The sequence below is a fragment of the Astatotilapia calliptera genome, chromosome 22 (assembly GCF_900246225.1).
Source record: "Astatotilapia calliptera chromosome 22, fAstCal1.2, whole genome shotgun sequence".
In the NCBI taxonomy this organism is placed as follows: Eukaryota; Metazoa; Chordata; class Actinopteri; order Cichliformes; family Cichlidae; genus Astatotilapia; species Astatotilapia calliptera.
The window spans coordinates 20,154,493-20,224,860 of NC_039322.1; the positions used below are offsets into that span (position 1 = coordinate 20,154,493).

At 40.4% G+C, this 70,368-nt stretch overlaps 6 protein-coding genes across 8 annotated transcripts; 2 read left to right on the forward strand and 4 right to left on the reverse strand.

The window, feature by feature from the left end:
• Positions 1 to 7,536: 7,536 nt before the first annotated feature.
• LOC113015254 (proline-rich protein 15-like) lies at positions 7,537 to 7,872 on the forward strand. The gene has a single exon (XM_026157201.1). It carries the CDS (start codon positions 7,537 to 7,539, stop codon positions 7,870 to 7,872), a length of 336 nt encoding a protein of 111 aa, XP_026012986.1.
• A 1,617-nt stretch (positions 7,873 to 9,489) lies between these two features.
• Positions 9,490 to 19,511, forward strand: wipf3 (WAS/WASL interacting protein family member 3). 3 transcript variants are annotated; one of them, XM_026156461.1, is made up of 8 exons: positions 9,490 to 9,865; positions 11,954 to 12,051; positions 12,400 to 12,541; positions 14,359 to 14,520; positions 14,636 to 15,358; positions 18,182 to 18,316; positions 18,460 to 18,561; positions 18,665 to 19,511. In XM_026156461.1, the coding sequence occupies exons 2-8, from the start codon at positions 11,971 to 11,973 to the stop codon at positions 18,703 to 18,705; spliced, it is 1,386 nt and encodes a 461-aa protein (XP_026012246.1). In that variant the 5' UTR covers positions 9,490 to 9,865; positions 11,954 to 11,970; the 3' UTR covers positions 18,706 to 19,511. The 3 variants fall into 3 exon arrangements, with proteins under 3 accessions (XP_026012246.1, XP_026012244.1, XP_026012245.1); XM_026156459.1 differs by having other exon boundaries at positions 9,494 to 9,865; positions 18,460 to 18,564; XM_026156460.1 differs by having other exon boundaries at positions 9,494 to 9,841; positions 18,460 to 18,564.
• Positions 19,512 to 19,565: 54 nt separating this feature from the next.
• Positions 19,566 to 23,868, reverse strand: LOC113014746 (peptidyl-prolyl cis-trans isomerase FKBP14-like). Its single transcript, XM_026156462.1, has 4 exons — positions 23,556 to 23,868; positions 20,794 to 20,945; positions 20,191 to 20,318; positions 19,566 to 20,023 (listed from the first exon to the last, which is right to left on the reverse strand). Exons 1-4 carry the CDS (start codon positions 23,750 to 23,752, stop codon positions 19,865 to 19,867), a joined length of 636 nt encoding a protein of 211 aa, XP_026012247.1. The 5' UTR covers positions 23,753 to 23,868; the 3' UTR covers positions 19,566 to 19,864.
• Positions 23,869 to 23,947: 79 nt separating this feature from the next.
• LOC113014744 (acetylcholinesterase collagenic tail peptide-like) lies at positions 23,948 to 31,543 on the reverse strand. Its single transcript, XM_026156458.1, has 18 exons — positions 31,128 to 31,543; positions 30,430 to 30,550; positions 30,236 to 30,345; positions 30,003 to 30,122; positions 29,718 to 29,762; positions 29,516 to 29,542; positions 28,626 to 28,697; positions 28,462 to 28,524; positions 28,346 to 28,372; positions 28,202 to 28,246; positions 28,001 to 28,036; positions 27,842 to 27,922; positions 27,578 to 27,674; positions 27,339 to 27,478; positions 27,074 to 27,193; positions 26,708 to 26,837; positions 26,092 to 26,194; positions 23,948 to 24,827 (listed from the first exon to the last, which is right to left on the reverse strand). The coding sequence occupies exons 2-18, from the start codon at positions 30,530 to 30,532 to the stop codon at positions 24,758 to 24,760; spliced, it is 1,389 nt and encodes a 462-aa protein (XP_026012243.1). The 5' UTR covers positions 30,533 to 30,550; positions 31,128 to 31,543; the 3' UTR covers positions 23,948 to 24,757.
• A 1,604-nt stretch (positions 31,544 to 33,147) lies between these two features.
• Positions 33,148 to 34,143, reverse strand: LOC113015255 (cytochrome c iso-1/iso-2-like). Its single transcript, XM_026157203.1, has 2 exons — positions 33,975 to 34,143; positions 33,148 to 33,320 (listed from the first exon to the last, which is right to left on the reverse strand). Exons 1-2 carry the CDS (start codon positions 34,141 to 34,143, stop codon positions 33,148 to 33,150), a joined length of 342 nt encoding a protein of 113 aa, XP_026012988.1.
• Positions 34,144 to 44,009: 9,866 nt separating this feature from the next.
• On the reverse strand, positions 44,010 to 45,625 carry npvf (neuropeptide VF precursor). Its single transcript, XM_026156932.1, has 3 exons — positions 45,328 to 45,625; positions 44,491 to 44,867; positions 44,010 to 44,379 (listed from the first exon to the last, which is right to left on the reverse strand). The coding sequence occupies exons 1-3, from the start codon at positions 45,490 to 45,492 to the stop codon at positions 44,310 to 44,312; spliced, it is 612 nt and encodes a 203-aa protein (XP_026012717.1). The 5' UTR covers positions 45,493 to 45,625; the 3' UTR covers positions 44,010 to 44,309.
• Between the last annotated feature and the right edge of the window lie 24,743 nt (positions 45,626 to 70,368).

Consider the following 70,368-nt stretch of genomic DNA (forward strand, 5'->3'; position numbering starts at 1 on the left):
TGAGACAAAAAGCAAGGGCAAGGCAAATATATACAAACACAGGATAACAAGAGGATGGGAAACAGGTGGGAACACAGCTGGGGATCACTAACATATTGACATCGGAGGAAGTAAAACTCGGCACGAGGCTTAGTGGAGACAAACCCCCCAAAAAGAAGGAAGGAACAGAATACAAGAAAAGAAAGGCAGACATGACACAAAGACAGAAAGGTAAACAAACACAGACAAGAGACAGAAACACATTTAGGCAGGAATAACCAGGGATTCCTGTAACACACTGAAACCAATAAATAATACTTAAAGTATGAAACCAGAACATAAAAGACTAACCCTTAGGCCACAGATAATCAAAAATACCAGGATAAAGAAAACTCAAAACAGGCCCAAAACTTAGAAAGCCTGGGACCAGGACACACAGCTTGCTCCTTCTTTTAAAGTCTCCTTCATGTTTGTTTAATGTTTCTTAATGATTTCACTAATACAGCCACATGCTTTTTGCTTTTTTCACAACTGCTTTCACATTTTTTGATGTGGAGGATAAAGGATTGTATAATACAGTACAAAAGTCTTCAGCCACCCCTCATTTCTTGGTGTCATTTCTTTCCCTCTACTTATTGATGATGATTTGTAACAAATAATTTGATTTGGATCCATCATTCCATAACACCTGTTGATACTGATTTTCAGTCCAATACTGTGTAATTTGACAGTCTCTTCTTCCCATTTCCCTTCATTAAGAATAGCTTCATGAGATCCACCCTTCCACTGAGGCCATTTTTTTTAAAAGAGATTTCAGTGAACAGTAGATGGATCAACTGCAGGGTCAGATGGATCTCTCAGGTCCTGTGTTAGATCTTGGCTGGTTTTATTCCTCTTTCTTATGGACATGACTTTCAGATACTGTTCATCTGCTGTACATAGTTTTTTTAGGCCGGCCACTTCTTTTTCTGCCTGAACTTGTCCAGTTTCCTGGCATTTTCTAAAGACACAGTACACAGCATGTGGTGTTATGCCCAGTTTTTAGCTAATAGCTCTTTGGGAATCACTTTGTTGTTGCAAAACCAGAATTTTATGCCTGTCAAACTGTGTTTTCTTTGGCGTTGTTCATAGATTTGACTAAAAAAACTGAAACAAACTCTGTGTTTTTGTTACAGGCTGCTCATAACAAAGTGCCCGAAGTTACATTTTAAAACTGGTTCTTTGCTAAGCTGTAGACATAACACTGATTCATCGCTTGAGTTAGGTGCCTTTTTATGCTTAAATGGTTCAAAGGTCAGTGTTAAGTGGCTTAACAAACACGTTTGTAGTGCAGTAAAAACAAGTGCAAAGTGCAGCCTTTTGTTATTTGCCCTGCTGAAACTCATTTAAACACACTTGACAGTGATATGTATCAAGTTAAAGAAGTTTCTGGCAGTTTGTTTTCCAAAAAAATACTTATTCAGATACATTGTATTTGTATTCAAATTGTTATGAATTTAAACAGTTAGGACATTTTGCTATAATTTACATAACAAAGTCGTAATAAAATTAATCAACTGTACTCAAAAATGATCCCGTGTGAACCTGTTCCTGTCAGTCTGAAAACCAATTGTCATTTAAAATCGCTCAATTTGACTCTGAGCGACAGGTCAGAGGTCAACTGTGACACAGTATTTTAAATACCATCCTACGTGAAATCCTATGTTACTTTCTACAGCTTGACACAGACACACCACCCTTGTATGAATCATACGTTGCAAGTTATAAGGCTTTCCATTATAATTTTCCACCAAAAAAATCAGTAAATAAAATGTAAAGACCTTGGCAGATATAAGCCACATTGTAATGGATTCCAACATGACCACACTCCACACAGCAGAGATAATGCTGGTTGGTTCAAGACTTTTGTACAATAATGTAGATCAGTCAGAAATTCAACCGAATGCTGGTTTTGTCATTGGTTAGCAATGCTGCCTGGCACCAAGCAGTTTCCTGGTTCGAAGTTTGCATGTTGTCCCTGCGTGGGTTTCCTGGCTTGCTCCCACAGTCCTGGACACGTTCAGTTGATTGGCAATTCAAAACTGGCCATGGATGCGAGGTAGATAAAGCACTGTATGAAAGTGAAAAACATATGACTTGTAGTCTAAAGTCTTTGAGTGGTGAGTAAGAGATTAAAGCACTGTATAAATGCAAGTGCATTGCATTACTGCCTGTCCTTCAGTGAATTAATGGCTGCACAATCGGTTATAATAACTGCAGTTTGAAAACATTGTGTGACATTTTATACCTTTACTAACACCTTAGAGAGAATACATTGTGGTCTGTTGATTACTCTCTGGTGCTATTTATGAATCTCAGGATTGTTTAGCCATTGCCAGGAGGTATTGTATCATCAGAAAAATAATGGAAAGATCTAAAGATAAAGGCAACTGGAATTAGGCAATTTTAAGATCTGACATGTAGCAGTGTTGTACATTAAGGTCAACCATTTCAAAGCCAGTGCAAAGTTACCATGGGTAGGTGCAGTTCTAGGTTCATGTGCGTGTATCTGCATTCACGAAAAGAAACACATTAAATAGAAAGAAAATTGGCCGAGAGCTGTTGGATTCCTTTCTGCATTCTTGGACGTTCTCATAACGTCAGCAATCACAGGTGAAGCTATGGTGAGTTTCTCGCTGCTTTACTCATAGTTCCAAAAACATTGACTGAAAACATCCCAGGAATGCAAACTGTTTAATTAAAAAGATACAATGCAAATCCAAACTCCACCCAAAGTAACAAACAACTGTTACTATTTTTGTTGGTCCAGTTCTTAGTGGTATTTCACCTCTATAGTCTTTAGGCTGTGATTCAGAATTTGTCACTGAGGTGGCCTGTGGTTTTAGGGCTCAGAGGGGTTCATGTTGTCTGCAGACAGACCTCTGTTTACATCATTACTATCCTTAGATACAGTAACCTCTCACTTCCTCTGCTGCTTTTTCTTTTTTTTTTCTCTATCTGACTCTACCAGTCTAACTGGCTGCCTTCCTGCTCTCTTTCCCATGGCTAGCACACCTTGGTTCAACCAGTTGTTCAGTACTCAAAAAAGATTTTCAGGTTTATCAAATTTCACTCATACGCATAAGGTGTGATGCAAACGCACCAACGTCATCGCGTATGGAAACACGAGCGCAGATGGGCACACGTAAGTCGAACTGTGTGTGCATGTGAGTCAATGTTTATTTATGGGCTTGTAACCTAATGGTAAACTCATTGTGTCTTAATCTGTCATAACCTACTAAAGAGTCATGACATCTATATATAGGTTTAGGACGTTATACTATGTTGCTGACAATATATGACTTCCTGCCAGTGGAAAAAGTAAAAGAGCACTCAAATTCAAGTCCCAAGTGTACACATTTACTAGATTAAATTCCATTCAAAGTCATTTAAAAATGATTTTTTATACCTGACAGAGCACAAATATATAATAATTATTTGTATTTTAAAACATTACCTCCCTAAAGTGACTAAAAGTGTTCATTTCCTCTGCATGGCTGCTGCATACTTGTGACTGTGTGGCTGTGAGAAAAAAGTGTTGATTTATTATGTTTCTAATGGCACACAGTCAAACCACACAGAAACAGATACAAATGGAGGGAACACCTGCAATAAAGGTCATTGTTTCAGTGTGTTGCAACTTCAAGTTTTCTACTCACATTCTCCACATGCTTTACTGTTTCAAGGGACAAATGCTCTTCCTCTGTATTTTCACCCTGAATAATCAGTTCAGTGTTCTTGGGATTGGAAGCTAATCTTTATTTTGTAGATCTTCCTCTCAAAATAACTGCATGGGTGCTTTCTTTATCTGGTGGGGCTGAAGTTAAATATCAACTCTCAGCAAGGCTGCTTGCAGCATTAGGGGAGAGGAGAACAGATGAAGCGATATAGGAGAGAAAGCTGGAAGAAAAGACTGGGAGAAGATATAATATAATAGCATAATGTGATGCAGTTCTAAGTTGAAATATGGCACACATGGCAAAAATGGCAAAAAAACAGCTTCACAAATGTGAGAAATGGCTTCACGAAAGCAAGTGGAATGCCAAAACATGACACTTGAAGGCATCGTGTTTCTGTTTTAAAGGCCAGTTCATTATCAATCAGTTTATTTAAGACAAAAATGTTTACGTGCAAGGTTGCAAAAAAAAATTGTACTGTAAAAAATGGTATTGTTTACTTGGGTGAAAATGCATAAATGATGGTCGGTTAAGGATTCACGGTTACCTCTGTTTGAGCACAGGAACAACAAAGTACAAACACAACCAGCTTTCTGTTCGCACCGGAAAGAGGAAATAACTCTAGAGAGTTTCGGCCCAGACGGGAGAGGAGGAGAGGGAGTCTCCCAGTTATGCAGGACACTGACTGAAACAGAAAGAGAGAGACAAAGAGGAACTGCAAACAGTTTCCCGTTGCCATAGCAACAACTTTCACCTGTGTTTCGGAGGAGGGAGATAGAAAGGATTCCCTGATATTCTTTCTATCTCTGTTTCTGTGTTTCTCAGCTCAGACTGGGTATTCCCTGTTGACAGCAAGCCACACAGAAACCATTGTGGGATTCCATGGTCAGAGAAACTGCTTTCATAAGCGCAGCAAAGAGGTGATGCAATTTCCCTAATTAGCAAGGGTTAAAAGGCAAATTGGATCTTGGTGTTCATACTGAAAATAAAATAGAAAAATAAAATCATTGAATTTACATTTATGTATCTGCCTACCTATCTGCGTATCAGCCACTTTGGACTTTACCTTTCACTTTTGCTCCAGTTGTTATTCCAGCCTGTGGTACTTCATCTATCACATCTAATGTCTTCTGCTTCTTGGCCAGGACCTCCTTGTCAGTCTTAAATTCAAAGTCCCACAGGACAGGACTGCTGTCCTCATCCCATCGGGACTTGAAAGACTTCTAGTCTTAGCCTCACAGATCTTCCCGTATACTATCCCAGGCACTTGAGTGTCCTAGCTTGCATCTTGCATTCTGCTGATATGTGCTGGACGGGGCACCTGTGCACAGTCATGAGTGCAAAAATTGCAGGCCCTAATTGCCTCAGTTAAGGTAAGCGTTCATGACTCCACCATAAGAAAGAGACTGGGCTAAAATGGCCCCAGTTCCAAGACGATTAACCACTGCTGAGCAAAAGGAACACAAAGGTTCATCTCAGTTTTGCTAGAAAACATCTTGATGACTTCCAAGAAAATACCCTGGGAAAATATTCTGACGATACAAGGTTGAACTATTTGGACAGTTTAAGTCCTGTTGCATCTGGCGTAAAAGTAACACAGCATTTCAGAAAAGGAACATCACACCAACATCAAAATGTGGTAGTGTGATCTTCTGGGGCTGTTTTGCTGCCTTAGGACCAGCAAGACTTGATTTTGTAACTGGAACCATGAATTCTGCTGTCTACCAAAACATCCTGAAAGAGAATGTCCAGACATCTGTTTGTGACCTCAAGCTGAAGCGCATTTGGGTTCTGCAGCAGGACAGCGATCCAAAACAAAACGGCGGTTCATGCTCAAAAACCCTCCAATGTTGCTACAACAATTCTGCAAAGAAGAATGGGCCAAAAGTCCTCCACAGTACTGTAAAAGACTCGAAGCGAGCTATTGCAAATGCTTGATTGCAGTTGTTGCTGCTAAGGGTGGTCCAACCAGTTATTAGGGTTAGGGGACAATCACTTCTTTTTAAAGGGTGATGTAGGTTGGAATTTTTTGCCCCCTTAATAACAAACACTTTCAGTTGGAAACTGCATTTTATGTTTACCTCTTATCTTTTTCTAATATTTAAATTTGTTTGATGATCTGAAACATCATCAAACAGGGTTCAATTTATTTAAACTTATATATATATATATATATATATATATATATATATATATATATATATATATATATATATATATGTATATATGTATGTATGTATGTATGTATGTGTGTGTGTGTGCGTGTGTATGTATGTATACATGTATATAACAGGTGAAGTCAAAGGCTGAGCCTCTAATGAATAATAATAATGAAATAGTAATAAAACTGTAACATTATAACACATTGAGCCTTAGTGACAGACTCCAGAGACAAACTACAATGCAGGGACAAGCAAATGTACCCGGAAGGAACACATGAGAGTGCCTCGGTGGATGAAACTGAATGAATCTGGCGGAGAGCCAAACTGTTCCCATTAAATTTGAATTTACAGCAGCACTAGCGCACGTTTAGAGCAGTAAAATGACGTCAATAGACACCTGAAATGTAATGATTTTTAACTCAGGCTATAATTTAAATCCATGCGGTTGAACTGAACGCTACCGAGCAGCAATCCAGCCACGACGGGTATTAATTGCGCTATTAACTCGTTGAATAAACGTTTCACTACCTCATTCTTCTCCTTTGCACGACAGGCGAGAGCCTAAAAAACAGGACGTCCAAACACTGAAACGTAATTTGGCTCTCTGGCTTAGGGTTGGGCCGCTTTGACAAAGGAATCTTCTTCTTTTTTTCTTTTTTTTTTTTGTTACTGAGGAGGCTGTACGATCCCGTGGGTCGTGTTGCCGTGCAACGACACGCCCCGCCTACCATCCCAATGTATTCACCTGAACCGTGTTCACGTGACAAGCGCAAAGGGTCCAATCCAATCAGGATGGAGGACAGGTGTTTCTTCATCAAAGTTTCGGAGGCGGAAACCTGCTGGTTAAGTGTAAGCCGCTCCTTATTAGTCTGTCACTTCATTTGTTTTCTTTTATCAAGAACTGCTGAGGAGTAGAGCGGAGTTGTTTGATAAGAGCAACATAAAAGAAAGAAAAGGTTTTGTTGCTGGGAAGTTTAAGGAGACAGAGTACTTGGCTCGTGCGTAAGATGGATACGTCTACGAACCTTTGAAGGACTGTTGTCACTGCTGTTCCAGGTGTTGCGCCAGTAAAGAAGAGGACACCGATTGTTGTTTATAGATAGCTCGTCACGATTAAAAGCCCGACGCTGACACTTTTATTAGGGTCGTTTTAACTGTCCACGCCACCTCTTGCAACACAGGTAGGATAAGTGTTTCTGAGTCCTTTTTGCGTATTGATCGCCTGTGAATCTCGGTTTGGGTTTGCACTTCTACTCTCAGACTCATTAAACCAGTTTTACAGCGACGCTAAATATGGTTACACTGGTTATTCATAGGATTAGTTGGCAAGACACCTCTCACTCATCTAAAATATATGTAGATAGGCAAACATTTAGGTAAAGTGTAATTTAAGACATTAAAACAGAAATTACACTTGTAGTAATTATGAGTGGACATAAGGCTGTAGAACAGCATGAATACTAAACCAACTATATATATATATATATATATATATATATATATATATATATATATATATATATATATATATATATATATATATATGATAAAAGAATGACAAACTGGCCCCTCAAATTGGATTATATTAAAGGACAAATACTGTAAAAGATGATAAAATCTTAAAAATTATTGATGGGTTGCGTTCCTCTTTACAGGTCACTGCATCCCTTTAGTCAAAGATGACAGAGAGGACCCCATGGTGGAAGGCATTCCTGCCAAAGAAAAAGGCCCCCAAGGATCAAGCCTTTGATGTGAACTTTGACCCTTGGGCAAAATCCTCTCCTGCAGCCTCCAAGGCCTCCCAGCCGGTGTCCAACAACAGCTCCAGCCTGCTCAGCGATGAAACCTTCGACGACTCCCGACTGGACTCGGTCTTCAATGAGCAGACTTGTCGCAGGAACATGAATATATCGCGCTCAGGCCGATTCAAAGAAAAGAAGAAGATCCGTACAACTATTCCAATAGAGCAGAAAGAGAAAGAGAACGTGACGTCTGGGAGAGAGGACGCACGGTGACAGCAAGGAGTAAAAAGCTGGGCGATCAAAGACTGCTTTACAGAGATGCTTGAAGACGGAGGAGAAGAAGAAATCAAGGTCTATGAAGATGTTTCACTCTCATGAAGCATGCCAGGAATTCTGCTGATTTTTCTTTTTTTTCTTCTTTTTTTATATGTTGGTGATAATGAAGACGATGAGCATTCAAGTTTTAGCCCAATACTGGAAAAAAAGGATGATTTTAGACATTTGTTGATGCACTTTGCCAGAAAGCCAAAAAAACAGTGTCAGCAATATTACACTTAGAAAACAGGAATGCCCTTTCTCCTTTCAGTGCTCCATATGTGTTTCAGGAAGGAACTGCTCATAAAATGTTTACATTTTTTCTGTAATAAGATTAATAGAAAATAATATCTAATAATATAAACCTAATAATGAAGGATATGTGTAACAATAATTTTACAGTGCTTTTTATAAGGGCTATAAAGGTGTTTATGAAGGTGTAAATGGTTCCTTTATGTGTGTGTGTGTGTGAAGAAAACAGAGAGAGAAAAAAATGGTTTGTTAGCAGTGCTTAATCAGATGCGCAAAACTTGTCAGCAAAATGCATAAAATACTTCAATGAAGGATTCAAATTGACATATTGCACAAAACCTTTAGCAAAGCCATCACTGCTGAAATATCCAGGCAGATGAAATGAGGACAAGGAAGTGATGTTAATTTCTTTTTAAGACTTCTCTGCTTTTGGATGGCCTCTGAATAGTTTTACATGAAGGCAAAATATGAGAAATAAATCTGACATCTGCTACAGCTGATTGGTGTGTGTCTGTGTGCTTGACGAATCCCCATTTGTTGATGGATTAACCCACGCAGTGCAAAGTTTGCTTCTTTGTCCCCATTAAAAACAACTTTAACACAGCAAAGCCCATCAATAACAACAACAATAACACCAAATAAGGAAATAAATAAGAAAATCTGAAGATGGAGTAAAGCAAAAAACACCCCACCTAAAAACATGTCAGTAAATTTGGCAGCTGTGTTGAGAGTGACAACCTTGTGTGTTCTCATCACAATGTCTAAAAAAAGCACTCACAAGGAATTACAGCTAATTAAATAAAGCAGGTAGTAGATGTTAAGCCCAGGTGTGAGTCACAGGTAGTTAAAAGGAGGAGTATGCCAGTGTCGCGGCATTCTTCTGTCACTGTTTAAGGTGTGTATCTGTGTGTGTGCACAGTGCATGTCAAAGGTTATAATTGATATACTTTTTACAATGACACCATATTTATTGTCGGCTGTCTCATAGCTGCTAAAGTGCAACAGTTAAACGTGTAAGTGTGAAGTTGTGCGTGCACAAATGAATAAGACCGACTTGTAATACCATATCTTCAACACAAGGGGCAATAATGTACCGCCAGTAGACTGTCATACAGCAACAAACTGCAATGAACAGGAGGAAGATATACTTAGAAAAAACAAACTGTAGTTTTGTAGGGGGCAAAGAATTTACTTCAGACGTCTTTACCGCGCAGTCAGAACCCACAGTCGTGGATACACAATGCTTGTCTCCTTCCACTGGTGTAACTCAATAAGAGGGAAAGTCTTTTGGCTCCTTCAGCACGGACGAAGCCAACGACACTGATCCTGTTTCTCTCTCTCTCTCTCTCTGTGTGTCTCTGTGTCGTTGACTGTGGAGCAGTGAGGTGTGGCTTTACTCTGTGCGCCCCCGACGCTGCGCTCCCAAGAGAATAAACCGAAAACAGCCAGGGCTGTTGTGCTGCAGTGTCGTCAGCGTCTCCGCTATAAACTCAAAAATTAAGCAAAATAAAGTTTGTGGAACTTTTTAAGATATCTGCAAGAGCACCACAACCCAGGCGTGTGATACGAAGTGTCCTCATTTGACTAAATATAACCTGGAAACTTTCTCACAAGTGTCCCGCTATGCAGAGGGCACTGCGCTAACGGACCACACTGAAGTTCTCTCTGCAAACAGGTGAAGTTCTGACATTTTCTGAAGGTAGGGCGATTTCTTAACGAGTGCACTTTTGCATGTAACGGTTTAATGTTTTTATTCTCACAGAAGTTTGTAATGAAATGTTTAAAAATGCAGGTCCAAATAGAAATGTTTATAGCAGATGAATTGGATTTATTCGAGCTCCCTACACAGGCATGGAGCATCAAGTGTACCCACCCTTTTTTAAATGTCCTTTCAGATACATTTTGCATTACAAAAATGGGCAATAATGAATGAATAATAATAATAATAAATTAATGAATGAATAATATAAAAATATAAATAAATAAAACATACATGGACATTACTTAAAACCACTGTGTTGTGCTAATCCTGGCTGTTATTCTTGGGCTGGGTTTGCAAAATCAGCCATTCTTTGTGAAGACGTATCACAAATTGGTTGGGATTTTTGTAACGATTATAAAATATGGAAATAAATTACTAGAAAATAAAAAGTGTGATCCATCTTTTTTTTGGCTGCAGCAGCTGTCATATCAGATCTTCTTTCTGGGGAAGATTAAGCTCATACTTGAGGTACAAAGAAAAGCAACAACTGCTGTGAGAGGTGTACTCACCTCACTTACTTCCCCACCTGTTCTGGAAGACCTCAGCTGACCGGTGTCCAGCTTCCCCCCTTTAGAGAGCTAAACTGGCAGTGTCACTGAGGCTGCTTGACACAGTTATGAAGATAGAAATAGCAACGGAGGACAGCCTGCCACTTGCAAAGAGGGAAAGCATGAACTGCACACAGACAGAATACCAGTAGCATGATTCAGATCCGTTACTTCCATTACAAAAACATATTCAAGTAAAGGTATTTGCTAGCCATAAAATTACTTAATTAAAAGCACTTATTGTGCACTTATGTTTATTGACAGTGCTTTTAATATCTCTTGTCTTTGGATAACTTAAGCATTTTATGGCACTAAAGCTTAACAGTTCAGGTAATTTCAATATACTTTCTGTGCTGCTTAGTTGTTTAATCCACAATAAAGAACCATATTATGATGTCATCATATGTTTACATGTTTGAAAACTATTTCCAACAAGTGAAACTATCCTGATGTCGGAAAACAGTTGTGTTTCCAGCTTCTCCTGTCTAATACAACAAGGCTTTAAATGGAATAAGAAGTAAGCAAATGTTCCCAAACCAATCCAAAAATTAATTACGCCATTTGAAGATCAATGTATTGAAAGTGTAGGGGAACTTGTAACTGAATAAAACCATCAAATAAAGTACACAAGTTTAAATTTGGACTGAAATAGTGTACTTGAGTAATTGTGCTTAGTTCTCTTCCCCCAGACGACAAGAGAGATGTGTTCAACAAAAACAGGTTCTGTTGTGTGCTTTATTAAATTGCTAAAGAGGAGAATGTGCAAATTCCACAGCCTGAGGTTTGTGCACAAACCTCAGGCTGTTTTCAGCCGGTCAGCCGAGGAAGACAGCTTATCAAAAATGCATGATGTCAAGATGGTGGGTGGACATGTCAGCGACTGTCACTGTGGACCATTTACTAGCTGTAGAAGCTGAAACATGTGACATTACTCTGTACGCAAGCTGTTTCCTGGAACGCTGTTGTAGTGGACATTTAGCGGGGCTTTGATTACTGAACCAGTAGCTCTTAAAAGCTTTCTTTGCACAGTTACACTCAGTACAACCTGAAACATAAAAGAATAGAATAGTGTGTTGGGACACTGTTGTTGTTTCCTCTGGACTTTCCTTAATTTCTTTTCCATGAAGTTCCATACAGTTACTGCAGTAAATGCCTTTGGACACTGACTCGAATAAAGGGTAGGGGTCCATTACTGTTCACACAACACTCTCCATTGTTCTAGCCTGAAGTAATCTGCCATGGGGCATTGTGGGAAAAGGAGGAGATGTGTCAGATTTCTCTGGAGAGGATGGAGCGCTTTGCTGTTTCCTGTTTTGTGCTGTATGGTGGTGAAAGCTCTTCCTGTTCAGGGGAAGAGGGTGACAGGTCATCGAATGCACCCAGTACACAGTAGCTTCTTCTGACGCGGAGCAAATAAAAAACCTCGAAGCACTGCATACAGGGTTTCCTGCAATAGAGTGCGCTTTGTCTTCTCCAGGTATTTGAGGCCGAGGCATGCCGGTTCCCCCACCTCCCCCTCCGCCTCCACCAGCAGCCCCGCCACCCCCACCGCCACCCAGTGCTGCCCTGCCACAGGTATAAGATTCTTCCAGCAACTCTCTTATGCAATTGCAAACACTCATTGTGTTCTTCTTGCTGATCATCGACCATCTGGAGCTCATTTGCATTATTAATTGAGCTAGTATACACACACACACACTGACTTAGACACACACAACCCAGACAGCAGGCTGTCAGTGGCAAAAGAGTGTTACGTTACCCCAGCAGGCTCATAGTGTCCTCTTGTTAAATGAGCTGCTGCAGCCAGCGAACAGGGCAAAGACATGGCTCAGTAGATTCTGGATACAGCAGTAACGTCTGTCTGCATAAACAAAAAAGTGATCCTCTCCACTCTTACTTCTTTTTTGTTCTGTTTTTCTTCAGTGTCCATTAGATCCTCCCAAGGTCCAGTTTAGCGGAGGAGGAGGAGGTGGTGGAAGGAATGCCCTGCTGGCAGACATCCAGAAAGGAACCAAGCTCAAGAAAGTCACGCAGGTCAACGACCGCAGCGCCCCCGTCGTCAATAGTAGGTCCCACAACATGACCATCCTATAGCCTGCACATATACAGACACACTCAGTTTGTTTTCTCTAAATGTTACATCCTTACATCACAGTAGCGCCCACTCAGCCACTCTCGTAGGTGAATGGGTGCTTCATATAGTGTGTGTCTGTAGTTTGAAATATGCCAGTGTGATGTGTTCTCGTGAAACACTCGACATATTAAAGTGAAGGACAAAGAAGGGGAGAAGACTGGGGGATGTTTGGTGTCTTTGTGCTATATTTGAACTCACAAGGCCAGTGCACGCTTCAGGAAGGAATGCCCTATAGCTGATTAAGACGCCGGAAGAACAGACAGATGGTATTATATACACTGACACAATAGAAAAGGCAAAAACACTGTGCACTGTCACCACTCAACACACCCTGTGCAATATCACTAAAGACTGTGAAACAGATATGCGTGCGTGCTGTGTGCAGTGTTGGTCAAGTTACTTGAAAAAAGTAATCAGTAACTAATTCCTTTATGTGTATAGATTAAGACAAGATCATTAGGACCCTCTGAAATTTTTAATTTCCAAGTCATTTTAAACAGAGCAAGGGATTTTAACATAGCTTTTCTAAACATTGTAGTTTTATTTTTTGGATGCTTATCTTATTTGACTTTGCACAAAAAATAGTTTTACAAAAAGAAAAACTACCAGGGTCTTCAGTTCAACCCACATATTATCAGTAGATTTCAAGTCAGTCAGTAATGTTGACTTTGGTCTTCTGGAGGTTCTTCCAGGTTTGCTACTGACTGCTTGAGGTTTTCTACAAGATCTTCACACATTCTTATTTCTTCATGATTCCTTCCACCTTGGCGAGATTCCTAGATGCACTGAAGGGTCCCGACAACATAATACCCACACCGCAGTGTTTCACTTTGGGAACCCTGTTCTTGGGTTGTACGTCTCTCCCTTCTTTCTCCAAACTTAAGCAGAGTAAGCAGAGCTCTGGTTTAATCTCATCTGACTAAAGGACATGTTTCCAGTTTACAAAATCTTTCTCCAGATTGTACTTGGCCTACTCCAGTCTGGCCTGAAGGTGTTTCTTTTGCAAAAGTTGAGTTTTTCTTGTTCTGTAACCTCAGACTCTATTCCTGTGCAGGGTTCTAGTGAATATCTTCCGTGAGACAGTCTGACAGTTTCTGAATACAGTCATTCATCAGTATCAGATTCTTTGAGATCTTTTGCTTCTTACCTCTGCCAGACTTGTTCTGTACTGTGCGGCTCTCTTTGAAGTTTTTAATGATACATAGCACTCACTGGACTTCTTGACACTGGGAATGGTGGTGATAACTTTGTATATTCATCTCCTGTTTTGTAAGCATCAGCAATTCTTTCTTAAGTCTAAACTGATTTGTTTTTGATTTTGGCATGATGCTTTAATCAAGCGACAGCTCAGCCCCTCACTGAAGCTTCCAATTTACATAAATTGGAAGCTTCAGTTTTAACTTGATTTTTAAAAGCTTTGAGCATTACAAAGTTAAAGCACATCATTGCACAGCAGTGGTCATTTTCTCAGGGGGCTAATAATATTGGGAGGTTAGGTAAGTGTGGTGGTGTGAAAGTTGCACATGTTTGAGTTTTTGATGTTAGCTTCATTAGGTTTTTTCCAGCACTAAAAACAAGCTCTTGTTGGGACAAAACTCATGAGCTTATAAGATATACAATGTTATGTAGTGAATACATTTATAATGATATTAGACCAAATATTGTGATTGACCACATGATTTATTAAGCTTTCATGCCTTTGCACTGCTGTTATTTCATTACTAACATGTGCACATGGCGTTCCCCAGATTCCAAGGCTAGCACAGGAGATTTATCTGGAAATGCTGGCACTTCTCAGGCCTCATCGGGTGGCATGGCACCCGTGGGGCCATCATTGAGTGGGCTATTTGCTGGAGGGTTCCCCACTCTCAGGCCTACAGGACAAAGAGACCTAGCAGGCAAAACCAGAGGTTGGTGCAAAATGTCATATTCTTGCTCATAGATATATTTATGATTTGTCAGTAGTCACAATAACATTTTTTCCCTTTCAAATGGCTCCTCTTGGGTGTGTTTGTTCTGTTTAAGTGTCTCGATCGAGCTCATCAGTCTCTCTGAAGCCTCTGTGGAACCCTCCTTCATCGGCCGACTCCAGCAGCTTCCCTGAACCCGACAGGAAAGCGGAGATCCAAACCTCCGTCCACCGCCAACTCGCCCCCTCGGCCTCTGCTCCTCCCTCCCCCTCTCACAGCAGCATGCACCCGCCACCTTTCCCTCCTTCCACTCCCCTTCCACCTGCCCCTCCCTCTGCTCCTCCCCCACCTCCCCCGCCTCAGGCCTTCCAGGACCGGCCAGGTAACAAGCCTCCCCCTCTCCCCTCCTGCCCTCCACCTCCACCTCCATCCCAGACTACCAAGCCCATGTGGCTCTCCATCCAGCACTCGCAACACTCATCTGTCTCCCAGCCCTCTCCTCCTCCTGCTCCTCCTCCTCCACCACCGCCTCCAACTGTCCAGCCTCTGTCAACTATCCCAGGGGACCATTCTTCGGGGTACTTCTACTCTCCGCCTTCATCTGCAGTCTACTCTGAAACTTCAAGGTTCCCTGTTCTTCGGGACAGCCCCCTGGGACCGCCTCCCCCACCTCCGCCTCCCTCTCTGCCACCTTCCATTACTCCAAGCTGCCCGTCTACCCTACCTCCACCACCACCCAAAGTGGCTCCAGTGCCTTCCCCAGCAATGCGCTCTCTGCCTCCCTCATACCCTTGCAACGCTCCCACGCGACGGCCACCAGCTATACCCAGGAGTGCAGGTAGGTGGACAACAGGATGTAAAAATGCTTCTTTAATGCCACTTGTGTTTATAAATATAAACCTGTTGCCTGTTACATGTTTTTTCCATAATTGAAACGGATAAAGTCTGTATGAAAGATAAAAAGTTTAAACCACTGCTTCATGCCTTTGGAAAATCTTTTGAATTCTGTCTTTATGCGAGAAATGATTCAGTCATGTAAATGGAGCTGACTCGATATATTAATGGTGATGATATAAAAAGAAGGAAAATTAAAAGAAAATCTGAAAGAAAACGATTGCGCTGAAGCAATGTTTTAGAGATCAGAAAACAAGTTCAGCTAAGGGTGTGGCCTAAGAAAGTTCCCAATAATAGTTGTAAAAGATGGAAGTAGCTACTGTGACCTCACCGACTGGTTAGCGAAGGGTTGTTGTGAAGCCCCAAGCTTCAAGAGCAGTTTCACCATTGCTATGTGCTTTTTAAAACTGGACATGATGTTTGAGGTGGAGGACCTGACTGAGAGACCAAGGGACAATATCTTATCCTAAATCATACCTAGCCATACTTTACTCTAAATGTGGATTACATAATGGTTAAGGTAATTAACTCATTAGGAAGTTTCTACTGAGATAAATCAGGTAAGTAGTGGCGTCATTTTTTGGAGAGGGTCAAAGTTCAATAGAATCTGGTATCTTTTTGTACCAGAGGAGTCAAGCCCTTTTTGCCATAAGAAAGAAGACAGGTTTAAACCCATCCATGTAGATTAGAATATCTTTATTGCCACTATTACATGCAACAAGTACAGCATAATTAGCCTCAATCTCAACAGTGCAAAGATCACTCACATCATAAAAACGACATAAAACTGTATAAGAGATAAAAGTAAATACAAAAGTCAAAAGCAGCCTTCCTCCATTCTCACAACCCCTTCTTGCACAAAACACGTGTGGCCATTGCAGCATCTAATGCCTGTATAGAACTGGGATAAAAGCTGTTATTCAGTCTGTTTCTGCTTGTTTTACTTGTTCAGTACTGTCTACCTGATGGTAACAGTTCTGACAGGGTGAGATAGACCTATTATAGTATTATTAGCCTTTTTTGAGAACATTTACATGATTGATCCCATACATAGATGCCACAGTGTAGAGTAGAAAGTTGATATTTACTAGCTGAAGAAGCTCTGTTACACAATGTTATACTTTAAGATGTTTTTATCTTGTAAAAAACCAACCTTAAGCATTTATAGGCAGTTAACCAGCATAAAATGAAAATAGGAAAATTGGTGACACCCGGTTTATCTTTGTGCAGAAAAATGAGTGTATATCACAGCTGGTGTGCTGATTAGGTTCTGAAGTCTATCCTTCCACAGTGTTTTCTCTATTCCTCTCCAGTGTCTACAGGCCAGACTCGAAGCTTCTCAAAAGCAATTTAATTCAGTTAAATTCAGTTTTATTTATATAGCGCCAAATCCCAACAACAGTTCCCTTCAGGCATTTTACATTGTAAGGTAAAGAGCAATACAATAATACAGAGAAAACAGAGACAATCTCAATAATTAGATGAGCCCTTATGAACAACTGGCAACAGTGGGAAGGAAAAACTCACTTTCAAAAGGAAGAAACTTCTGGCAGAACCAGGCTCAGGGAGGGACAGCCATCTGCCGTGAGTAGTTGGGAGTGAGGGGAGGAGGATGTTACAAAGACATGGTGTGGAAGAGAGCCAGAGATTAATGATAACTAATGATTACATGCAGAGGGGTGTATAAACACATTGTGAGTGGAAAGAAAAACAGGTGTTAGGACTGCTGATCCAGCCCTAAAAGCTTTATCAAAAAGGAAAGTTCTAAGCCTAATCTTAAAAGTAGAGAGGGTGTCTGTCTCCTGAATCCAAACTGAAAGCTGATTCCACAGACGAAGGGTCTGAAAGCTGAAGGCTCTTCCGCTCCCATTCGACTTTTAAATACCAAACAAACCACAAGTAAGCCCGCAGTCTGAGAGTGAAGTGCTCTGTTGGGGTGATACGGTATTATGAGGTCTTTAAGCCAAGCCAACTTTATTTAAAAAGCGCTTTAAAAACAGTGAGCACTGACCAAAGTGCTGAACAGAACTAAAACAATAAAAACATAAATGCTAAAAATAAAATACAAGTTGAAATAACAGTAACAATATAAAAAGGCAATGAAATCCAAATGAAATTACCATTCTATACTGGGTTTAAAAGCCAAACTGAAAGGGTGAGTCTTCAGACGAGATTTAAGATATGATGGGGCCTGATTATTCGAGACCTTGTATGTGAGGAGAATGATTTTAAATCTGATTCTGGGTGTAACAGGGGAGCCAGTAAAGAGAAACCAGTATAGGAGAAATATACTCTCACTTTCTTGTTGCTTTCAATACTCTTGTTCAGCTGGAGGCTTTTCAGGGAGTTTTAGGACAGCCTGATAATAATGAATTACAGTAGTCCAGCCTAGAAGTTTTAAATGCATTAACTAGTTTTTCAGCATCACTCTGAGACAGGATATTTTTAATTCTAGAGATATTTTATAAATGGAACTAAGCAGTCCTACGTATTTGTTTAATACGCGCAATGAAGGACATATCCTGGTCAAAAACAAATCCAAGATTCCTCACAGTGTTACTGGAGGCCAAGATAATGCCATTCAGAGTAAGCATCCGGTTCAACATTATATTTCTAAGATTTATACGGCAAAGTACAATAACCTTAGTTTCTATATTTAGAAGCAGGAAATCAGAGGTCATCCAGGCTGAATCAAAATTCCATAAAATGTATATTTTTTGTTTTTATTTTAAATGTTCTTTTTCTTCTGATGCCCACTTATTAACAGGTGTGGGTCGACTGGCTCCTCCTCCTGCTCCCCCCACCCGTTCCCCCACCACAGAGTTGTCCACCCGCATTCCTCCTCCTCCACCTCCTCCCATGCCCCCATCCAGTCTCAGGAATGGACATCTTCAGAGCTTAGGTAAGATTTTAAAAGGATTTTTATTGTTCAAATGTATAACTTTTATGTAAACTTTGAAAGTTACTTTTTGCTGCTCAGCAGAAGGACATTGTTTTTTTTTTAAAAAGGGTAGAAACTTCTAATCTGCATCTTCTTTACTCCAGCGGATGACTTTGAATCAAAGTTCCAGTTCCACCCTGTAGAAGACTTACCCCCACCCGATGAATTCAAGCCTTTCCCACGGATCTACCCCAGCAAAGAAAACAGTGGTAGCCACAAAGCAAAGTTACTACTCCTCAGCTTTTCTTTTCTCAGCACTGTAGTCTCATCTGCTGAGCTCTGTTTTTCTTCCTCCTTGTTCTTTTACAGTGAACCCCAAACCACCAGGGATCAGGACACACCTCCGATGAGTCATGATCTCAGCACCGTGACACGCAACAAAAAAAGGACAAATCTCAGTATTCCTTCTCCTTCTTACGAGTCCTCACAGTTAAACTGACATTACTGCCATGGACTTGCATGGATAGAGGCTTTGTGTGTGTGTGTTGTTGTGTTTGGTGCATTTGTGTGTGTGCGTGTGGTTGTGCATTTTCAAAGCATCAAAACAAGGACCTGTCTTATTCTGACTATGTGACCTCTGACCTTTTCAAGTACAGAATGTTTTGTGTGCGTGAGAGGAGAAGCACTCGCCCTGCTTGTGCTCATAAGCTCCATTCAGACTCTACACACAGGCTAGAAGAACAGGGTCTTCCATTAATTATCGCTAACATGACTCTTGACAGTTTGTAATATGTTAACCATCATCTCTGTGCACTTGTAGTTGTAAAATTTGCTTTCAAGCAGGCAGTTTTTGTGACTACGTTGCTAAAGACAAGCAAACATACCTCAGTCTCAGCTCTTGCCTTGGTGGCGGCAATTGGGTAACTAGGTGTACCATTTTCTTGCCCCTCATGTATTAACCAACACTAACACATGGGAGGACAGTGCCACCTGTTGGTTTGATCTGTCACCAACAAATAAACCAAAGCAACTAAAAAGTTTACACAGATACTTTACTTAAAAAAAAACAACAACTAATAAATGTATCTGCCTTAAACAGTGGTCCTTTTTTGAGTTGAGGCTCTTGATCCATTCAAACAATCCCAAAGCTGCACAAACAGGGCTGTAAACATGTGTGTGTTATCTCAAAAACCCCATTAAAACAACAGGTAAAGTTCTCCTGTGGTTTTGAGTTATTCTTCATTGTGTCACAACATTAATTCAGTCTTCCCAAGTTTGCCCAAAATTTATTTACATTTATAAAAAAGAGCAAAAAACATTAACCTGATATTTCACGACAGTTTTCACACAGATATTTAGACTTGTGAAAATATCTAACTTTGGTCCCAAAAAGGATTTTCATAAACAAATCACAAAATTAAAAAACAATCTGCAACTAAACTTAACCACACACAGCGTCACGCAACACAGACTTAAAGCTTCTGTAAAACTGAAACAGACAAAAATAACCTCAAAGAGTCTCTGACAAGGATTTCCACCACGAAACACAAACCAGCGCTTCATGGGACTTCACAGTTCATCGTGTTTGTAAGTGAACTCTCTAGAGGATATAAAACCGTCCTTGTTCTCATCCTCTTTGGCAAAGATATCCTCCGCCATGTTCTCGTGTAGAGTGTCATTGGGAGGGTAGCCGTGACGCTCAAACTCCTTCCTTAGATACTCTTTCACCTGGCAGACATGAAAAGAACAGGATGACTGGGACTTAAGTACAAACATAATAAAATGAATTAGAAATCACACTTTTTCCTCTTTGTACAGAAAGTAAAGTCTAGAGTGACATGGGATATGTAACCGATCCATGTAACTTCATATGTGTTTTCAATGGTTATCTTCACCTCATGCTTGGAGAGCTTCCAGTCATCGTTGAGGTCCATTTCCTGAAAGGACTCATGTGACCTAGGTCCATTTCTGATCTGTAGCACCTCGATGATAAAGGTAAGCGTGCTTTCAGGTGGAATCTTACCTGAATACAGAGAACAGGAGGGTAATGGGCAGAGATGTCAGTTCAAACTGAAATTGAATATTGCCAAAACTTCCAGTAAGCATCCAGGAAGTTTTCTTCCGTTGAAGAACACAGATGGTAAAAAGGAATAAAAAGCAAATCTATTGCTGTGAATCTGTTGGCATTAGAAAGGTTAGTTAGAAACAGAAGAGACAGATGTTATGGGTTAGAGTGGTTTGTGCTTACCGGACAAAAAAAGCACAGTATTGTTCACATGCTCCACGTAGAGAATAAGTGGACTAATGTCACTGAATGAAACCTTCATTCAGAGACATTGAATGAATTCATTCCTAGAAAGCAATTAAAAAGAACAAGAAAGACAAGTATAATAAGATGCGTGCATAATAATGTCACACTGTGAGAATTGGAGACACCAAGAAGACCGTGTCATAAAACATGCAGTGAAACTTCTTAGATATGGATGAAGCTTCTGTACCTTTTCCTTCCTTCCCATAGGCCAGTTCTGGAGGTATGACCAGTTTTCTCTTCTCTCCTGAGCACATGTTTTGCAGGCCTTTATCCCAGCCTTTGATTGCTTCTCTGATGCCCAGAGTGAACCAGATTGGCTGCTTGTCACCGCTGACTCGACTGGTCAACAAACACAGGTGTCGAAAGAGTGAAAAGTTGAGATGTAGAGAAGGTCTGAGGTGTCATCAAAGGTCAAGGAAATTATGATGCTTTTCTCAGAGTTATAATGATTCCTGCTGATATGAATGCTCCAATCAGACAGTTTTTCTACTGCAGGCTCTATGTGATTTCAAAGACTGTGGACCTAGCCAACCCCACTGAGAGAACATTAACAAATCGACAAGCTCCATCTCAGAAGATATCAAGTGAACACTATCTTTCCAGCTGGAACTGTATGCTGCTTTAAGAACAATAAACCTTGATCACCAGTGACCCGAAAGAACTGCTTGTTAAAAAAAAAAAAAAGACGCCTTCATGTCTGGAGAAAAGGAACTGAGGAGAGTGCAGCATGAAGGGCATTCTGCAGCCTCCTCCTTCAGTAAACACCCTCATCACCTTCAATGAGTTCTCCACTTATTCTTCATTAAAACCACATCCACCCCACATCTGAGGAACCACCCCTGCTTGTTTGTCTTCTGGCCTGGTTAGAAGACAGCTGGAGAAACTACACACTACAGCAAGGACGCAGACCCTGATGGCATCAGTGCGAGGTTCTGAAGACCTGTGTTAGCCTTGTGTCTGTGTTCCTGAGTCACTTTTACCACCTGAGTCTAAAGCAAGAGAAAATAGCTGTATTATTGCATCATAAAAAAAATATCTGTCTGGCAGAGAGTCATCTGGCAGTCGATGTTATTATTTATGGGATAAATAAAGTATTTTTCATTAATTCAAGAAGAGGGATATTATTTTTCCACCCACCCAGTGTCAAAACCTTACATTTGTGAGGTCCAGCCAATCTGAAGACTAAAGCTGCTTGTTGTCAGCATTGGATGCACGAGAGGTAGGGCTGTGCGATATGACCAAAATCTCATATCCCGATATAAGAGTTCTATCGTCCCGATAACGATATAAATCACAAAAATGTAACAATTTCTGTAAATTCTGTGAATCTCGGGCAGCTCGTCTTGCGGGAAGTGTTTCCAGCTGCGCGTCCTTTACCCGGAGTCAAGTGTTTTAACCGATGCATGAAACTATACATTTTTAGACATAAGTTGTAAAGGCCGCCGTTTTCTTTGTGAGTATTTATTTGAGTCTAAGGTTTATTTTTTAACACCTGGCGGCTCCTTTTTAATTCTCATCCGTTAATAATCTGCTCTTTCACGTGATTCAGTTTATTTTGAAAAGTCTCAACAGGATCTTAAGCTTTATTGTGAAAGGTTTATGTGGAACATAAACAAGCGGACACGCGATGGTTTTACCGTAGTTGTTGCTAACCACAACGCATAAAAACAGGCACTTGTCCGTCTGTAGTGTGGTTATATAAAATATAAGAGAAAGAGAGAACTTGAAGAAATTAATATAGCCACTACAGTGATCATCAAAACAATGAAAAAATATTGCCGTAAACAGTTTATTTTGCGACACCACGAAACAAACGATAGCGTAAAATGAAACATACTTTTTTATATCGTCATCCGATATATATTGTTATATATTTCTCTAGTAAATGAAAAACATCTGTTGCCACGACTCTTTGGGCATTAATTGTAAGAAAGAAATGTGTACAATTATAAAAAATGTTCTGCTAGCTCATTGCCCAGACAGTCCTGTAATTATAAAACAGAAGAATTTGTTAGTTCACAGAAAATCTACTTTACAATAATATTATTAATTTACATTATTATTATTTAATTTTATTTTTAAACTGTTAATTTGGTGTAATACAACTGTCCATGGGGGAGGTCTTTACTCTAAAACTTAAAATACAGTTAAAAGTCCAAAATTGATCCTAATCACATTTTCCAAAGCTCGCACTGGAGTCTTGGCTGGGCCCATTTTTGGCCATGGACCTAATGTTTGACACTCTTGCACTAAAGCAGGGACGTCAAACTCATTTTACATCGTGGGCCACATACAGGCCACTTCACTGGTCCAGCCCACCAGTGAAACTCCCCTTTCTGTCTGTGTAAAGAAGTTAAACTACACATTGAATCGTTCACATGTCTTAGTATAAGGAAAAGAAGCAATTTTTAATAGTATGACTCAGTTTTTCTACATGATAAGGAAATTCTGCTGTAGTTCATGGAAGAAATCAGTCAGCATGACTCTTTGGCCATGAAATTACAGAAAAAGTTCTGGTTGCTAGTAGCTTACCATGTAATTTTTTAAAAAAAAAGTTTTTGCTCATTTTAGTGAAAAGACTGAAAATTTTCTGTCATATAATTTGACTATCTATTACTTAATAACTTTGGTGTGGTATGAATGGCCCTGGGGGAAGTCTTTGGCAGTAGTTAAAAGTTTTACAGCTATGTGTTCAGTGGACCAGATTGGAGTCTTTGCCCGGCCTATTTTGGCCCACGGGCCTCATGTTTGACATAACATTTAACTTTGTATCCCTTGCAGATAAATGCTAACATCGACATTCGAGAGTTTTAAATCTATAAAAGCTGTTTATGAAACCAGGGTGACGTCACTGCATCTCTCCTTCAGCCAGCTCCTTCATTGCTTCCTTGACAGAGTTGCATCATCATATTTGAGCGTTATAAGCCTCGCGTTAGCCATGAAACAAACCTGGAGAAAAACATGGTGCCATTCTCAAAGTATCCGTCATGATGCACCAGCAGAATGTCTCCATACTTGGACTTTCGGTGACAGAGGAAAGGTCTGTGCAGAACTTCTATCGTCACTTCAGCTTCGGGCAGCTTCCCCCCGCTGCTGACGGACACCAGCATGAAGGAGCAGAGCCAGCTCAGCACAACCAGCAGCATGCTGACACAGTCAGCTTTCAGAAGAAACAGCCTGTTGAACAAAGAGCTAAAAAGTTTCTAACAGACTTGCTGCGGCATGAAAACGTGCAGCTGTTCCTCTACGTGGCAGAGACAAGTCGCTGCAGGAAGTTTTCCTCTGATTGGCTGATCGTTTTTCGGCAGCCCCACCCACAGACAATCCCCCTCACAACTTTCCTTTGGCAACATCTGAATGAATCTTTATTAGTGTACAGTGCTTCATGAAACGTACAGTCATGCAGGCAGATTATCAGCTAATTACAGTTTAATGAATGATTTGATGTATCCCCCACATGCTGCTGCAATAATCAAATATGATCCTTTTTTGGATGACATTCATTTTTTCCCATCTCTTCCATCTGAGTTATTTGGACATTCATTTCTAAAAGGCCTCACTTTGGCTTGGATATTTACAGCATTGGTTAAAGCGGTCTGTCGTGCACTAAAAAAACACATTTACATGCAATATGACAGCATTGCACTTCATCAATATACTGCATTTTTTTTGTAATATATTGCACAGGAATAAACACACTTACACACCCCTGATTTGTATACTACAGTACATATATCTCTATATCTTTTTCATATTAAAAAGTGCTTTATAACACAGATTATTTCTGCATTAACAGTCAGCAAGTCATACACAACTATTTCGTATGATACAAACATGAAATCATTAAAATGTTTCCCAACAGTTCTAGTGTCCGTAACAGTGCTGCAGCCGATGAAGTGACACTAGCAAAGAGCTGTTTTCTGAGGTCAATTAGAGATTACACCTCCCGTGACCTTTCGTGGCTCAGAACAGGCACAAGAGCTTCCCTTAACTACTCTTTCTCAGTCTGTCGTTTATTTATTAATTAATTAATTTTTTTTTTTTTAAAGTGGTGAGACTTCAGTTGAAATCTGAAGTACAATCCCTTTGATCACAATGATCATCAAGAGGATTTGCAAAGATCCTCTGAGGCTGTTTTCAAACCTCTGAATTCAGGTGAAGTACTTGCAGCCAGTAGAATCAATGAGGCATGAGTCGGTGCATTTGAGATGCCCAAAGGACCTGCAGGAGACACAAAAACTGGTTTGTAATACGTGCAATTGATGCGCTGCATTGTCTTACAGTTATCGTGAGTGGACTATTTTTGGAAGATAAGCATACTGACTTATTTCTCAAAGCAGACCCACCATTAGATGAGCTCTTATATTCATACAGTAACACTTACTATACTTACAAAAACTCTCTCTCTGTATTTGTTTGTATCTTTGTCTGCAAACTCCTCCTATACCAACAGAGGCTTGTTTTACAAAGCAGGATTTTGGCTTATCCTTAACTTCAGGGTTAACCCTGTGTTTTGTTTAGGTGGTTCAAAATTAATCTTTTGGCTTTTGTCCTTTTTAAAGCAGCGCTGCATTTAGTGAATCCACATCAGACAATCTGGGTATGTTGAACTTTCTTCGCTGTAGACGACCCAGGAGCTGAGCAACTGAACTTGTCACACATGTGTATTTTAGGCCGCTGAAGGTTCTTAACTATATAAGAAATTATGATGCCATCATAGTCCATAAAAAGGAGTTAAAAACATGTTAAAAAACAAAAAATCTGCATGTGAGCATCTTTATGGCTCACTAATAACATTTTATGTTTTATATTTTTTAAAGTCAGGACTCACAGAAATCCTGGCCTAAATAAAGTACGGCACTGAAAACCCCAAACTGTGCTTTTGCTATGATATAGAAATGAGATATACTGTGTTACGTCACGGGTTTGAGCATATACCAGCTGTGTACAACTTGGACAGTCTATTGCAGGGCTAACAGAGAGAGGCAGGCAACTGTTCACAATCACATTCACACCCAGGGCCAATTTAGAATTGCCAGTTAACCTAATCCGTGCATGTCTCTGGACTGTGGGACGACCCAGAGTAGCTGCAGAGAACATGCAAACTCCATGTAGAAAGGCCCGGCCAGCGGACTGTTTCAAACTGTGCTGCTCACAAAACATGTTTAAATTTCACTACGTCACCCTAACACTGATTACTACACTGCAAGAAGACAAAAGATGATGCAGTAACTAGCTCACTAGTTGCTAACACAGTACAAAATCTGAGATTGAAAACTGAAATCAACGTGAATGTGTGCCAAAAACGTCAGTTTCTCAAATGGCCATGTGAAAATGGCTCCAAATAGTCCGTCCTCACAGAGTCCCATATTAGAAATGCAGTTTTTGACACTTTAATGGATTCATCTTGAGTTATCTGGTCTCTGGAGCAAGTCTAAATGAATGGACTCTACATTTGTGTTCTGAGAGCTGTCTGTGAACATACCCAGGGAGATAAGACTTGCAGGTCTGGTAACCAAAGTCTTTTCCATCGCACTCCTCTATTCCTTCGTGCCTGTAGCCATCTCCACAGTAGGCCCACTTACAGTCTGTCACAAGGGAAAGGAGGTGAGAGGCAGCAGGAGGCAGAGGAGGGTAGGGAGAGAGAAGACATTACTAATTTCTTTGGCACTGCAGTCTGCTTCAGTGATGCCAATACAGCATTTTCTTGCTAATTTAATTGAACAGAAGCAGAGAGTAGGGAGAGGATGGCAGCAGAAAAAAGAGGGGGGTTGAGATTAATGAAAGATCAAGGAAAGGTCTCACAGTGCTTACTAGCTTTCATCCTATGCCATGTGGGATCAGACTCTGTGGTGTACTGGAGTTATGCTCTGCAGGGTACCTCATCAGCAGCAAAACCAATCTACTTTACAGTTGGAGACTCTTTTTTTTTTTAAATTTAGACAAATGAAAAGCAGTTTCAGCTAAATTCACATAAGCTGGATATTTGTAAGAGATAAAGAAACATAAGCAAAATGGGACATCTTGCATTATATGAGATTTCAACCTCTACAGGCTATTTCTGCAGGTGTGCAAGTTAACAAAGCAAACACGGAACTCACTGAGGCAAGAATCTGTGACAATCTGGTTTCCATCATCACACTCCTCTCCGTGCTGGGCTTGCACCTTTCCATCTCCACACACGCCAACTCTGTCTGGGACTTTCTCAGTAGACTGGTATGGCTGGAAGGGCTAGAAAAATTGAAAGAACAAGCTCCAACTTCCTCTGAGTCTAGTGGTTTGCATGTAAGATATCAAAGCATTGAGGCTAAAGTTGCAGTTTATTTTCTGGAAAGCTTTTGTGTACCATCTACAAAAAACCCCCACTTTCTTCTAGCGCTTTCAGCCTCATACCGTTGCCTTCATCAGTACATATAGTCATACAGTTGACTTGCTGCTGCTCAGTGCTGCAAATGCTTTGAAATTACCTGTATGGGCTTCCATCCATCTTTGTCTTTAAAATAAAGCATCCTCTGATCCTTCCTGAATGCTATTGCATTCTCTTGTTGTAGATGGTCCATCTCCTCCTCACTGTTTACCACAAATATCTTGTGGTGAATATGAAACACACACACACACACACACACACACACACACACACACACACACACACACACACACACACACACTGATCAGTGAAAGCATGCCAATTTAAATACTCAATAACAGTATTGTGACAGGATGTGGTTTTACCGCTGTGACTTTATTTCCACTCCGCCGCTGTGTGTAACTTCCAAAAGGAGCATTATTTGGTCCGAGAGCACCTTCACAATTACAGTGACCCGGTGGACCAGGAAGACCCTTATCCCCCTTTTCCCCTACTAGATAGAGACCTATAAGAAACACATAGTTTACAAAAATAAACTTGGATAACACACAAGCAGCCAGTGGGATACTGCTTCTGATTGGGTCATGTCTGTGAGCTACTATACCTGATGCAGGAGGACCAGGTGGCCCAGGGTGGCCAGTAGGACCTGGAGGTCCGGGAGGGCCCATCAATCCAGTGGCCCCAGTCTGGCCCTTCATACCCTGTGCAAATTATAAAATACCAGAAAGTAGATTACAAAGCAAATATGCAAAAAAAAAAAAGTGCTAATCAATGGGAACAGCATCAGTGAGTGTGTGTGTGAGGTAAAAGACCCCACTTCACTGGCTATATTTTCCAAAACTGTTTTAAGAACGTTTCTTTTTTTCACCTGTTTGCCTCTCTTCCCCGGACGCCCAGTCGGTCCTCTCTTCCCTGATGTTCCTGGCTCTCCCTTTGGTCCTTTTTCGCCCTTTGAGAGAAGCAAAATTGAGGAATAACTGGATAAAAAGCAAATCTTTCATCTTCTTAAGTCTTTAATTACTCTTACCTTCTGTCCAAGCATCCCAGGCAAACCAATTGAACCCTGTTCAGAGACAGAATGGGAGCTTGTTGTGAGAACACTGACTTTATCATAACATGTATATGAAATACTTAACAGTAATTTATTTGGACTCTGAAACAGCCAAACCAAGAAAAAGGTCTGAAATCATTTGAATTTTAAATTAAAAAAAAAGGGAGTGTATCAAACCTTATCGCCTTTTAGGCCTACTGGTCCAGGATCGCCTCGAGCTCCCTTATAAAAAAGAATTGGGGCGAGGGGAGAAAGAGAAAATGTGGATATGACACTTTTTTAGTAAGAGCAGTTAGTTAGAGGATGTGACACAGAACTTGCCTTCTCCCCTTTGTAACCACGTAAACCCTGAAAAGACAGAGTAAGAGACAAGAGTACATCAGAGAGAGAAAGCTTAATAAGAATCAAACAGGTAGTCCTGTAAACATGCCACTAACCTTTATTCCAGGTGGTCCCCTCAGTCCTGGTAATCCCATGAGTCCGGGGTCCCCTTTCTCACCCTGAGAAAAAATACAACTAGATGTATTTCAGGTGTCAGGAGTAAAAAACAAAATGCACCCAAAAATGTGTCTGTGCCTGGAGGAAGAGTCATGACACTTACCTTGGGCCCCTGTGGGCCAGGCCATCCTGGAATTCCTTGTTTGCCTGGCAGGCCTGGAGCTCCAGTACGACCCTACAAAAACATCAATACCAGTAACAGTTTCTCTGCCCGCTTCAGTAAAAGTGATGTGAACACAAAAAGCTGCTCGTCTACTCTAAAACTGCACGAAGAATTTTGCTGCAAACTCATTTAGAGTCCGACCTCCAACTCAGACTCCGCTCTAGAAGCACTGCAAATTACTGGACGGGAATGAAAGCCTAATCAATCTGGGTTCTGGGCAAAAGAGCCAAACATGATAGACAACAGCCGAACATCTCCGTGACACCCGGACAAGCATTGCAGAGCTGCTGCCATGCTAAGCAATGTGCTTTCATTTAACTGCCTTTCATTAAAACCGCAGCCTGTAGAGACTCTACGGACCTGCTGTGTGTGTGTGTGTGTATGTGTGTGGAGTGATTTATCACGAAGAGCAAAGGCACTTAGAGTGATTAAAGTAGAGAAGTAGAGTGCTGGAGAGGCTGGATCAGCAGGACTAGAGTTTGGTACGAGAGCTACTGGAGCAAGGCCAAGGAAAAAGAAATACGGAGAGAGGAAGCCGGAGCAGAGGAGAAAAAAGGAACAGCAAGGTGAGGGGACAACGGGATCAAAGTTTGCTGCAGGACGAGCATCTTCTGGGACTAATGCAGCAGAACCCATTTAGCAGCTGCAGAGGATATTCTGAGCACATCAATAGACAAATCACATCACAGAGCTCCAGGATGCATCCAGGGGGGAGAATAGAGGCAGACAGTGGGGAAAATCCTGATCCCATTACACCAAGGACAAGATGACGAGATGGACCGGAGAGAGTTGAGGAGCACAAGATGTGCAGGAGAGGATGAGCAGCTCACCTTTAACCCTGGACGTCCAATTTCTCCCTGGAGGAGGACAAATGGAGGGGCAGGAGATGGGGTGCTCGTTAGAGCAGAGAAGAGCACAAGGACACACACAAACACAAATGCTTTTACAGAAAACTGCATTAGAGACATAATTCACTCACCCCCACCCCTCAAACAAAACCCTCAAAACACACACACACACACACACACACACCTTCTCTCCCTTTGGTCCTCTTATGCCGGGCAATCCACTATGACCCTGAAAAATGTCACCAGATTTATATAAATCTCACATATCCCATAATGAGCATGGTACATTTGTAGAAAAATCAATACTAAAAAGGTTTGCGCTTGTTTAACAATATGTCCATCTGCTGTCTAAGAATGGTTTTGCTGTCAGGTGGATGCTCTGTGGCTAAATCGGGCTGAATTGCTTTTAGAGAATGATTTTGTGCAGCAGCTTATTTATTTATTTATTTATTTAGAAGTAAAGCCTTACCTCTGGGCCAGTCGGACCTGGAGGACCCGGAGGTCCAGGCGGACATCCTGGTATCACAGGCTTTGGTTTTATCTGCACCTCCCCTCCGAAAACACTCGGCTCCAACAGGCTGTTGCTGTCCTTCATTCGATCAGTAAACACACAATCAGAAAGAAAGTTCTTTTTAAGTCAGTGGCCTACATCGGGCAGGTAGGGGAGGCTGTATAGAAACAGGTGTGTTTGTGAAGACGTACAGGGCTGACCCTCTTCCAAAGCTGAGGCGGAGGAGGGAAGAGTGGTGGTGGAGGAGGTGACATGAGACAACAGGGGTCAAACCTCATCGGCTCGGCCAGGAACCTGAAGCCTGAGAGGAAAAAAGAGAGCAGTGCGCATCAAATGGAGTGGAACATGCACACACACACACACACACACGCAAAGCTGGACTTACCTGAGCGGGCTGAGAGGATGGCGTCCATATAGGAGTGATGAGATGAGGCCCACGCAGGAGACAGAAGGATGAGAAAGGTAACTGCAATATTCTCCAGGTCCATGCTGCTGGATTACTTTTCCTAAAACGCACACAGGGCAGCCGATTATACACACAGTACACTCTATTTCTGTTCCCTGAGCTTACTGCAGTAGTTGGCACCTGTCACTTTTCCTTATTCCCTCTTGAGGGTGTCACTATTTCATCACTTCAGTCCACTAAAGCCTCTCTCTCTCTCTCCTTATAGCATCATAAACTTGTTGCAGCTCCACACTGCAGCAGATTTAAACACCGCTGTAATTCCAGCCATGCACCACCACTACCACCATCACCTACCCACCCTCTGTGCCAGAATTAGACAGAGGGGAGGCCACTGCTTGTCAACAATAGTAAGATTCATTCACACAAACCATTTTAACACGCTCACACTGCATGCGGTCAATGCAGGTCAATAACAGGAGGGAGAGAGAGAAAGAGGGTGGCTTTGCATAAAGATGCTGATAAAGGCTCACGTGTCACTCCATATCACATCGTCACTGGCGCTCACTTCTTCTTCTCGCAGCCTATTGATTAAACAGTACATGCTGTCGAAACGACACCACAGCCCTAAACCACTAATAAATGTCATCCCGTGGATTTCATTTGCGCGATCTCTTTACCTTCAGCTCGAAATTGCGCCGCACTTGTTGTAGACACGCCGTCCGGCGCTCCTTTCGTCTAAATGAGATGCGCGCTGTGCAGTCCCGAGTACTGTGGCTCCTCTGACATTTGTGTAGCCAATCTGGAGAGCTAATAAATCCGATCCACTTATCGACCCGCTTCTTCACCGCCGGTCAATAACAACACAATTGCAGCTCAGAGGACCGTTTGTTTTTTCTCTTGGCGCTCCTCAGAGCCCATCAGAGAGAGAAGCCACTGAGTGGAGCAGACACGGCGGTGTGCTGTTCAGCTCCCAGCGGGCGTGGATCGCGGGACCATTTACTGTTGTGTCATCTGGATCGGGTTCAGGACAGCTGGCCGCATAACGCAATTTAAGTTTGCGCGTGCCTGCACTGGCCTGGCACGTTCTGCGTCCTCAGTGGTGAGCTCTTTATTGGAGTAATGGCGCCCTCTGCTGGATACCTTTGTCCGTTTAATAAAATAAAATAAAATAAAATAAAATAAAATAAAATAAAATAAAATAAAATAAAATAAAATAAAATAAAATAAAATAAAATAAAGTTTCACTAACAGCTGATTGATCGAGCCTATTGGTGATAATTGTTTGTAACGTGGATTTTATCTTTATCTTTTTTACCAATTAACACTTTGGTTGTCCGATTAAATTGCACTATTTTGTATATAAAGATGAAAAATAAGACGCAATGCTGCTTCGGATACTGCAGGAAATATGTTATGTGTTAATAAAAACTTTTATTTGGATGTTTTTTTTTATTTGGATGCCAGACACGAGTAAGCAACTCGTGTCTGGCTGCACTTCATCCACCCTGCCAGATGGGAAAGCAAGCTCAAAGATTACAAAGGAAAATAGACAGCTAGACAAATAGGGCCTGGTGCAAGACACTTTACCAGACTTGCAATCTGTTAGAGCAGGTGCCTGTCTAGTAAGTGGTGGAGCGGGTGGCCAAGATTTTCCATAATGGATAGCAGATAGTTCAATGATCTCCTCACCACCACATCTTCAAAAGTGTCCAATTTGCAGTCAATCACAGAGCCAGCCTTTGTGATTAGTATATTCAGTCATTTGGTGTCACTAGCTCTGATGCTGCTCCCCCAGTAAGGTACACCGTACTCACCACAACTAACTGATAAAAAATCTCTCATTTTTTGCTGCACCCAGTGAAGTATGTAAACTTCCTTAGGAATAGATCCTGATCATCAATTGCCTGTGGGGGTGGTTGTCTGATCCACATAGTTTGGGAGGAGAAAGGAGAAAAGGGCAAAATCACTGATAGTAATCAGGATGTGCAGTGATAATGAGCAGTGTGTGATGGAGGAGCCAGCAGAGGACTGCTGGAGGATAGACACCTGCTGGACAAACTTAACTCATTTGCTCTCTCCGCTCACTTTTATCCGTCTGTAATCTTAAACCCAGAGGATTCAGGATAGCTGTTGGCTGTTGGTGCAAAGTAATTTGTCCTTCAAAACTATATGCTCTATGAATATATTATTAGTGTCTCAATCTAAAATTTTGTCTGCTAGAATCCTAGTGCTGTGTGGTGAAGCCAAACATATTAAAAACAAAGCAGTGCTTCAAGAAAATAAATGGCAACCTTAAAAAATCACACCAGCTGTGTTTTTATGCAAAAATTTAATATAAGATTAACTAAACACTACAAGGTCAAAGTCAATGGTGTTTGGCAAATGTAAAATAGCATGCTAACTCAGTATAAAGAATGAGGCCTGTTAAAGTAATCTAAGCACTTTACATTGTTCCTTATTCTCTTATGTTTTTAAAAATACAACAGCAATCTATTTGTTGACCATACTATCCATAAAAAACACAGAACAGAAACAAAAACAGAAATGAATTCAGTGAAAGTAAAGAGCAGCACTGTAACGATCGAAGTCTGTAACACCCAGTGGTTTGAAAAGATGATTAAAAACCTCTTACACAAAGCCTGCCCAAATTGATACATCTAAACAGAAAACACTTATGTGTTAACAGAAAACAAAGTTCTAACAATGTTCCACACAAGCATCGATCAGCAGTAGTTTATGCGCCTCATAAGCTTCTTTTAAATAGTCTATAATATCCTTTCTCTCTTTTTTCTTTCTGATGCCACTGAAGATCATCTTGGTGCCTGGAATGTACTTTTTTGGATTTTCTGTGTCTTCATCCCATACAATATCTAAAAAAGAAAACACAATAATTAAATTAATTCTTTGAGATTAAAATCGGTGAATCGGAGAAGAATGCTGGCTACTGTGCTACCTGTTCAGGCCTGCTGCTCTGGCCATCAGGTATGGGAAACATATCCTTTCTTAATATTATAGCAGAAATATACACACTACTGAGCACTCCAAGGGAAAACTCCCATAAATTCCAGTACAGAAGAGTTAAAATGCAGATTACAATTCACATTCAAAGCTCTACTGAAATTTATAAGATTATGAAGGTTTGTTCTGTCAGGATGTTGAATATGAAGACGATGAAGACTGCGGAGGAGATTTGTGGATGTAGTGAGGACATGCAGGGGGATGGCATAAAAGAAAAATGATGCTGAGGGATAGAATGAGATGGAGGCAGATGATTCACTGTAGCGACCCCTAAAGGGAGCAGCTGAAGATGAAGAAATAGTTCTTAGAGGATAGATTGATTATGATTGACTTTTTCACAGAAGAAGCTAGCACTGGCTTATTCACTCCGCTTTAATTTTCCACCAATCTGATTTGCATCTTTTCACATAGAAAAGACTCAGACACAAAGCTTCACAAAGCTGAGATGCATGGAGATCAATCAATCTGTCAGTCTAACCAAGGTGAGTTCTGCACAGCAATGGTACCTGTATCAATGTTGGCCTGTGTATAGGAGTAGCCAGGTGCTTGCCCTGTCTGCCTTCCAAACAGTCCCCACAGGTTGGGCCCCACCTTGTGGCTCTCCCCCTTTCCCACTGTGCGGCACTGGGAGCATTTCTGCACAAACACTTTCTTTCCTTTCTTGACATCCCCCATTACCACACTCAAAAAACAGATTCAGGTCCTCCTTTCAACACTGAAAAAAATATGTTGTTGGATTTACTTAATTCAATGGTGGACATTTGTTGCACACAGATGTTTTGCTTTGGCAGCAACTTAAACAATTGAGTTAAATTAACACAATTTATTCATGTTCAATAAACCTGTGCAATTTGTGTTGATAAAATGTGACTTAAACATGTTTTGATGAAGTAATTTGAGCTCTTGGAATATTTTAATCCTTCACAATTTTCTCACGTTATCCCAACACGATTCAATAACTTTTACCCAATACTACTTGGTCACTTAAATACTACATGTTATCTTCAAATTACATTTTGCTATTATATTCTAGTATCAAATACACAATTTTCAAATGGAGGCCTTATAACAGATTGTATTGTTCTCTTCCAAGATGGTTGCTGGCATCCACCAGTAACCTTTCAAAACAAAATGTCTAATTTCACTGCAGTAGGTAAAGAATTAAACTGACATTACTCCTCTACTGAATCTATATAAATCAACAGTTAAATAATGTCAGTTCTTCCGTGTTCTCTGGAATCAATCACAGCAAAGAAATTGGACTGTTTCTTTTGAAAAATGTTGGGAAAGAACAATACAAAACATTCTATTTAAGGCCTCTGACATCAAGATTCAGTTAAACAACAATTATAACTAAACAATTTGAGGTAATGTTAGTTTCCATTAACATTAAATTAGGTTACTGAATTGGCAAACACCTTCCTATTAACACTACCCATTTTACCCCAATAACTAAAGAAATTAGCACTTGCAGGTCAAAAACTTTATTCAAGAGATGCAAAAATAACATTGATACAGTGACTGTCAAAAATTACAGCACTGATCATACTGTGACATCTTGGTTCAAAACAGCACACTTAGAAATATTCAACGTTCTTTACTTCAACTGAATGAAACTGAAAATACCATTTCACACGACCCATATGGGATATTTAGACTGCATAACTGTTCACGCTACATCTCTTCACTAGTAAAAGAAAGAAAAAATACAAAGAGAAATTAAAAAATGCTGCCAAACAGACAAACAGAACTTGTACAGAGCAAAAGGAAAAACAAACAACAACAAAAAACGGCTCGTCCTCATGGCAGTTGCAGAGTATATAAAAATGAACCCTGCGATCCGTTCCTGGAATTGAGCTTCAAAAATGCAGCAGAACAAGTGTGAGATTTAAATGTCCTCTCACCTAGAGCTGGTCACCTCACATGCATAACAGTGAGCTTCGTTGCAGGAGCAGTTTTGTCTTAGTTGTGAGCTTTTCTTGAGAGCTGAGTTGCATCCAACTCCATTACCACCCATTGAATCACCTCAAAAGTGTAGCAGAGTTGTGATGGGTAGCTCATGTTGAAGGAATAAAAAAGGTCCAAACAGCATGGCTACTGCAAAGGTCACGTTATCCAGATCTTGAAGAACAACATCAGAAAAGTCATTGCCTGCCGCATCCTCTGGAGACAGATGTTCATTGTGGTTTTCTCAATCTGTGCAGTGGCCTCAGTCAAGTCCTGGTTAAACACAAAACATTTCTTTAAGATTCCTTTTTAAACTCATCTCTTTTTAATCTACCAGTTCTAATGTTAGAGTAATTTAAACCAATGCAAGCAACATAGTAAATAGCTATAGCCAAAGAGTGGCCTGCCATGCTGCCATTCATGGTCTAACAGAGTTTCTAAGAGAGGGTGAAAAACATAATAATTTCAAATGCTTTACATTAGTTTTTGTTAGAAAGACACCGGCCCATCAGAAATCCAGGTTATGTCACTCAGAAGATGTTAGAATTTAGACTTTCAGCCCCACAATTTGGTTAGCTGTTGGTCAGTTGGTCATTTTTTCAAACAAAAGCTAATATAAATATTGGTCGGATTTTCCTTTGTTCATTAGAATGACAAATTTAAAGTTTTTTCACACTGATGTGACCCCTAATACAGGGGTGGGGATGGGGCCTCAAGGGCCGGCGGCCGAGTTCACTACCAGGCCTCATGTGAACTTCAAATTATTAAAGAGGACTACTGGTCCTAACCAGTCCAATGAGGATCAAGTGGATAACTAAATGCATTTTTAAATGTTGCAAAGCCACAATCTACTCATAAAACACTCACCATGAACTCCTGCACAAAGATGTTGCAATTGTCTTTCACACAGATGCGGAGCACTTTGATGAGGGACTCCGAGCATTAATGTCATCCTTGACTATTATAACAAAGAAAACAGAGATTTGTGAACTTTTCAGTAGCACAGAAGAAAATGATCCCAGACAAAAACTCTTGACTTTTTAAACCAGTCAACATGCAACACCAGCATCTACAAAGCAATATCAAAAGTTCCTGTTTGACATCAACTTTATGGATATATAGTTTCCAGAACATTTATTTTTAACAAAAAGATAATTTTTTCTCAGTGGGCCAGTAAATGCATGACGAAAATTATGGCATCCTTTTAGTGGAATCATTACTCACAGGTAATAGTTGACTGTTTCAATGGAAGTAGCATAAAAATCTTTTACTGACCTAATGCAATACATATACACTTTGTAGTTAAAGAATTTTAAAGTTCTTACTGTCATTATGGCAGCTACATCCTTTAGCTTTGTGCCCTGTTCCCCCGATCACTTTGCAAACACTTTCAGCAGACTGTCAGAGAAAAACTCAGCTCCGTCAGAAACCTTGACTGTAAAGGCATGGTTGGGATGCACTGGAATGCTGCATTTTATCTGAAATGACATAAAATTATTTTTGAAATAACAGCAGGCACTGTGCTTGGTTAATCAGTAATGTTTTGTTGAATAAAAACTGTGTTTCCAGATCTTATGGGATTAAAAAAAATCCAAAGATGTTTGTTTCTGATTTGCAACCCAACAACCCACAAGTTACAACCTCATTTCAGTTCAAGTGTGCATTAATGCGAGTCCAGTAATCACCTTTCTGGCAATACATACAGGTATAAGTTAAACCTATGGCAGATTTTGGATCTCTCAGTTGTATTAATAGGGTGAGTATGCATGCACCTAATAATTATAAAAAACCTATTATAATTAAGTTACAGAAACGAAAATAGAATATACTTTCTTACCATAACACCTTGAACCCACAATCCATCAGCTGACTCCTGGTGAAATGCAGAATAGAGGTCATCTCTCAATGTGCAGCAAAAAAAACAAAAACAAAAACAAAAGGACAGCAGGTGAGGGCAGGAGGGGTAGGGATGTAAGCTAGCATAATGCCGCTGATGATATTAGCTAAAGCTGTTCAATGTCCAAAATCTCACTAACACCACGGTGCAGTAAATACACAATGTAACTGAAGAGTCAGTTGACAAATCTATTCACACAGAAAACCAAATTATGTTATGAGTGCCTCGTAATTAGGTTTAATGTGATATTACGGCTCTTGTGCCAAAGACAAATTCAAATGAAAAAGCGCCAATTCTTTGACAACAGATAAAACAGCAAATAAGCTAACGGCTCTTTTTTAGCATGTTACATGGCGACACTCTAGACGTTTAACTACATTTGGCTGAAATATGGTAAAAATGAATTCAAAAAATCAAGACATACCAAAAACGTAGAGTTGGCTGCTCGACTTGACTGAGATGGATGCCTTTTTTAAACCACGATCCAAAGCCCGCGAGATGAAATCACGCGTGGTTTCACGAGATTTAACGTTGCTATCTTATTGACTTACTTCACCTGAACATGATATGAACAATTTAATACACCCTTTCTGCATATCATGTAGTTTTTACACTATATAGTTACATTTAACTTTAAAACATGAGGCAATTGTGTTAAATGCATGCAAGATGCTTACATAAATCCAAGAGATGGCCAGTCCCTTTTTTTCAGTGAAAGAACACATGCAAATTATGTTAGTTGTTCACAAATGCAATTAAAAAATACCAAATTAATTTGATTTTCTTTGTGTAAACCTAAAATTATTCAAAACCAGCAGAGGCTGATTCTGAACACAAAATGAATGAGTTTGTTGGGGCACTGGGGGTAGGAGGAGTACATTTTTGCACTTAAGTATTTGTAAACTCAAAGAAATCAATTCAAGCCCCTCTTTAAGCTTAAACATTATTTTTAATCTCATTCAACACAAATGTAGCACTCCAGCATTACTGCAATTATTATTCGTGTGGTGAACCTAAATTATTTTCTCTCAAAGCAGTCTTTGTCACAAGAACACAAAGTTACTGAGTTACACAACGGTCCGCCTTCTTTGAAAATTTTGCGCTCTTTCAGGATCACCTAAATGAATGCAGCTGCTCTTGGCCTCTCTGTACTTTTTGGATAAAACTACACCTTCAGGTAAGGTAACATATTATTTTTCCATATATCCAATTGTGTATTTCTTTATCAGCTAAATCTATAATGCTATTTATCATAGAAGCTTGTAACAGTTGTTTTTTGAACTTTTGGTGGTGCTACCATTCTCTTCTCTGCTTGAATACTATTTTTTTTGACAATATAGCCAGGTCTTTTCAAAAGTGCCTTGTTTTAGAGGAGAAATTGTGTAGCTGCCAACTTTTAAGTCGGAGCGTGTGCTAGCTTATTAGCAGCTAGCCATTGTGCTCAATGAAAGATGATATCCTATAGCTAACTTCTTTCTTACTGTTTTCTTTTTATAATCTAAAAATATGGTATTCTGTGTTTATTATTATATAATGCCATTTTCTAGTAGAAAGTATCGTTTTGAGGTGTCTTTAAAAGCACTACATAGTTTACTGAGGGTGCTACCAAAAGCGAACCATGTGGCCGGAAGAGTAACTGCAGGCAGCACAATGCGCACTCCCATGACGTTCAAACCTATTTATTATTATAAAAGATTTCGGCTACGTCCACACTTACACAGGTATTTTTGAAAACGGAGATTTTCCGTTTTCGTTTTAAAAAATTATCCCGTCCACAGGTAAACGCAAAAATGAAGGAAAACGCTGCTAGGAACATGCCAAAGCAACAGGTGGCGATATATTCCTAAACTCAGCTAAAAACAGTTTAGGTCTTGACAAACTTCACTGATGGTTCAAATGTTTAGCAACTTTCAGTGTGTTGATTCAGCAGTCTGTATTTAAACTTCTAGTTTATTATATTTATGTATGTTTTATTTCCAGGTGAATGCAGAGTTCCTGCAGATCACTACAAAACCCCTGCAGGCGAAGTTCTTGGCTCAGCTGGACAATTTAACAGACAAGCTGATGCAAATTTTTCAGGGGAGCAAAGGAGCAAAGGGCCAAAAGATCAAGGATATCATGGCGATCAGTAGTTTGGTTGGTACTAATGATAAACCCATCAATTAAATGCAATCAATCAATTCCATTTTTTTCACCCTTTTTTTCCACCCTTGCATTAGTATGATGACATCGACATAAAGAGGGAGCATACTCTTAAAAGCCTGGTGATCTACTTTAATGAAGATCCAGACCTACTGTTCAAGGAGTATCTGGTACGCTTATCACACCTTCTTTTCTAGATTCAATTTGAGTTAGGTTCATCGCACGCAAAATGCTCATATATTCAAATAAGACAATATAATTGTGAAATAGTATTATTCTTAATAGTCATTGTTGAAACTTGCACTGGAGAGCACTTTTTAAGGGGACAGTTTCAGCAAAAATTCAATTGTTCATTCTTTTGGTGCTGCCATGTAGGTATCTACTGCCTCTATAAACACAGTAAATGTGGACAAAACATTCATCCATTTTCTGTCAGTGTTTCAATTCAGTTTATTTATATAGCGGTATATCACAACAACAGTCATCTCAAGGCACTTCAGAAAGTAAACACTCCAATGGAGTTCAGTTTATTATGCCAATTAGTAAAAAGTCTTCATTATAAGGAACACAGCAGATTGCATCAAGACACTAACTAGTGTCACTGCCATTACAGCAATCTCCTGGTTTCAGGAATAATGTGCATAAAACAAGCTGTTTCAAAAGGTTCCCAATTGTGATGAAATAAGGGAAATTGACCCAGCCCACACACACATACACACACTGATAGACACTGGAGGAGCTCCTGCTCTATATCAAGCCCCTCCCAAAGGGAGGTACATAATACCTGAACCCAAACTATTGATAGGAAACAGATTGACGGGTTTTATTTATGTTTGGAGTGTTTATAGAGGCGGTAGAGACCTATGTTTCAGCACAAAAGGATACAAAAGCTGAGTTTTGCATAATATGTCCCCTTCCAAGTGACAGAGCCCTTAAACCTGAAACAACCTGTTTTTCAGACCTCCTCCACTGAGGATGAACGGTTGAGGTCCACTGCAGCAACTGTCACTGTATTTACACCATCAGAAGAGAAGGGATTCAGGAGCCAGAGGATGTTGGAGTTGTCATTGAAGGTACTACAGTTATGAACAACCTCGGTAGTGTCATCATGGCATTCATCGTCCTCTTTGGACTGATTTATGCACTTGATCTGAGCTATCCAAATGACCTCAAGTACACTTTTGAGTTCTGTCAGAAGATTTTGATGAATCTGGATGGACAAAGGCTCAGTACAAAGATGCAGTAAATGAAAATGAAGATGTTTGCTTAGGCAAACAAGACCCAGCACAAAAGTTGATTTTGGCCTTTTTATATCTTTTGTTCAAACTGTGACCTTTTTTTCTTTCTTTTTTTTGGCCAAATGGAAGTTGTCTATTTTTGTCTGCTGTTATGTTGTGAGTGATGTGACCTTTAATCTGTACTACTATGGATGGATGAAAGGACTGGGGATTTAGCTCAGAAAAAGTTTCATGGTTGTAACCACCATTTTCTTTTTGATTGCTTTTGGGATTTGCAAAGGTAATAGAAAAATGTTGACAAGTTTTGTGTCTTCCAGTGTTTTCCCGTTCTTATAAGCTTGTAAATGTTTACATGTAATTGGTTTTGGAGAAGTAAAGTTGAAAGATTTTTTTTTAATTAAAATACCTCCCCCTTGGTAACAGAAAAATGTTCGTCATGAAAACACACACACACACACACACACACACACACACACACACACACACACACACACACACACACACACACACACACACACACACACATATATATATATATATGTATGTATGTATGTATGTATGTATGTATTGTTGGGTTGTTTCAAATCTTCAGTGACTGCCATACTATGGTGTGAATTGCAATGTTTAGTAGGTTATCATTGTGAATTTGCAAGTGTCACTATAAATATATACAATGATTCTGAAGTGAAATCTGATTTTACAGATTCCAGTTTGTTTTCAGTATTGCCTAGTAGTACAGAGGTGTGTGCTATTCAGATTTGACATTCATTACAAATGTACGTCAGCACATTTTTGTGAGCACTTTGATTTTTGTTAAGGTTGATTTGACCATGTGACATGTATGTTTATTTACAAAATATTCTGTTTCTGCTTTTAATTCAAGTGAATAAACCTGAGTTGTAAAAACAAATTCATTTTGTCATTATTTTAATAATTAAATTAGTTTTCTGGTAATGAAAATTATGATTTAGTTGAACTCAAAATAATGATTTCAATGCAATGAAAATCTAGCTCAAGTGAATGACATTGTATTGAGTTGGACCAACCAAAACCTTTCACATCATTTTAATGTACTTTTTTTCATTTTAGCAGTATTTACGAAATTGTGTTCTACTGACTCAATTTAATTGAATTGTCATGATGTATGTAGATTAGGTTGGACCAAAATAGATGTATTACCTGGAAAACCTGCCATCAGTCCAATTGAGTTCATCCAATGACTTATTTTTTTGAGTGCAGTGGCTGGGAGGAGACACAAGCGAAGTGTGCAACCTGGAATGAGTCACACCCAAACTAGTAACATATGAAGCGAGTGGAAATATACTACACAAATATTTACATGTAACAGTAGCCCAGAGTCAAAAAAACCACTCACCAACTTCCAGGCTGTTAATGCACAAGTTATGAAATGTGGAACAAGATGTTCTGGGAACAAAAACATGTAAAAAAACAAAAAAACAAAAAACAAAAAAAAAAAAACAAGTTTAAAAGAAAAAAAAATCTAAAATAGTTTATTTAACAGGAAGATTGACTCGCTTTTGCTAAAAAGTCAAAGTGAGAAAAGATTTATGCCATCATTTATCCTCCAAAAAAACACATAAAAAACAAATAAATGAACAGTTAATAAACAAAAGGGAAAACTTGCAGATATTGGACTGTGGCTGAAATACCTCTGGACAGAAGTTCAGTGTTTAGCTTCAGCTTCAGCTTCAGCGTTGCGCCGGATAGTTTGAAGCTCAGAAAGTAAGATCTCAAATTTATAATGGGGGTGGTTGACTATGCAGTGGTTCAGTAGGACATTCATTCGGTACAATGATTGGCCACTAGAGGGAGACCAAACACAACCAAGGTGGTCACATTTTCCCTCAGTCTGGAGTAACAAAATCAGTATCACTATTTTCAGAATCATTCCAGTGAATCAAGAAAGGTGTGAATGAATTTTTAACCGGTGGATGACATAAAGAGTTTTATCTAACAAAGTGATAGTGCCCGCAGTACAGGATGCACAGTACTAAGGAAACAGTGGGAGTGTGTGAGTTTTCTGTGTGCTTAATGTTTTATGTGTTAACTTCCCTGCTTTACTCTGTAATACTAACAGTAATGCAATTGTCTGCTCGAACTTAAGAAATTACATTAATTGAATAAAGATTTTAAAGAAACACAACTGCCTTGCTTTAATGTGGACTTCCTTCCCTATAAGCCTTCTGTTTTGTAAGATAACTCTTTAAAGTGTTAGATAGACTTACAAAGTATAAATTTTCCTTTTGATAAACACCTCTATGAAATCTATTTTTACAGTGATCCCCACTTGCAGTTTGAAGGTTCATCTGCAGGTTAAAATGCATTTGTCACCATTATGCAACCATAATGGATTTATAAACACAGCTCCTCATTTTCATCTGTTAAAAACCACACTGTCCAGGCCAGCCAACAGATTTTTTTATTTGTTGTGTTATCCAGCTAAGGCTCTAATGCAAAGGGTGTAAAACTGGCTACGGGATAGCCATACTTTCTTTAATGCTATTGCAAGTTATGTTTATTTACTTTTTCTCAAAGTATTTTCTATCTCACATCTGCATCTACAACCAGCTTAGAAAGCAGTTAACCCCACACTTACACTGAATCCAGAGGAAAACCCAACAAAGTCCCTGAGAAGGTTTGAATTCTTGCAGTGAGGTGACAGCGCTAACCTCCACATCAACCTAGCCACTGATATACAAAACACTGAATACAAAATGTCAGAAGGTTTTTTTTAAAACTATCTCATGATATTGCACCAATCACCAGTATTCTAACCTCTTTGGCCATTGAAATAGTACATATTACCCTGATATACCCCCACTACTGACAGAGTACGTACATATATAGTTGGTGGTTTCCAGGACACGAGGAGTTTATTTACACGCCACTATAGGAAGACAAGGAAGCATATTTTCTTTATTAAATATATATTTACTGGAATTATTATGAAAAAAGTGAATAAATTTTCAAACTAGAGGCTGAGCAGAAAGATCACAGTGGCCACTTTGATTGGGTTTTTGTCTCCCCCTTGTGGTTTATCACTGAACTGCAGGATCACATGCCGTAAAGTTGCTCCTGTATCGGCAGGGTTTCAGTGGATGCCGGGTGCTAACATAGTTAACTGCAAGGTTAAAAAAAAATTCAACAATAAAATGATTTTTCCAAAGAAGTACTGAAAAGCAAAACTGATGAAAAAAAATTTAAACAATGTCTGAGATAATCACAGCATTAGCTGGAGGAATGGACCACCATCACAGGATATTAATGTTTGTGTAAATCAGTTTTATTCCCAATGGCACAGCCCACTGACACTCCTTTGGATCAGGACGGAACAGTTTGTGATTGCAGGGCTGAGGTTTAAACATTGCTCATGACCGTTGCTAGGTCAACTGTGCAAAGTCAAGTCAGATGTAAGAGAAAAATTTCTGTGACTTAGTATGAAATATGAAAATTTGCTTTCCATCACAATATGTGTAACTTTATTTAAAGAGACATACAAGATTTTCCTCAAATGTTTCACTTTAAGCGCTTGTCTATACAGTAAAATAAAGAAATGTTGATATTTACATCCTACAGAGCCCTATAGACAAAAATCACTATTTACTCTTTTTTTCTTCCAGCTCTGTTTCTTCATCTGAGGTAGTTGTTGAATCAAAGTTTTCAGCCCTGTAGGAACAAAGCACACTGTTTGCAAATGCACAATGGGACACCCATCCCTTCTCAGGAGTGCACCCGAGGTTGAAGATAGATAAACCATTAAGAACATCATTTACCTACCAGTGCAAGCCAGTGTTTAATAACTGTTCAATGGCAACAGTCCTCAGAAGCTTCCAGTAGGGACTATTCCTCTCAAATCTTTGAGACAGCACTTGGTTCGGTGCTCGTCTGATGCTCGGGCACTCTGCACACACTCGAATTGCCACCCAGGATCTTCCAAACCTCTGGGGCAGGTTGGGAGAGGAGTTTGGTGTCCTTTCATCACTGGGATGACTCTGTCTCCCAAAGCGCAATGGCATGTTGGCGTGCTGGTGGAGGGGTTTGACAGTGGGCGGATAGAACCTGACGATGGTCGGGAGGCTGAATTTGCTGGTGGTGGGAGCCACGTGTATATTGAAGCTCTCGAGATCTAAGCTCCTGTGGATTTTATTTTTAGTCTAGAAACAAGAGATCAGATGAAATATAATGCACATAATGCACTGTTTCAGTAGTTTTGCAAGCCAAACAATTGCTGGTTCACTACTGGGTCAAGGGCATTTTTTTCTCACATTCATTAAAAAAAAATTTTTATTCACAGCAAAAGCAATCATTAGTTGCCACCACAGGTTATGCTCATACCCCATATTTTTCTGCAAAAAAGTGAAACAATGTCTGCAAAAGCTAATTTTGGAGAGCCCAAGATGATCTATTTGAGTTGCCTTTTTTAAAATCTGCTCAGCTATTCATTTAACAATCTTGTACATCAGCTAAAATTACCATATGGTTAAATTTTTAAGCTCAAGAAATTGAAGATTATTTGAGGTTTTCACACTTTAACCAATTTCTGAAATGTTAAATCAGTTCACAAAACATGTTTTACTCATTTACTAACAAGTTATGGGTCTAATTATTTCTTACCTCTTGGTGCGGCTGTTTCCTCACAGAATATGTGCCGTCATTGCTGCTGAGCAAGTTTTTACCGCTGCGGACCGATTTCCCAAAGACGTGTACATCAGACCCTCCAAGACCCCGCAGCATCAGGAGCGCAGACAGTATCATTGTTACCAACATATTAACAACCATATTTCACAACTTCTCTGAGCAGCCTGAGGACATATGGTTACCACAGTGTCTGCAGGTATTAAAGGTCCCTGAAAGCATGCGTCACTGGCGGTGTATGATGAAGACAGTCAAACACATGCACATACATCTTCAGCCTAATTTAACAGGAGGAAATTCCTGACCCTACTAATTATCCTTCTCTGAAGGATATGTTTGAGGAGGTATGTATGTCCTAATTAGGCTGCTGAATGAACCAGTCAGCGTGTTTTCGGTTTAGTTTGGTTGAAAGCAGGAAGTTGACAGGAAGCAAAAACAGGTGTTCAACAAAGATACCACATATCACATTTTTAGCATCACAATTTGATTTACAGTGAGCCAGAACAAAACATTCATTTTTGTAAGGATTTCTTGTAAGTTTTCTTTACAGTGTAACTAAAATGTTTACATTTACGTGCATGTAAATAACCATGTATGAAACGACGGCCTGAGAAAAATAAGAGCAATTATAATTTTATTCAAGTTATTGAAAATTCAGTTAGTTTGAATTATTATATTAAATTATTCTATATGTTTTTTTAAAAAAAAATGTGATATTTATAAGAAACACCTTGGTCTACGCATCTACAAACGCAGTTCTGAAGTAGTTGGGATGCTGTGTAATATGTCCAAAAATAATAAAAAAAATAAAAAAATAAAAAACCAAGCCAAAACAAAACAAAACAAGAAGCAGAAAAAAACATGCAATAACTTGCAAATCTCATGAAGACATATTTTAAAATATATAAAATGTTGAAAGTGAAAAAGTGTACCGTTTTAAGAAAACAATCAAAAAAAAAATTAAATCAATTTGAATTGAATAGCTGCAGCACTTCTTGAAAGCACTGGGACAGGGCCATATTTCCCACTGTGTAGCATCCCAGTCCATGAACGGGACCTGAGGAGACCAGCTGCTGCTTTTTTTTATTTTTTATTTTTATTTCATAATGCCTCACACGCTTTCAGTTGGTGAAACATCTGGACTCCAATTCAGCACTTGGACTCTTCTCCTATGAAGCCATGCTGTTTTAATAGATGCAGGATGCGGTTCAGCATTGTCTTGCTGAAATATGCAAGGCCTTCTCTGATGGGAACGTATGCTGCTCTAAAAGATGCAGACACCTGCAAGCTGCTAATTCCATAGGTACTAGTGCATCCCTGTAAAATCTGAGATGGAAGCTTTTGAACATTGATAACAAACCTAATGGTTCTTCCTCTCTTTAGTCTGGAGGATGCAGCATCCATATTTTTCCAATAAGAATTTCAAATTTTGATTTGTCTGACTCTAACGCTGTTTTTACACTTTTCCTCAGTCTATTTTAAAACTTTTTTTTTTTTTTTGGCCTGTCCCGTTTGGCTCTTTTGCCATCAGAATTGTTGTCTAAAGGCAAAGAAAGATGCCCAACGGATTTACTTTACCAAATTGACCATCCCAGCCTTGCCGTAATGGTCCATTTGATTCACCTTTTATTGTTTATTTTATTTTCACTTACTGAATACGGGACAGACTTGACTGGGGGAAAGAAGGGGAGAAAGAAAGAGGGAAAGAGAAACAGCTGAGAAGAGGGATGGGGGAGAAGGGCAAAAAACATAAACCAACAGAACGGGCAGAGAAAAAAAATGCATATATCAATCACCTGGATCACCTGCTGAGAAAGAAAAAAGAAAACAAGCAGAAGAGAACAAGAGTAATAGAATAAACAACATAACAATGATATATGGGAATATGACAGTAAATACTAAATATTAAACATTATTGTGCAGCACATAAGATCAACAGAACACAGTGTGCTTTGAGGTAGGAGCCAAAAAGGGTGTAGTTTGTGGGTGTGATCACCCGTGTGTACACCTGTGAGCATGGACGCGCTTGTTTTTTGTTTTTTAAAAGGTTCCTTCATGTAATGATCTGCTAGAGGGTGTGGGGGGGCCACAGCCCCGTCCTCCAGGGCATGAAGCAGGTGTGGAGGAGATCAAAACTCCAGACATCCAGAGGCCCCCAGAACACAAGAGACCAAGGAAGACCAACAGAGGGGCAGCCGCGCCACTGTCCCAGAAAGAGCTGAGGAGAGTCCCAGATGAGGGCTCACTCAGCAGCCGCGGAGCAGAAGCCAGGGGGAGTTGCAGTGACGCGCCCGTGAGCTCCGCTAGCAGCCAGCCGTGCCTGAGTGACCGAGCCCCAGGCCGAGAGGCCGGGGGCACCCCACCTCCGAAGTGGCCCGAGCGAGCCCCAGGCTCCAGGCCCAGATAAGCGGCCGCCAAGGAGTGAGCCGGTGTGTACCTGGACGCCCATCCCCAGACACAAAGAACCACCAACGCACCGATGTCTGAGGGAGTCCGTCACTGGCAGGGGAAGTGGTGGTAGGGGGAGATAGCCCTCCAAACCTTGGAGGGCCTGAGATGTCCCCAGAGAGGTGGCGTCTGACACCCAACCTGACATATAGACACAGACATACAGGCACACACAGATACAAACATCCATTCCCACCCTCATGCTCTCATATGCACTTACTCCACACTCAACCAACGTGGAGACAGACATAAAGAGACGTTGTACACACGATCACACTCCCCAAGCGTACTCTACAAACTGGGTCTAGGTACCCTTGCCCCTGGAGGGGGGAACTGCACCCAGACCCTGGTGGTGTTACCCTTTTCCCTGCGGTGGGGGGAGGCAGACCGCCCCGACTCCGCAGCAGCAGGAAGGCCCCACAATCCAGACCGCAGTCGGACGGCCAACTCCTCCTCCTAGCCCCCCCGCTCCAGCAGGTCGCAGAGAATGTGGGTGAGAGAAGACTCCAAACCTCCCTCCACCCGCTCATTGTAGTGTTGATGCATGTGTGTTCTAAGGTGCATTTAAAACCCAGGAGGGCATGGAGCTACCTGCCAGAGAGCAGCAGGTAAGCGCATGGTCCCTCCTGCTAGCCCTCAATGTCTACGTGTATTTAAAATTGAGAGGTGGGAAACGACGCCAGGGGTGGGGTGTATACCCTGATGGTACTTTGGACTCCGTGTATCGTGCCCACCCCCAAGATCCTATATGTATGTGTAATGAGAGTGTGAGTAATGTGAATGTCTAAGTTGAGGGATAAAATTGAGGCAGAGGCAGCCAGAAGGGGACAGGGGGAGGAGGGGGGGTAGCCTCCTCTGCACCCTGGTGACACACCCCTACTCCAAGGTCCTGCATGTGTGGGTGGTTGTGGTGGAGCGGGAAGAGGGAGGCAGCTGGAGATGGGGAGGGAAGGAAGGGAGGGGCAAGTGACCCCTCCCTGGGGCCAGCTCCCCCGCTGACCCCAGTAGGCACCCCCATACTCCGCGACCCGCCAGGGAAAGGGGGCTCAGGCCCATCCAGACCGGGGCCCAGTGCAGCAGCGCCTCCCGGCCCCACAGAGCCCGGAACAGTCCACCCAACCCCACCACAGAGAAACTGCACCCACCCCACCATCCACTCATCTTCCAGACTACATAAGACAATAAACACCCAGGCTGAGATCTTCCTCCACCTCTCCTGTATCTCCCCCTCCTGCAGAGGGAGCTCCTGAGGAGAGGAAAGCTCCTGCAAGATGTGACAATCTCCCCCACCAGTTGAAGAGCCCCCCAGGTGGCTCGATGCACCGGCGGCACCCTGCTCCAGGGCTGGGCCCCCATGCACCCACCCGCCCACAACCCCGGCAACACACCAACCAGGACCCAAGCCCCCGAGGCCCGGTCGGGGTCCCAGCCCAGAGACGGAGCGCCCCCAGAACCTCACGCCCATCCCGGACCCACCCAGGGGCAGCCAGGCTACCAGGTCAGTAACCCACGTCCATCAGCACAGACCCTCCCCTAGCCCCGCTGCACGCAGCCGCGAGGAAACAGTCACCTGAGAGCCAACAGAGCCCCTAACCGGACATGACCGCTACCCCGGGTTGAGCCCCCCAAGGAAGATGCCTCCGGGGAACCCCCCGACGCCCTAAGCCTGTCCCTACCCCCACACCAATCACAACAGTGAAGGCGGGACCAAACTATGACCCCCCACCCCCACTAGGTGATGGAGCTGATCAAAGGAGCCCAGAGCAATTGATCTGATGTGGTGGCAGAGGCTGTATCAAGACTAATGTAATCTAATAGATAATTTCTATACTGGTTAGAATTAAGATTATTTTTATTTTTCCAGTTCATGAGGACTGTTTTCTTGGCTATGCATAGGGCAGTGAAAACCATAAGCTGCCCAACAAACACACTAAGGGGGAAGTTGGAATGTTACATTTCAGACACTTTGATAAGTCTTCACATATCTCGCGCCAAAACTTCTGAACTGGTGGACAGAACCAAAGAGCGTGGATGTAATTGTCCGGTGAATTGGTTTGGCAGTGTGAGCAGTTGTTGGTAGACGTAAAGCCCATCTTGAACATCCGATGACCTGTATAGTGCACTCTATGTAATATTTTGTATTGAATTAATTGAAGACTGGGATTTCTAATTAGATGAAAGGTTTTTAAGCAAACCTGAGACCAGAAGTTTAGGTCTAAGTTAACTGATAAATCCGCTTCCCATTTTGCAATAGGAAGTGATATTGATTCATCTGTTTTAGAAAGCATTCTGTATATTTTGGATAGTAATTTGGGGGTTTTAAGAGTAAGAAATTGAACCACACTTGGTGGTGTTTGTAGTTCAACTTGACCCGGTTTAAATTTCTTTTTTACTATGGATTTAATTTGTTGATATTCTAAAAATCTTTTCTTGTTGATCCGATATTGTGTAACTAGTCTGTCAAATGAAATAAATTCTGTTCCTTCTAGTATATGTTCTAAATATTTGATTCCTTTATCACTCCAATCTGAAAAGTTTATCATATTATTGTTTTGTAATATGTCAGGGTTGTTCCAGATAGGTGTACGTTTGCATGGGATTAATGAAGACGCCGTCAATTTTAGAAACTCCCACCATGCTGTCAGAAAAGAGCTGATGTTGATGCTTTTAAAGCATTCATGTCGTTGGATGTCTGAGCTGATAAATGGTAGGTCTGAGATCTCTAGATTATTGCAGAGTGCTTGTTCTACATCTAGCCAAGGTTCATCTAAGAGGGTGTGTTTTAGCCATCCTGAGATAAACTGAAGCCTGTTGGCTAAGAAGTAGTGCTGAAAGTTAGGCAGTTCTAGTCCTCCTTTATCCTTGGTCTTTTGTAGTGTTTTTAAGCTTAAATGTGGGGGTTTATTTTTCCAAAGGAATTTGGACATACATGAATCTAGAGATCTGAACCAATCTTGTGGCGGTTTAGTTGGGATCATTGAGAATAAATAATTTATTTTTGGTAAGACCATCATTTTTATAGCGGCAACCCTTCCCATGAGTGATATGGGTAGACATTTCCATCTAGCCAGATCACCTTCTACCTTCTTTAAAAGTGGGATATGGTTTAATTTAGTTAGATCTGCAAGCTTGGGAGAAACATTAATACCTAAATATTTTATATTTCCCGATTGCAGTGGTGCAGAAGAGGAATTATGGAAGGAGCAATTAATCGGTAGGACTGTAAATTTTGACCAGTTAATTTTAAAACTTTGACAAAGAGAAGATGTGCGTTTCTAGGTTATGGCTTCTTCTTTGCTCGAATTTAGCTTAAACCTAAATTCGTGAATGACACCTTGTGGTGAACCGTGTTCACAGACAGTGATTTCTGGAAATACATCCCTGCTTTTAATGCAGTGTCAACTGAGAGCCTAAAGATCACAGGGATTCAAAATTGACTTTCAGCCTTGACAGTCTTTTGATATTATTATGTACTTTGTATTATGTGTTATGTTTAATGAGATATTTAAAGTCTTCACAGTTTCATGTTGAGGGACATTATTGTGAAGTTGTACACTGATAAAAGCTATTTTGGAGAGAGGTATATATAATCTATGCAAATCATATAAAATTTACTCTATTATTGCCCTCAGCTAAGGAATTATAAAGTAATGGGTTTATTATACCCTTTTCTTAAGAGTAACAACATTACATTAAAAAATGCAGTAAAATATACCCCCAAACCATGAGTCTTATGTAAGGTAATCGGAACACTGAGGTCGTGTCCAAATTCATGGGCTGAATCCTCCTGAGGACCCGGCCTTCGCGGGCTATGTGGGCCGGGTCCTCAGAAGGTCGGGTAGGCCGGATGTAAACCTACGTTTAACCTGAGTAGCGAAAGACAGCGGTGATCTGAAAATGATGTGCCGGAGTTGTGCCGTTCTAGTGACCCTCGAGCTCCCGGCTAGTTATCGAGCTGTTGGGTAACAGACAATCCAAACAATCCCTGTCAGTGATGGAGAAGCTTTGATGAAAATATTTGGTAAAAAGTTCACCAGCATGAAGGAAATGAAGTTTCAAACTTTCCTTAGGAGGACCCCAGCACGCCTGCTTAAAGAAAAGTAAGTGTGGCGATGTGGATGCTTGCAGCGACTGCTGTATAGAGGCCATCCTGCTACACATGAAACACATCAGAGTCATAATTGTTATTTTAGTCACGTGTTTGTTTATTATCCTTATTGTTTTATCTGGGACTGTTTGCAGACATCTCAGAGAGAGGAGACACCAGCATCTGAAAAGAGACTTAAACCAGCAACCTGCAGCTCCCTGCTTGGCTGCTCCAGTTTTCTCCTGACTCATGTTCAGAGATGGGCAGTAACGCGTTACGCGTTACTGTAATCTGATTACTTTTTTCAAGTAACGAGTAAAGTAAGGGATTACTATTGTGAAAACGGTAATTAGATTACCGTTACTTTCCCGTAGGAACGCTGCGTTACTGCGTTACTAAAACCGTGATTTTTTGCGAGAATGTCTCACGACGGTGACGTAAGCGAGTGCGCCGTTAGTGACAACAGCTGTGTGCAGATCAACAATGGATCACATATCGATTGTGGGAGAGAGTATGAGCGTGCAGCGTTTAAAGCGTGGAAGTACTGACCTTATTTTGAGTTTGATTCCATAAAAAGTGACAAAAACATTAGTGTCCGTTGTGCGTGGGAAGAAAACTTCTTTTTACAGCGAAAAAAACCCCTAAACTTCCAAGCAAACACCGAGTGCACAACAACGTAATGGGAAACGCATAGAGAAACTCGCAGATTCTTCAACTGACCGCAGCACACCTGCACCAGGGTAAACCTCCGCCTGCTCCAGTCCTGCTTTACAGGTGAAAATAGAGCAACAGGACCGCTGAGTCTTTGACTTTATTTATTTTCTGCTGTGTTTTACTTGCATCTATTTGAAAGAGTGAGTGTAAGAGTTACACTCAAAACATGAAGAAGGAACTGATGAAAGTGCAAGAAGAACTTGCAGAAGAGAGAATTGAGGTGAAGGTATTCAAGAAAGAAACGACCGGCTCTGCGGTGACCAAGAAAGACTGCAAAGCCGCACTTAAAGAAATACCAAAGCACAAAAAGGAAGCTAAAGAGCTCCTCAAACAGAAAGTGAAACTGGCCAAACAGCAGCTGAAAGAAAAATTTAAAGATGCCGAGGAGCAGCTCAACAAAACCTTAAAAGAACTCAAGGCAAAAGAAAAGCAAGCCGAGGACAGGAGGGGATTCTGGAGCAGACTGCTGAGAAAGAACTGACCCAGCAGCATCGAGTTTGAGGACATCAATAGTTTCTTCCTCCTCTCTCCACCTTTCTTTCACCCCATCCTTCTTCTTGGGACTTTTGTTTGTTTTTTTAAAAACTCTAATCTAAATACATGAAATACACAAATAAAATTGCCATAACTTGACCTCATGTTGCCTGCTTCTTTTCTTGTGTGTCTGTGGATGTAAAACAGTAACACACTTTCTGCTCTGTGTGTCTTTAATTGTAAATAAATGCAATATGTTCTGATTTTAAAATGCAGTGCAAAAAACTTCTGCTCTAAATCTTTTTTTTTTTTAGCAAAAAGCTTTTTTTTTGCCTGTTGTGGAAGTTTTCCATTTAAATAAAGCCTGCAGACGAGCGGTGAGCGGTAGCTAACATTCTTTAATCCAAACACACAAAGAACAGACAACCAAGCTTGATGAAGTCCCTGCATGACCGTGGGACAGACGGTCAGCAGAGTCTCCCTGAGCCTAGCATGGCTCTCAGTTAAATACCTTCTCCAGGAACAAAAGGCAGTACACAGCTGTTTCACACCTTAAGGTTCACACTCCCTTGCTACCTTCCCAGAGTCCTCAAAGAGACAAAAGACTCTTCCTGTGGAGTTGTCTGCTTCCCCCAACTTCCTTACTACACCCCCTCCATTTGTCTTACTGTATGAGTGTGAGACTTGTTAAAATCCAGTGGCACCAAGGTATCATACAATAAAATAATGTGATTAATACATAAGTAAAAGAAATTCCTATACATGCCCCTTCCTGATTACTTATGTTTTAACATGTTTGTTACACTTAAATGTTTCCAATTTCAAATGTTAACACAGATTTTCAGAGTAAATACAGATTGTAGTTTTTTAAATGATGATTTCATTTAGTTTGGGGAAACAGCTCTCCAACTTTACCTCATGTACAAAAAGAAATTTCCTTCTAAACCTAATAAGTGGTTTTGTCATCTAGCAAGAACTGCAATCAAGCATTTGCAATAACTGGTGATGAGTGTGTTACAGCGCTGTGGAGGAAATTTGGTCCACTCTTCTTTGCAGAATTGTTTTCATTCGGCCACTTTGGAGGGTTTTCCAGCATAGGCTGAGTTTTTAAGGTCATGCGAAACCATCTCAATCTGATTGCAGTCTGCACTTTGACCAGGTCAAAACCTCCATGTTGTTTTTTGAGCCATTCAGAGATGATCTTGCTGCTGTGTTTTGCATTATTGTCCTGGTGCATTTGAGCTTCAGGGCACATTAAATGAGACTAGTGAGGCCTTCAGGTTTTTCACATTTTCTGGATTAAGGCCCTCATCGTGGTTCGATTCCCAAAGCGCTTGAAATGCCTTTGTAACCAGACTGTTACTTTGTTTCCAGACTGATAGAGTTCAGTGTTTCTTAGCTGTTTCTTTAGATATCCACGATGTTGCTTTCTGAGATCTTTTAGTCAACTTCACTTTTTTTTTGCCTGTCCCATTTGGTTCTTTAGCCGTCAGAATTGTTGTCTGAAGACCAACAAGGAGACCCAATGGATTTACTTTCCCAAATGGATCATCACGGCCTTGCCATATTGGTCCGTTTGATCTACCTTTGTTGTTATTATTTATTTTATTTTATTTTCAGTTGTTACAGACGGGACAGACATGACTGAGGAATAGGAAAGGGAGAAAGAACGATGAAGGAGAGGAGCAAAGAGCAAAGAAAAACTGAAGAACAATATTCACCTTATGTTTAATTTCTACCTTTATTAAAGAGACTCAGAGAAATTTTGAGGTTAGCTAAATAACTTGTAACCAGGTACATATCTGAAAATTTCTTTTGTGTAATGTATTTTCTTATTTTTGTTGCATGAAGAATCTGTGTATGTGGACACTCACTATTTGCCCTCTTTTTCAGGCCCTCACATGTGTCCTTTACAAGCAGAGACTCACTGATAGACGACTCTGTTACCAGTTCTAGGGCTGATGCACCCACCCACATCCCCACCCCCGGTGTATCCTTTATAGGTATGCAAGTTTCTAAATGAAATAAATCACATGTGGTTAATCTTAACCAAAGTCCTCAGTTATGGGAAAATGAACTGGAAATGCAAGTTGTGCAACTTCACAACCACAAAAAGATTAGACCTGCTGAAACACGTCAGGCTAATACATGGGCATTTTGGTCGAGTCCACTCCATACCCTGCCTTCATGCAGATTGCCCTTGCACTGTCAAGACATGGGGTGCATTAAGGACACATTTGTCAAGGCATCATTCACAGTCATCCCAGCCAGGCAACATCCTTTCATTCACGTGCATTGTCTGTAATTCATGCTCTTTTGACAGAGGCAGTTTTTTGAAAATCTTGGTGGCCATCTAAAAAAGTTTGAAACTGTGCCATGTATTTTTGAGGATTGTGATTATAAGGTTAACAAATACACAACATTCCACAGCCACAAGAGTAGAAAACACAACCCACATTCCTTGGAAGATTTCAAGACTAATGTTCTTCATCAATACCAAAAGAACCCGGATGAAGAATGTGACATTGTTGACCATGACAATGAATGTGGCTCAGTCCTTGAGGAGGATGAGGACTTAAACAAAATTATTACTAAGAAAGTGGGGCTACTCCTCCTGAAAATGGAGAGCATTTTCAATGTGTCCAATTCATGCATTGACAAACTAGTAGAGGAACTTCATTTCCTTACAGCATCTGCATCTGGTCCCGTCATTAAAGAAATAATTCTGAGCACTTTGAGAAAACATGGCTGTACATTGGAAGACTCAGTGATTTCAGAACTGGTCAAAGACCTTTGCCGGCTAAGCCCTGTCTGTGCTGCTTTAAGAGTGGAAGGGCCTTTAAGCAGTCAGTTCAGGAGAGAGCAATTTAGAAAGGAGCATCTCTCATTGACTGAACCTGTTGAGTACATACTTGATAGTACAGATAATAAAACATTTCAGTATATACCAATCCTCCCATTATTATCTCAACTTGTGGACAACAGAGACATTCAAAACACAATATTACAAAACAAAAGGCCATCTGATGTCTCTTCGGAATACAAATCATTTAATGATGGATCTTTACTAAGAGAAAACAGCTTTTTATGTGAAGATGAACTTAAACTCCCACTCATCCTTTATATAGATGACTTTGAGATATGCAACCCTCTGGGAACATCCCGCAAGAAGCATAAAGTCACAGCTGTGTCTTGGGTGTTTGCAGACATACCTGCCACCTTGAGATCTATACTGATTTCCATTTACTTAACCATTTTATGCAAGGCAAATGATGTCAACCAGTTTGGCTATGCAAATGTTTTGGACCCACTGCTCAAAGATTTTGAAGTCCTTTGAAGATAATGGTATTTTTGTTTCAAGTCTGGGCAAAGTGGTCAAGGGCACTGTACTTGCTGTAGTCGCTGACAATCTTGGCGCTCACTCAACAGGCGGGTTTGTTGAAAGCTTTTCAGCTTCACATTTCTGTCGCTTTTGCATTGGCGAAAGGTCACAGATCCAGGAGCATGAAGTAGGAGAAGGACTGTTTCCTCTACGGACTAAGTCCAACTATGCCATCCATGTCAAAGCAGCACTGTCTGATCCTGCAGAAGCTCACCACTGTGGAGTTAAAAGACAGTGTCCAATCTCAGACAGACTCAGTCACTTTCATGCTACATCAGGTTATCCCCCAGATGCTTTGCATGATTTGCTTGAAGGGATTGTACCTGTTGAAATTTCACTCTGTCATGATGTGTTAATCAGGAAAAAATACATATCTCTTGAGCAGCTCAACCGTTCCATCCGCTTCTTTCCTTACAAATGGAGTGACAAAACAAACTGTCCACAACCCATTGCCCCAAATTTCACAGCGCGAAAAAGTGTAGAAGGTAATGCACACAAAAACTGGTGTTTGTTGAGAATGTCACCAATCATGAGTGGTATCAAAGTACCAGAAGATGAGCCTGCTTGGGAGGTTTTGATGACCCTGAAAGATGTTGTTGAGCTTGTCATGGCTCCTCTCCACACAGATCACACAATAGGATACATGCAAAGTAAGATCTCAGAACACCGTAACAGATATTTAGAAGTGTTCCCAGAGGAGAAACTAAGACCAAAACATCACTTTCTCGAGCACTATCCTTTGCTTACAACTGTTTACTTGTACATTTCTGGACTATGCGATTTGAAGCCAAACATCGATTCTTTAAAAGGATTGTGAGGCAGACTGGGTGTAGAAACATCCTCATGACAATGGCAAGAAAACACCAATCGATGATTGCGTATCATACCCACGATTACAACCACCAAAGGCCAGCACTGTCAGTGTCCCAGAATCAAATCAAATCAAATCAAATCAAATCAAATCACTTTATTTTTTTATTTTTATTTTTTTTTATTGTCACAGAAGACTCAAGTGGCAGTCGATGTTCTAAAAGACAGCATTAAGGAGTCCCTTGCAAGGAAGTTCCCCAGGGAAGACTTTGTGAACATGACAAATAAAGCAACCATTTTAGGCACAGACTATAATATTGGCATGATGCTGCCGTTTGGCTCAACAGGAGGCCTACCTGACTTTGCAGAAATCCATCAAATAGTCATTGTGCACAGAACTCCTGTGTTTGTTCTGAAGTTGCTTAGAGGCTGGTACTGTGAACACCTGAGGAGTTTCAAAGTAGAGCCCACAGGAGAGACAGAAATCCTTAAACGTTCTGAACTGAAAGAAACATTGCCCTTATCTCCCTCTTCTTAAAATGACAATCAAAAATTATTTATTCAAAATTCTACTGAACTAAATCTCTGCTTTTATTTCTCTGGCAGAAGATAATGAAGAAAATATATGCATGTAAGCTTATCAACTATTAATAACCTGTCTCAATTTCTTTTCTTTCTCTGTCTCAACAGCTGAGGAAACACAAACCAAACAACAATGGCAGTCCAGTTAAGAGTCGTTTTAGAAGAACACAGCATTCATAAGTTGACACTTCCAACAGGAATTCCTAATACAGTGGAAGATCTTGTTTCCATAATTACTGAAACTTTCCAGCTACATGGGGAATTTGGACTGCTATACCAAGACAAAGACTTTGACAATCAGTTTTTCAGTGTCATCTCAACTGCTGACTTGTATGACAAGGCCACTGTTAAAGTGATCCTTAAAGAGCCAGTAATCACCCTTGAATTACAACCAGTATGTGAATCAGGATCATCGTCTGCATTGAACTCTTCGGCTTCAGTGAGCACTCATCCTGCAAGTACTACTGAAACGGACATCTGCCCTGCCAATCATGATGCACCCTCACAGGTGTCCGACTGCGCATCGTCAAGTTCCAGTGACACCATCATTCTCCCTGATTCATGTCGCCCTGCTGCGTGGCCAGTGCCATTTCAAGTACCGGAGTTTTCCCGAGACATACAACTAATCCTTGCTGAGGCAAACAACTCATATCGCAACACTGGAAGACCTTTCATGGATGCCAGTGTTAAATCAGCAACAATGTTTTTTTTTCAGTTTTATTTGTCATATGCAAGTTAGCACAGGGTCAACATTGCAATAAAATGTGTTTGACGAGCAGCAGTCACTCAGCAGCATGATACAGTAGGAGAAAATATAATAAAAATAAAAGAAAATAATAAAGAAAATAGAAAAATAGTAAGGAGCAAAATATTAGAGAGACGTGGTAAAAGAGAAAAGATGACTAAATATATATGTATCTATAAATATAAATATATGTACACTAGTGATTAAATAAGAAAATCTTGAAAAGAAATGTGATGGGAGGGCAGATGGGATATTGCACAGGAATGAGCAGCAGAAAATTACAGTATTGCACTTTTAAATATAAATATCAATGACAATAAAGTGGAGTGACCAGTGCAGATTAAACAGAGTACTTGTGAAGCTGCAGGTAGCTTCTGAGTGCTGTGTTGTGTGTGTTTAAGTGTTGTGGTTGAGGTGTCGTATGGCTTGGTGGTAAAAACTGTTTTTGAGTCTTGTAGTCCGAGCACACAGGCTCCTGTAACGTCTGCCAGATGGTAACAAGGAGAACAGCTGATGTGCTGGGTGGTCTGCTCTGTGGGTGGCTGTGGTCCTTGATGATGCTGTGTGCTTTACGGAGGCATCGCTGGAGATAAATGTCCTGAATGTCCTGCTGGCAGAGCAGCTTCCGTACCAAACTGTGATGCAGTGATGCAATGCAAGACCTTGCAAAAGTAATTTTTTCGTACACTGCTTACCCAACCAATCAGCAGATCCTCTCAGTGGCTGAAGCCTTGGTTTCAAAGTTTCCGTGTCTTATTATCATTTGCCAGCTTATATGGCTGGCAGCAGCGCATAAAAAACAAGATGCACAATTACCGTGCCAAGCTAAGATCTCGAAAATTTTCTTACCCGGAAATTGAAATTAATGCCTTAAAAAGGTAGCATCCAGCTGATGCAGTGCCATCAAAGAATGTAAAAAAGCCAACAAAAAAAAGCAGAGGTTAATTATCTCCCTCCGCATCCTACTGGAGAAACCCAAGAGACACTGGAGAAAGAGAGGCTGGAATTAATTTATGAAATAACAAAGAAAAACAATGCAAATATAATTGCAGATAAAATGAATAAAACGTTCTCTAGCCGAAGACTTGGAGTGGTCAGCCTCTGCCCCTCTGTGGGTGAGTTAAAAGAAAGGTGGCCAGCATTATTCACTGAGGCTCAGGTGAGTATGTGTGATAACTATTCCTATCCACCAAAAAACAAATGTCAAACAAATGTCAACAAATTGAAATGTCTTTTTTTTTGTCCCCTTACTTCTTAGCTCATCGAAGAGTTCAGACACATCACCACAGTTTCTTTGGTGGAGACATTCATGCTGAAACTTGATGAGTACACACCAGGTCTTTTGCAGCTTATGCCTGCCAAAGGAGGAGCCGCTGGTTCCAAGATGAGACCTCTGCTGGACACTTTGAATGACCTATGTTATTTGACTTTTTTCACAAATATGTAATTATGGAGGGCTGCAGTGGGTAGCAAGAAGGTCCTGGGTTCAAATCCCGGCCCAGGGTCTTTATGCATGGAGTTTGCATGTTCTCCCTGTGCATGTGTGGGTTCCCCCCGGGTACTCCGGCTTCCTCCCACAGTCAGAAAGCATGGCTGTTAGGTTAATTGGTCTCTCTAAATTGTCCTTAGGTTTGAGTGTGTGCGTGCATGGTTGTTTATCCTGTCTGTCTCTATGTTTCCTTGTGATTGACTGTCCAGGGTGTACCCAGCCTCTCACCTGTTGAAAGCTGGAGAGAGGCATCAGCCATGTTTTGTTTTTAAGTAATTCAGTCTTAATGTAAGTAAATCACTCGACTTAGTCTTTTCACTAAATTGTATCTCCCTACAGACACAGAGCATTGAGAAGAAAAGGGATCTCCTTATCTGCTGCCTCATTACCTTCCTCGGGGAAAGACAAGAAAATCTTTTTCATGACTGCCAGGTTTGTCATATTGATAACAGTTTACTTATTAACTCAAGGGATCCTAATGTTCTTCTCTCCTGTCCTCTCCTATCCCCTGTTCTCCCCTTCTCCATTCATCTTCTGTCCACTCCCCTCTTTAGATCAACTGAAATATATTGAAAAAGCATCTTAAATAAAATAAAATGTGTGCATGCTTTTTGTTTCTTTCTTTTTAACATGTAGGAATGTGAGGATTACACAGACAATATGATGAAGGTGATCGTGATCCACAACATCATGGCTGAGGAGGATCCATCAGATGTGTCCATTGTGATTGAGGGAAACCAAGTGATGGAGGGATGTGGAATCCGAACAAAGGCATGTGTACTGCTGATGGGACTGATATATGCCCTCAACCTCGAATATCCGAAGGAGCTGAAGAACACATTTGACACTTTTCAAAAACTGTTTTTGGAAATAGACGGGGCGAAACTACTGACCTAGGTCCACGGCCTCAAAAATAAGCTTATGCAATGCACACACCTTTCCCCTCTTGTTCCCAGAGGACATAGCTAGATGGAGCTGTAATTTTTCTTCTGACAGCAAGCACAGAAACTATTGAATGTTGGTGTTAGTGTTCTGTTCTGTCTATCCATATGTTTGATAACGTACATGCACAGAAACAACCTTGTAGAGTTTCTGTGCTTTTGGCTTTTAAAATGGACTGAGTGGCCTTTGAAAGTGTTGTCTGCATTAGCCGTTGTGTTGCACTTTATTCTGTATTTTTATGGGATAAAAACATTGAGATGATGAACCATTTGAATATCTTTTTTGGGGGGGTACATTTTACCTTATATGAATAGGTAATGTTTATCAACTGATAATAATTAAATTTTATTACTAATTATCAGGTATTACCAACTAGCAAACAAGAGATAATTTTACCTAATTTCAATGAATAAGTAGCTGTTGAATGTATACATAAATATGGGGTAAATTTTACCCAATTTAATTAAGTATTTCATAGCTTTTTATTGAAGTTATTTTATACACAATATATTGAACTAAATATACCCCAAAAAAGTCAATGCAAATTGTTACCTCAGATTTATTGGGTAGATTCTATAGATGACTTTTTACAGTGTAGATTAGATTAGTTTTTTGGTGAACCTCTACCCATATTTACTTCTGAGAAGCTCTTTCTATACCTGATAATGTTACTGAACCAATGCCAGTCAACCTAATTACTGTTAATATGTTCCTTCAGCTTTTTCTCTTACTTTTTCAGTCTTTTGTTCCTTTCTCCCAACTTATTTGAGATGTGTTACTGCCATTAGATTAAAAATAAACCATAATTTCTCATGAAACAGTAAAATGTTTCATTTTAAACATTTTATACGTTTCCTCTGTTCTGTTGTGAATAAAATAAGAATTTATGAGGTTTGCAAATCACTGATTTCTGGTTTGGATTTTTAGCTTAAGTGCTGAATGGCCTGGCGTGAGTATAGCCCCCTATTGCCATGGGTAATCTGTCTGTCAGTAAGAAGGCTGTAAAACTGATGATGACTGTGGCCTCTGGCTCTGACGACACAGTTCCGATAACCCCTCTTATCATGTGACCCATTCTTAAGAGCTTTCTTCCTGGCGTGCAAAAACTGTGAGCCACATGCTATTCAACAGATCATCTGTTTCAAATATGCTTTTGATTTGGCAGACTTCACTTATTGGGATATCAGAAGGTGCACATCATCCATTGGAGTATACGATCATGAAATAACCCAGATTATTTTCTGCAGTTATGTGACTGTGCACGTGGGCTCTCTGTGGGTGTTGTGTAACATAACTGCCAGTCCACATGTCAGTGTCATGTTTTGCCACGCCTGTTTGACAAATGTAAACGTAAAAGTTGTTTTAGTTCTTAAACCGAAGTATTTTTCTTAACCACTCATCCGACAGGCCACCAGTCTATCAAAGGGTTGACACAAAGAGACAGCAATATAGCTTGTGTAGTTTATTTTAGTATTTATGCAAGGACATCATGACTTTGAAATTGCCACTTGCCACATGAACAAAGGACATTTTTTTTTATCTTGCTGCATGAAGCCAGATGTATGTAATGACAAACTATATGGACAATACATTGATAGATCACAATGATAAATAGTGCATAGAGCAGAAATTGATGTAATGATTGAGAGGTCTGCTCTCTTGATGGGAAATCAAGAGGGAGAGAAAAAGAAACATTTTTTCCACCTCTGTATCTGTATCTAGCAACCGTTGGACAGTTCAGCTGTGACAAATATTTGCGCCACAGGAGTATGGATGACCTCACTCATCATTCCTGTTTCTGAAGGTGTGATTAGTGTTTTTAGATGCACAAATGACTCACTGGAGCTGTCGACGCAGACAGAATGTGAGGAATGCCTGTTGAGAGGCAGCAGGTTTTAATGACAGCCTGCGGGTAAATTTTCATTTGAAATGAACGCGAACTTATCATTGTTGCCGTTTTCCATGTTGCCACGTCCAGTTTCACCTCTGTGCTTAAAGTATCTGAATCACATCTGGTTCAGAATAAAGTGTTTTTTATGGCTATTGTTTCAATCTATTTTTCTGTGTTACAACCCCCCCTGTTTCTCTTTGGGCTTTTCCTCTCTGACCCTGACCTCAGCCTGCAGACTAAGGGGTTTGAGATTTACGATCATGTGTCGGATACTTATCTAGAGTCCTATCTGCAGAAGGCTTCACTATACCTCAAGCTCTCCCTTTGTTCTTTCGCTGAGCTCCCCCAGCACTCCCTTGAAGACCTTGTTCGCTGCCACTGTAATTCTCTCTTCTTAATGTTTTTAATGTTCATCCCTCACCACCCCTGCAGCCTTTTCATCTTTCCATTTACGTGCTTTAGGGCCCCCCCTTCCCATCCTCTCTGCCTCTGCGTACTTGAAAACAGATGCTGTTTGCTTGATAGAAATACGGCCCAAGTTTGATTTAAACCACGTCAGCCCTCCAGAAATACGTTTTTCTTGACAAATATTGCACTCGTGTTTATGATTACTTGTATGTATTAGGTTTATGAGATATCCCCTGAATTTCATGTGTGTCTTTTAATTTCATTATATTACAATTAATTAAGTACTAACCTAGAAGATACAGTGGAAACAAAGATAAGTCAATTCTGCAAATACAACTTTCCAAAAGCAGAATGCAATAATCTGCAAATCATTTTAATTTTATGGATTGCAGAAAGATCAGATCACTGAATTCTTTAGAATGTAGTTTGGCACTGTCTTGCGGAAATAAGCAAACCTTCCTAGAGAAAAGGCATCCTGCTGATGGCAGCATATCTTCCTCCAAAACCTGTATTTATTGTTCCGCGTGAATCGCGCCTTAGCAGATGTCAAAGTTACTGATGCCATGTAAGTACTTACACACCGGTTGATGACTTTAGGCCTGAGCACTGAGAGCTAGCTGTTCCTTTGCAGTTTATCTCGGAGCAGCTAAGCTGACTAACTGCAGAAAAATGTTGAATCCCACATCTCAGCGGCAGCTTTTCTCGATCTTGCTCTTTTTTTATATACAGTTTTGTCTTACATTTATAGATGCAGTGATGAACTTTGATCACTGAAAATAGTTTTCAAAAGTCTCCATTGTAACTAAACTGACTGATTTGTCTCTTGCACCCCTGATGATGAGAAGCCTCCTGAGACTCTACATACGGGGACATTACAGCTTTGCTTTTCTGCACCTTATACTTTATTCTGCTGAAGAAGGTGTTTAATACTTTGTTCAGCAATGGTAACTGGATGGCATTATGCTATAAAATAAACCCAGTGTCCCCATATGAAGACATATTCACCTTTTCTCAGCACTAATCCTAAATAGCTCAGGAAAATTCAAAATGGATTCCTCTAAACCTGAACGTCCACACAGTCTTTTACAGAGTGCTCAAAGTTTTCTATATTTGAGATGCGTTACTGCCTAAAAGACTAAGCCATTTTACTAATAACTTGTATCACCTTTCCTCAGTTTAAAAAACAAAAAACAAAAACATTACTGCTGATGTCAAATTCAAAATAATCACCTGCAATTAAAATAATCTTATTAACTGGAAAAACTTCAGTTAATAAAGCAAATACAGACAGAAGCGAAAAGAAAAGGAATATAAACAGAGCAAGAAAGAGACAAGAATGAGTCCGCTGACTCCTGGTTGTCCCTTTCAGTGTCTGGCCGAGACTTGGCAAACTTCCCAGAATTCCTCTCGAGCACAGGGACACCCTCAGATTCCTGCGTTGATTTGTGGGAGCATGCTGTTATCGCCCCGTTGAGCTGATTTATGTCAAGTTTTATCTCCCCCCGCACTTAGACATCGGCCAGGTCATCATCACAACACTCCACATGCCTGTACACTCAGCAAGGAGACACATTCATCAAACCTTGGTGAAGGGGTATGGTATTATCAATGATCAGATCAATTTATGTGGAATTACAGCATTATAATGCAAGGGAAGACAAAGTGACGCTGGGCAGACAGACGCTCGAGTGATTCTGTGTCTCGGATGGTGGTGGATGCTGATAGATAGATCTACGTCTACCACACGACAGCCATGAAAAAGGAAGCCCAATGAAAAGCATTTGGAAATATGTCTTAGCACATAAAGACAGAGTTTTATATAAAAGTATTTAGCCTTTTACGCAGGCAGAATTTGACTGCAATGCCCTTATGGAGATAATCCCAGGACAAGATCGTGAATTATCCCACTTAGATAGGGTGTGACATGTGGTAACTGTACAGAACAGGATTACACAAAAAACAACAAATATTTTCTAATAAGTCCTAAGCAAGGACCAAAACCAGTAATGTATTTTTCCCTGTTTTTCAAATCTAAATCCCCTCAGCTTTTGAGTGGCTATCAACTCTACTGCTAACCAATAAAGACAAATAAGGCAGCACTGCAATCTTTAGCAACAGCAACTACCCCATCTGTTAGGGTCTGTTTCATTTTATAGTGTTAGCTAAATGCCATTATGTGTCACATTTAAGAGTTTGAGTAGCTTTTAAGGAACAATGGAGCCCTGCAGCACAGAGTTGTCAGGCTTTGGTTAGACCAAGTCATTAGGATCTGTTGACAAATGTTGAGAAGAATAGACACAGATCATCACATATGTCCACAATTTAAAAAACAAACAAACCCCAACTCCCCTTTGTCTAATTTACATATAAACTATATTAAGAAACATCCACAAACAAATCAGATGTCTGCCTAGGTTCTCAGTTATTGAGGCCTTGGTAGTCTCAGGAGCTTAAAAAGAAGGAGACTGGACTTGTTGTCAGTTTACCTGTCACCCCGCAAATATACTTTGATTTTTATCAGCCCTGACTTGGCAATTTATCCTTCAGCGTACACACCGTCTATCATCTGTATGCTGAACTGATGGCTCCTATTCAGATGATGATTAGCCTGAGATGCCCAGAGAAAATTGAGAGCAATTTCACAGCATCTTCACAAGTAGCGTATTGTGGAGCTAACAAGTAATTTAGAGATTGTGTGTTTTGCATAGAGAAAAATCAGGGTCAGATTGCCCAAATTGCCTTTGATTAAATGATTTAAAGGAATTCATTGAAATGTTTTGGATCATAAACATAAAACAGTCTTCTAAAACAAGTACGCTTCTTAGTTGCTGAAAAGCTGGAATTTGGATTATTTAACCCATGGGTTAAATAATGGGTCCTGGATACACACGGAGGTTCTAAATGACTGACAACCATCTGTTTTTGATTTTTAACACATTAGTCTAAAACCAGTGTACGTATTTATCAGATGAATAAAAAAAAAATCTAAAATAACAAAACATGGGGCTGGTTTTGTAAAGGCACTCTGCACTTGTTGGGAGCTCAAGCAAATGGAAAGTGTGTCAGTTTCACTGAAGAAATATAGTATACATACAGTATACATACAGTTATAACTTTCTGTGGCTTCAATTTATTCTCTTAGAATGAATAAGTTCATGTTTTCTTCACCTGTATCTTATTTAAAATGCAAAGAAAAAAAATCTTCTCAGTTTACTTTGACATTTTTTCTTGCTTTCACACCTTTTCCTTTAATTATTTATTGGCTTATTCTTTTTCGACGACTTTTTAAAAAAAAATGTAAAAGAAGCGCATTTAGTGCAGCATGTAGAGTTTTTAAGCCGGACGATGCTCAGTGCAAAACGAACTCTCCGCCAGGTGGCACTCTTACACACCTCTTCCCCAGTTTGCAGAGGAGGAGGAGCACTTACAGGAGAGGCGGAGTCAGGAGGGGGCTGCCCTTAATGGACAGAGGGAGTGTCCCAGAAAAGGAGGAGGTGTTTAATGACTGTCAAGGAGGGGGAGGTACTCTCAGTGTAAACCAATCATAGCCTAGCAGAAACCCACCAATAAGAACAGGAGAGGAAACGCGAAGACAGGCAGGCAGGAAGCTGAGCAAATGACCCTTGATGAGATGGAGAGAGAGAAGGGGGGGAGTTGGAGGATGGGAAGAATGAGGGGAGTTAAAAGGGGCCCAAGTAGAGGGTGTGTGTGTTTGTGTGTGTGTGTATGTGAGAGAGAGAGTGTAAAATGCTCTGGCCAGGTTGAAAAAAATCTGCCACAGCTTTAGTTTGTCTTCTAAGATATAATCCTTTCACCCCAAGTATAAAAGCCTACAGTCTTTTCAAGTGGAAAGAGATAAACAACACATGGATGGTAGCGAAGATGAGTGATTGAGGTCCGGCAATAAAATGTAAAAACAGAAGCAGAAACCCGGCGGTGAGAGAAATAGAGTAGTGAGAAGAAGAAGAAAAAGGAAAACAGAAATAAATTAAATGAGTTTTGAAACACTTTCTGTTCTGCACGTGAAAATAAATAAGACAAGAAGAAACCCCTGCCACTTTCTTGCTTTCCTTGAATGTTTGCACAGCCATTTATCTGTTGAGTGACTTTCATTATCCTTGGGCTCTGGAAACATCTTTAAAACCTGGTGAATAAATAGAAAATCCCTGGTGTCTTATAAAACAATTCTTCTTCTTCTCCTTCTTCTTCTTTTTTAAAAAATCCCTACTTTATTTTTATTGCCAAATTAAGACAATAAAAATATTGTTGTAAGAAATATTTACGTTTTAGGAAGAAAAGTGAGATACAGAAATAAGAGAGGAAAAGAAGCTCAAGTTTGAGAAAAGGCTTCTTCTCCTGACCTCTGGGCCTTCTCTCTGCTCCCAGTTGGACAGCCAGTTCGGCTGCTGTTCACCGGGTCAGAGGAGGTCAAATGGTTAAAAGACACCCACGCAGGGAGCTGCGCTGCGACCTCCGACCTCTCCCCAAGATGCAGCTGAACCCTCTGCAGCGCCTGAAGCAAATGAGGCAGGAACAGTACGTTTTTGAACATGTAAGGAAAAAAAAATCTTATTAGTTTTAGTGCAAGCATGCATATTTTCAGTCTCTTCAAAGTCACTTCAGTTTACCACATTGGGAATTTTTAGAAAAAAAAAGATTTTCTAAGAATTCCCAAAGCAACCATAATAGTACAGATGTGTCTGTTCAGGATTATCACTAATTCAATATTTGAGACTTTCATATAGAAAGTGGGCGATAGGAAACATGTGCTGCCTTGATTCATTTACTGCTCACTTTATGTGGGGTTTTCACAGGAGAAGGAAACAAATCTGATTTTGAAGTAATATCTCTTTTTAAAAATGTGAGCTATTTTTTTCCTTCAGTGTTCTTGTGCAGGTCAAAGCAAACGCTTGGTTAAAAGCAGACACGAGCCTCATACGGTGCAGTATCAAGACATAATTTAATAAAATATTCTTCACCTAACTTGCACATTATGAGCTCACCAAATGCTGAGTTTGCACTTCACTTACCACCGGTTTCCTTTAGCACACCAGATGAGGGAAAAACAAGTCCACTGTTACATTAAGTGGCTCCAAATGTCATTTTTTTCTTTAGTTGTAACAGAGTGCATGTCTGCTTTTGTCATAGTGTTGGAAAAGTCATGAAAAACCTTTAATTAAATCATTGCAGATGTAATATAACAGCTCTCTAAAAGTCCTGCATTCAAGGCCTGAATGCAAGTGTTGAAGTGCATAAACGTAGCTGCGCACAGTTACAGTACGAGCACTCATGTTTCACTTCCAGGAAGTTCTGCACCTCTCATACGTTAACCCCCCATAGAAGAAGAGTAGTTAATGTTCTATTAAGTGCTCCGTCGTGCTAAGACCGCACAGCTCTGTGTAATCCCTTTCACTTGGTGTGTTTCCCTTATTATTTTCCCCCCATAAAATTATTAAACTGTCTTGGAAAATGCAAAGACATGTTAATAATATTGGTTGAACATAAGAAGGTCTCATTTTCAGCGGTTATATTCTGTTTCAAAAGTTAAAAGTTACATCAGAAAATAAATACGCTGTATGTCTGCTAAGTGCCGAACATCATCCAAGTAATTTCGTGCTGGCCGATCGTCTGCATTGAGTCACCCCTTTAGTTCAGGGCATCGCAGCTTTTTCTGGCTGGCCTCTGTTCAGAAGCAAAAGTTCACATCCCACATCTCATTTTTTCCCCCAATCATTAGCAGTAAAATATAACCCAAGTTGGATTTTGGTGAAATATAGTTAAGCTTGATAGCATCTTATTTCCCCCCTCCTTTTTTCCCTCCTTTACTATATTTTTTTCCTCCTTCAAAAATCATGCTTAACTCGCTTAACTTAAAAATGACCTGCATTGGCTCTTTGTACCACACGACGGGCCCGCTCCGCAGTTTGAGAACCCAGGCTGTAGCCCAACCCAGATGCTCTTAAAGAACAAAAGAAAACCAACTCTATATTGTATTTTAGACCTTTTAGAAGACATTATCGTCTTGTTGTGAATGCAGTAGTAAGACATGACAGGGAGATCAGAGGAGATGCTGTCGACGTGCAAAGTTTTACATAGATTAGAAAAACTAAGATTTTCATTTTTCCTTTGTGTGTGAATTTTTGTTTTCTAGTTGCTGTGTTGTTCAGTTTAGGCACCAAAACAACTTCAGTTATTCTTAGGAAAAGATCATGGGTTTGGGTTAAAATGCACCCTTTCACAATAATAAGTACATGTTAGAGAGGCAAATCTCTCCCATATGCATCAAGCTTTACCTCTATTTTTCTTCATTACCTCTGCGAGGAATCCCATGACAGTCACACTGGCAGCACAGAGCTCACTGCGTAGTAATGCCCTAGTCATCACTTTAACCCTCTCAAGGCAGGCGTTGCCGATTTGCAACAGTTAAAAACTAACAACCTGATTACCCCACATACATATTTTATGAGGGTTTTTTTTACTCAGAAGTACCACTGCAGGACTTGGTTGTGCATTAACAACAAAAAGTTTAATTTGAGCCTGAGAGGGTTAAACACATAAACTACAATCCACAGAAAACTGAAGACTAAATCTAATTTTATTTGTAACATATTTAAAGAGAAACAGCCTTGCACTGGGATCACAGCAGCCATGAGGCTGATGCATTCTTGGACCGCGAGTATTTTCACATTAAAAGGAATTTGGGACGTGGGTGAAAAAAGGGAGGGCCAATGCTCCTTTGGCCCAAGTGCTTCCAGGGTCCTTTAGCCTTTACTCATGGACCACACACTCATCTATGAACTCGGCCTTCATTTTTCACTGAACTACAAGCCTGTAAAGTTTTGCAGCTGTGTCCTTCTCAGTCACAACATTATTGCATTGACGAAATCTGTCCTCATGCACATGTGCACAGACTCAGGAGGTGAATTCAATACCAGCTGTCACAGTGTGGCTACATTATGGTGTAGTTAACCCATTTATAAACGTAGATGAATTTAAATCTCATGTGATTTGTCATGATTTTAGCTACTCTGTTTCAGACAAAACCCTT

Bases quoted from the DNA above. Each gene is read 5' to 3' on its own strand.
- LOC113015254 (XM_026157201.1), top strand. From the start codon at position 7,537: ATGACAGAGAGGACCCCATGGTGGAAGGCATTCCTGCCAAAGAAAAAG.
- LOC113014744 (XM_026156458.1), bottom strand. From the start codon at position 30,532: ATGGACCTGGAGAATATTGCAGTTACCTTTCTCATCCTTCTGTCTCCT. The intron at 28,037-28,201 runs GTTTGATACACT...GTCTCTGAACAG, and splicing joins TAGGCCTAAAAGGCGATAAG to GGTTCAATTGGTTTGCCTGG. The intron at 27,675-27,841 runs GTGAAAAAAAGA...TAATTTGCACAG, and splicing joins CGGGGAAGAGAGGCAAACAG to GGTATGAAGGGCCAGACTGG.
- wipf3 (XM_026156459.1), top strand. From the start codon at position 11,971: ATGCCGGTTCCCCCACCTCCCCCTCCGCCTCCACCAGCAGCCCCGCCA. The intron at 12,542-14,358 runs GTAGGTCCCACA...GGCGTTCCCCAG, and splicing joins CAGCGCCCCCGTCGTCAATA to ATTCCAAGGCTAGCACAGGA. The intron at 15,359-18,181 runs GTAGGTGGACAA...ACTTATTAACAG, and splicing joins AGCTATACCCAGGAGTGCAG to GTGTGGGTCGACTGGCTCCT.
- LOC113015255 (XM_026157203.1), bottom strand. From the start codon at position 34,143: ATGGGGGATGTCAAGAAAGGAAAGAAAGTGTTTGTGCAGAAATGCTCC. The intron at 33,321-33,974 runs GTACCATTGCTG...TTTCTTTTTTAG, and splicing joins ACAGGCCAACATTGATACAG to ATATTGTATGGGATGAAGAC.
- npvf (XM_026156932.1), bottom strand. From the start codon at position 45,492: ATGGTTGTTAATATGTTGGTAACAATGATACTGTCTGCGCTCCTGATG. The intron at 44,868-45,327 runs GTAAGAAATAAT...TCTTGTTTCTAG, and splicing joins GGAAACAGCCGCACCAAGAG to ACTAAAAATAAAATCCACAG. The intron at 44,380-44,490 runs GTAGGTAAATGA...TTGTTCCTACAG, and splicing joins TTAAACACTGGCTTGCACTG to GGCTGAAAACTTTGATTCAA.
- LOC113014746 (XM_026156462.1), bottom strand. From the start codon at position 23,752: ATGCTGCTGGTTGTGCTGAGCTGGCTCTGCTCCTTCATGCTGGTGTCC. The intron at 20,946-23,555 runs GTTTGTTTCATG...TTTGTTGACCAG, and splicing joins GGCACCATGTTTTTCTCCAG to TCGAGTCAGCGGTGACAAGC. The intron at 20,024-20,190 runs GTGAAGATAACC...CATGTCTGCCAG, and splicing joins GGAAGCTCTCCAAGCATGAG to GTGAAAGAGTATCTAAGGAA.